Source organism: Silene latifolia, chromosome X, assembly GCF_048544455.1.
Source record: "Silene latifolia isolate original U9 population chromosome X, ASM4854445v1, whole genome shotgun sequence".
NCBI classification, from domain to species: Eukaryota; Viridiplantae; Streptophyta; class Magnoliopsida; order Caryophyllales; family Caryophyllaceae; genus Silene; species Silene latifolia.
This window is the reverse complement of record NC_133537.1, coordinates 129,384,099-129,456,187: the sequence shown is the minus strand read 5'-3', so window position 1 is coordinate 129,456,187 and position 72,089 is coordinate 129,384,099. Positions and strand designations below refer to the sequence as shown.

Here is a 72,089-nt window from a genome sequence, read left to right as displayed (position 1 = left end):
AAGGAACAACGTTCAGGTTAGATGAGGAAGGAACATCTTCTTGCGTCCTCTCTTCCGTTTGTGGCACTTGAACTTCATCAAGTTCAAATTTTCTCCCACTCTGTCTTCTAGAAATAATCTCTTTTTCTAGGAAGATGGCCTCACGAGCCACAAACACTTTGTTCTCGTTACGGTTGTAGAAGTAAAAGCCATATGTTTCCTTTGGATAACCTACAAATGTACAATTTTGAGATCTTGGGGCTAGCTTATTGTCAGTCTTGACTTTGACATGAGCATCACAACCCCAAATCTTAAGGTAAGACAAATTAGGGACCTTCCCTTTCCACATATCATATGGAGTCTTCTCAGTGGCATTAGTTGGGCTACGATTGAGTGAGTGAACGGTCGATTGAAGAGCAAACCTCCAAAAGGATTCAGGTAAATCAGAATGACTCATCATAGATCGAACCATATCAAGTAAGGTTCGATTTCTCCTCTCGGCAACACTGTTTAGTTGTGGCGTACCAGGTGGAGTGAGTTGTGACACAATGCCACATCCCTTCAAGTGTGAATCAAATTCATTACTAAGAAATTCACCACCACGATCGGATCGAAGTGCTTTAATCCTTTTGTTCAACTGGTTCTCTACTTCATTTTGAAATTCTTTGAATTTAGCGAAAACTTCACTTTTAAACTTGATTAAGTAGACATACCCATATCTACTTAAGTCATCGGTAAAAGTGACGAAGTAGTCATAATTTCCTCTAGCGGTGATTGTCATTGGTCCACACACATCGGTATGTATTAGACCCAATAAATCAGTTGCTCGTGAGCCCTTACTACTAAAGGGGTTACGAGTCATTTTGCCTAGAAGACATGATTCGCATGTACCAAATGATTGAAAATCAAATGATTTAATTACACCAGTCGACACTAGTCTTTTAATGCGCTTTTCATTTATGTGACCTAATCGACAATGCCAAATGTATAAATCATTTGGGTCACTTGTTTTGTGTCTTTTTGATTGCATGTTACAGATATCTTTGCTTGAGCTAGAAGTTTCAAGAACATAAATGCCATTAATTGAAATGGCTTGGCCTAACACCATGTCATTCTTAGAAATTAAACAACAATTGTTCTTAATAACAAAACAAAAACACTCCATGTCTAACATGGCAACGGAAATGATTTTCTTAGATAAAGAAGGTACAAAATAACAATTATGTAAGTACAACTCAAAGTCATTAGCTAAAACAAGTACATAAGTCCCCTTTGAAGTGGTGGCTACCCTAGCTCCATTTCCAAGTCGGAGATTCACATCACCCTTGTCTAGCTTTTCCACATTTCTAAGCCCTTGTAAATGATTACAAAGGTGAGAACCACATCCGGTATCCAATACCCATGTTGAGGTGGAAGTAAGATTTATATCGATAACAAAGATTTCGGAAGAAATATTACCATTGCTAACACCCAAAAAGATGGGGCAATCTTTCACCCAATGGCCCTTACAATGACAATAACGGCATACATTATTGGTAGTCCCACTAGCCATTGTACCCTTATGGTTCGATTTTGACCTTTTCCTTGTCTTCCTCCTTTCGTACATTCTTTTCTTAACGGTAAGCATTTTACCAAAACTCCCACTGGCTTTATGATTTTTCCTTGCTTCCAAAGACAAGGATCCCATGGAATTAGTGAGGTTGTCTTCACAAGACTTCTCCACTAAGTTGCTAGGTTTGATAGGAGGTGAGGAAGTGGTAATAAAGTTAAGGCTTCCATCGAAACCAATGCCAAAATGAATTTCTCTAGTCGTATCAAGGTTATGAAGTGAGCATATATCATCGAAGGATTTGTGACAAGATTCAATGGTGATCAGTGTTAAAGAACTAGATGCATCCATAGCGGTAAATCAAGATAACTACAAAACGGAGATAAAGGAAATAATTAACATTTATCGTTTTACTTGTAAACATTTTAACAAGGTTTTAAAAGTATGCATTTATATAATGACCTCGCACCTAAATTATATAAATGATTCCGAGATCCATCTTTATACAAACATGGGTACGGGAAGCCGATACAACCCACACTTGCATAAATTTGGTGAATTAACTCTTTAATTGATTCTACTATAGAATTCTCAATCGATGTATTTCATAAATTCCATCTCTAGCCCCGGAACATAAGACTAGTCTTTACATCCCGTTGAGTTCAACCAAATTTCGCGTGTAATAACGTTTTATTACCCCACTTACCCAATGAAAAATGAAAGTACCACGGGGAACCGAATCTACCCCAAATGTCAAAGGGATTCATGAGTCCTACTATTTGGTAAGGCTAATCTCAATTTTAAATATGTGAGAGGTCTTGTCAATTTATTATCTATCATCTTTAAGTGAACTAAGTCGATGAATACTTGATAATTATAATTGACAATAGTCGATAAAACGATTAAATATGCATGTGAAGTTATGGCGATTTGGCAATGCATGCAAACATATAAAGCAAGCAAATAAAGAAAACATATTTCCTACTATAGCCTTTCCTAAAATAGAAAATATTATATTCTATTACATATTCAGAAACCAACTCCTTTGATCCCTTGAATCTTCATATGGCACGCCTCCCAAGGATAGACATCGTCTCGATCGGAACTCCTTTCCGAATGACACCGTCTTTAGGAAACTCCGGGATTACAAATAAATAAGTAATAAAATGTACATGGTACTTCCTATTATACAGTTGTAAAATGAAATCTAATAAAATAAAATAAAATAAAATAAAAGTGATACGAGATCACAATAAATTACAACCGAATCAATATTCCCTTACATTACGGGTAATATCGATTAAACTAAGGCCAAACTAAGATAAAATTACATACTTCAAAATTATATAAAAGAAATATGACATTCATCAATGAAATATTCAGCATTATAATATGTATTTAACATGCCAAATTATGTGCCAAATCGCCCTATTTCAACATATATCGTAAATATAAACCGGTTTTATGGATATTTGCAATTTTAACTTATTAAAATTGCACAAAATATCACTAAAATATATATTTTAGTCCAAGTTAATTATCCTAACCTTTTAGGACTCAAAAATTAGTCATAACTCAATTTTTGACAATAATTCAACTTGATTGCTCATTATTGACCTTAATATCATAACATTTTATGAAATAAATCCAAATTTAATTACAATAATTTCAAATTTGAATTTTAAATTTTTGAACATTCTGGAAAAATTCCATGACACTCACAATGTCAAAAATCTAGGTTCGAATTTATTTCGAGAAAAATATAGTTGTAATTTATCGGTTTTATCTAATAAAATATCTAAAGCATATGAAGATTAATCTAATCAATGTTTCAACTTTAGATCTGATATGTGAGATAAAAATTCAATCTAAAATAATTTTCTCATGCCATTTAATTTGTTTTAGCTATTTATGCTAAAATAGTCACCATTTATGTCATTTTTACACCTAAATTTTCATAAATCATGCAAAATGAATCAAGTTCCTCTAAAATTTTACACACAGTGAGTAAAATGTGCATGTGATAACATATTAAAATTTCATGGCCTGTTTCGAAGTTTAACTAATTTTAACCATTTTACCTTCATTTATGTCATTTTTATCTCATAAAAATTATAAATCATGCAAAATAAATTAAATTTATACGAAATTTTACATACAATAAGTAAAATATGCATGTGAGGTCATATAAAAAATTTAAGGTCAGAGACAAAGTTTAACTATTTTTAGCATTTTAAACACCATTTTAATTAATAAAATGTAATAAAATTACTAAAAATCATTAAAATGAGCTAAAAAATACCAAAAATCATAAAAATGGCCTAAATACATTTTAGGGCCAGAATATATGACATACAAAATAATTTCGTGGCTTATTCATATAAATCACAAATTTGAAGTTTTAACTTAGTCGGATAAAATAAGCCGATAATGCATGCAACAACCAAAGCTCATGATACCACTTGAAAGATTCATTAACCCTCAATTTAAACTCTTTAAATTATATATCTAATTACTCATTAATTAAATATGATGATCTTATGCATGCATAACAATATGTAAATAAATAAGTACAGAAAATGTTCCTTACATAAGAAAATCGGTTAAAGGGCACAAGTAAGAACTCCTTTCTTACTTGTTCTTGAACTTAAAATTATATGGATGATCCTCCTAATCTCAATAATGTTAGATCCTCCTTTTAATTGCACCAAGAAAACCCTTAATACTAATTTATATATTAACTAGATATATGAATTAATGACTTTAAAATTAATCTTATTATTATTTCTATTATTACTTCTTGTAATCTAAATATAAGATTTTTGAGCAATTTTATTTTCTTTATCTAAAAATTTATTTTAGAGAGAAGAAGAGAGAAGAGGAGTAAGAAGTGAATTGTGTAAGAATGAATTTACAAAATAAGAACAATTCTTATTGTATAAAGGAGGAGGAAAACCGGTGGGACTGAGAGAGGAGGAGAGCCAATACATGCAAAAATGCTCTTGCAATTGTCCTTATTAAAAATTGTTAGAGTGTAGAATAGGTCATAATAGTAATCATTATGTTTTCCACTCAATTAAACAATTTAACCATTTCTCCTAATATCCCCATAAAATCGGTTTTGTTAGTAAAATGAAGTCCATATTATTTTTGTCAATTTATCATTTTGTCATATAATGTGTAACATGTGACATATAACATGTTATTAATAATATTAATGCATATTTAACAATTAAATATCATTACATATATTAATTTAATTATATACAATAATTGACTAGTAATTCCCAATTACATGAAAATAAAACGGTCCATGTTTATATAATCTACAACATGTTGTAATTATAATTAACAGTTCATTCTTAATTTAATTGTTTCATAAAAAAAATTTTAGTAATACAACATCTTAATTACTAAAACGAATCTCATTTAATCGAATTACAATAAGATTCATATTCTTACTCACATTCATGAATTATTCTATTTTAAGAAATTAATTAATCTGTATCATTATACAATTAATTAATTTTTTCTATTAAGGGAATTGTCCTTTAGGTGTGACCTTAAGGGATCAACTGATCACCACCGTCAAACGACAGTAATGTCAAACTCTAGTAAGCCAATCATTACCGATTAATGTTGATCAGTTGATGTATAAAAATGAATCATCCCTTTACGTATTCTTATCATGAGTTTTATTAATGTGATCGCACTATTGATGTGGACACATACTCCAACACTTTTATGGTCAATTTGATATACATTGCCTCGGGTAACTGAGATGGTAGCACTTCCATGCATTAAGTGGTCCTAGTAAGGCACCTTGGTGTATGTGAGTGTTACAGTAGAGTTGGAGGTTCCATTTCTACACATCCTTCTGGAAAGTCAAATCCCTGAGGCGGAATGGACCCGTCGAAGGTTCTAGCAACTCACACTCCTAGGTGAACGGTGACTCAACGCCTTACACAACGTCTAACTATACCAACGACGTATAAAACGGGCATTAAACAAAAAAAGTCTAACCCAGAAACATCAAAGAAGGTGACTTGGTCGTCAAGTCGGTTCGAGCAACGTTATCCGTCGATCCGAGGGGGAAATTCAAACCCAATTGGGCCGAGCCATACCTAGTCAAGAAAATCCTTTCGAGGGGCGCAGTGAGATTGAGTGACCTAGACGGGGAGGATTTCACAAACCCGACCAACGTAGACCAACTCAAGAAATACTACCCTTGAACCTTAGCAACCAACAAACCTTTCCCTAGTTTCACAACTAGTGACCACAGTTTCCCTTTCAAGTCAATTCCTCAAAACGTTCTGATTTGAAATTGCATGATTTATCGAGTCTAAGTTATGGCACCTTGCGATGTTTCAAACAACCTTTGATCTGTCAAAGGCAACATCCATTTGCACTCAAACAAAACATTTGAACTACGAGCATGGTTTGATTTCACCTCTTCAGATGAATACGTAGGCAATCCTTACTTACACAAGAAGGATGCAACCACAAAACCCAAACAATCAAACATTTGAACTACGAACATGGTTTGATTTCACCTCTTCAGGTGAATACGTAGGCAATACTTTCTTACACAAGAAGGATACAACCATCCCCACACACAAAAAACAATCACCTATACAAATTTTAAAAAAAAAGGGATTTCTCCCTTCCCACAAAAATCCCCTTCACATGTGCAATGTTTAGGATAATTCGAACCGAATTGCCTTTACGAAATTGATGGAAGAAACAACAAGCGTTCACAACTTTTTTTTTAACACAAGCAATCCTCTTATTTAATTAATAGTGAGAAGGATTAGAAACTTGACAACAAATAAAGCTAAATAAGTCCACAATTTGCCAAGCTAGAATGTCGACTAAGACATCTTACATAGTAATAATAGCATAACCACATAATACATAGCTAGTACAACATAATAAAAACACACAAACACTAATACAATATAATAATGTAACGGGTAATGGAGGTCTTCATTCTTCCATTCTAACCTTGCCTTTTCCCTCGGGGTACATCTTCCCCTTGTTCTTCTTGCTAGCTCGCCTAGCATAGGCTTCCTCTTAGGAATGGATCCTCAACGGATCCGCAACGGCAACGGCATCCGGTCCCTTAGACGACCCCATGCTCGGTCCAAGCCGAGCCCACACACGACTCACCATATCTTTGGGACCCAAGCTCCTCCTCTTCGGTGGCCTCAACACATCCGGGCTAACATCATCGGCAAAGTCGCCAAAGAAGGCACGGTTGGCCTTGCCAACCTCCCTATACTTCAAGTCAACGACCTCATCTTTGCGGAACTTTGACCTTTCTACCAAGGTTTGAGCTCTTGACCACTTTACATAAGCAGGAGTCACCCATGTCGTTGAAGCGGGGTTCGGTACCTCCCAAGTCGGCCGAGTGGCCCGCCACCTCTCGAAAATCTCCACAAGCTCGGAGTTCCGAAAAACACTCTCTTAAACAAGAGTATCTTAAGCAGCCACCTTTTGCTGACGACCCATTTGCCTCATAAGACTTACGGGATAAATGAAGGAAGCAATCTTCAAGCCCTCGACCATCAAAGAGCAAGAATAAGTGGCCAGGACAGGCAACCCCGTGAAGGACCTCAAGTGCCACCATGGCACCACCCAACGGATATGAGGACCACCCTCCTCCACCAACTTCGAGGTCCAATAGGCCTCGGTGGATGCAAAGATATCTGAATACAACTTCTTCCTCATAGTAAGGTGACGGAAAGAGTAACAAGAAGCATCAACCGGTTGCTTAACATACCTTAGCCTCTCCATGAGCCATACTTGGAGGATCCTTAGAGATCCGAACGAAGGAGCTTCTCCACAAGAACCGTTCTTGTCCAAATCTTCGACGATCTCACCAAGCAATAACCACGATGGATCCCACCCGTGCTCCATTTTCCCAACAACATGCACAAGGGTCATGCTACCATACCATTCTGACCCCTCCTTCTTCAAAGCATCGACAAGGAGGTAAGCATGCACTAGGCAAAATGCAAGAGCCCTTCTCCTAGCCACCTCTAAGATATTGACATCTAAACGGTTTGAGAAGATGTTGATAAGAGCCAACATGTCAACACCATGAGGAGCAAGGAGGAAGTTCACTTGGCGTGTCGACAAGAACAACATAGAACGAAACTCATAGAATAAGATTTTAGGAGATAATTAAAGAATAAATAAAGGAAGATGGTGGGGTTTGTGGATTGGAGAGAGGAATGAATAATTAGAAATTAAATAAAAAATTGTGAGTTAGGTGGGGTTTGGTGATAGGAGTGAGGGATGGATAAAATAAGAGTAAAAGTTGGGTGGGGTTTGGTAATAGGAGAGAGGGATGAATAAAATAAGAGTAAAAGTTTCCAAAATAAGAAATGGGAAGAAACCCTGAATATCCGTTTAAGGAAATAGGAAAGAAAATAGTGAATATGAGGGAGTAGTAAACTTCATATGTTAGGTTTAAACTTGTGGATGCGCATTCATGCATTTTCTCATTTTATCAACTTTTGCATTCAATCAACCAAGATCGATCAGTAGAGGCCGCTACCGCGGGCGGGATTGAGTGTCCGATTAAAGGGCTTCCCAATACGTAACTTCACCTCTTACTCAGAAACTTTGGATAGTGGACGACCTTATCCAGGGCGAAGAGAGTCATTCTAGAGATAGGATGCTAAAGCGGGACGATTCCTTATCTTTAGTACCTATGTCAAACATCGCTTTTTCCTTGATTGACCTAGGTATAAAGTGGATTTGAACGGTTTCCAAGCATCCCACAATTGGTTGGTGGCGACTCCGAACATCTCTAACATCGTTTCAAGACCCTTGCCGAGACGAAACCGGCCGATCTAAAACGATCCGATCGTAAGCATTTATTACGCCTCCGAGCATGGTTTTTTGACTGCTGCACGTCCACAGATTGGCTTGGCGTGTAGGTGGGCCCATGTCCACACACCCTTATTCCCACGGAGGGTACCAACCTAGAGCATGTCCCAAGGGCCACCTTCTCTGCAGCGTCGCCTCTGATTCCCCATGAGATGTTTGTCCTGTCCGAGCTTTTCACTCATATTGACTTAGTGAATGCTAAGTTTGCTAACGACTCGTCTCATTTTAACTCCAATATAATTGTGAACGAACATGAGGAATTTGACTTGAGTGACTATCCACCTTATTTAGCCAAAGAATTCGACAAACGTGAACATAGGACGCCCATCATTGAGGAAACCGAATCTATTAACATAGGGACTGACCAAGCACCTACAGAACTGTAACACCCCAACTATCCGGCCAAGATAATTGGAGCGTTACCATCTCGGTTTCCCGAGGCAGTGAAATTGGAATTACAATTAAGAAACTTTATTAAATAAATAACAAGTTTAGTTATTACAGACGTAAACTAATAAATGAAATACAACTTGTCTTTGACTATGCCATCTACCTAGTGACTATGTACTCGACTCCAAAGTCCGTAGCGCGGCCCGAATCGCGAACACGTCAAGAAACAAACCTGTACTTAACCTGCTCCCCATATGACCAAAGAATATCATATGGATCGACACAGGCCACCCAAAGATAGGTGACAATTACACAGACAGACAAACGTCAGTAACGATAAAAGAAAGTGTGACACGACTCAATTGCGTGAGTCAACAACATGACCATGATATAAATGACACACAATTATCCAACCGTCACGCCGGTACCGGGACACGCCCATACGTACCCACAACCGCTGGTGCCAAGAACACGTCCACGACACCATACTCACACAAGGTACTCCGAACACATTGGTGGTATCGCGCCCAAGAACGACTCGGGTCCCCTGCCAGACGTCGTGCCTCACCCACACGCGTCCCTCCAAGACTCAAGTCATTAATGTGCATATCCCTCTTGGAGCGGGAAACTCCAAGAGGCGAATCAAGCGGAAGACGGTCTCCCAACCGCCTTCCGTCTCCACAACAACAAATAACCAAACATACCCTCAAACATATGAAATAAGACAAATTTGCAAGATACCGTATAACATGTCAATTACCGACTCATCCAATGAAATTAATAACCAACGACTCATTTAACAAATAGATACATTATCGAACTGAGTAGGATAAACCTACCTTTTCACAAGTCTCCATAAGCAATCCGAATAAAATAATCTCCCACAAAAACCGTCACCTAAATATAATTAATTAAATATAATTAATTACTAACTAATCTAATCTAATTAAATTAAATACGTAATTAATTAATTAAATAAAACTCGTCTTAAGCTATTTAAATTCCGTCTCGTACTCACACCCGACTCCCCCTTACGACCACCACCTCTGCTGCCACCGTAGACCACCACCACCAGCCATGCTGGTCCATGACCAGCCCCAACAACCGCCATAACACCGCACCCCACACATGTACACACACATATACGACTAACCCGTCAAACACCACCAAAGACGTAACCATTGTAGCCACCACCGTAGGCCACCACCACGGTGGTCACGACACAACAGCCCTCCTCCAAGACGCCACCATACCCGAACCCACACCCGACTTACCCACCACAAATAGCCACAACAACCACGACCACACTACACCATGAACCAACTCGCACCCCCACTTTTGCACCTAAAACCGTCACTTATAGCCACCCTACCCACCACCAGTGACCACCATACGACTCCCCTCTCAACCCATGACCTAACCACCCCACAACCAGCCCATGACACGACCACAACCAGCCCTAGCAGCCCCGACACAACAACAACCACAACAAACATAAGCAAGACAAAAGAGTCCGTACACCCCCTTTTAGACTGGATTTTTAGCCACCACAGCCACCCACTCCGCCACCCAAGACCACCACTATAACCCCCAATCAACCCTCGACAAAACCCACCCAAGTTCAGCCTAAGATAGTCACAAAAGGTGGGTCAAAAATCCGTCTTAAGACCGTCACACAAAACAGCTATATTCCATTATATATACTCGGTCAACCAACATTTGGGCGGTCAACGATGGTCCTATGGTGGTCACGGTGGGTCACACGGTGGGTCTAAGTCGCGGGTGAGTCAACGCTATAAATTAAATAATATAAATGCTAGTTTAAGACGGTTTACCTTATGATCTCGAGGCGGAGGGCAAAATCTCCACTTTCTCTTCCTTTCTCTCTTTCTCTCTTTTTTCTCTAAAATTTGATGGGTGAGGATTGTGTTAATATTTTTAGTGGATAAGGGTGATGGGTGGATAAGGGTGGAGTATGTAAGATGAGGGTATATATACATAAGGTAGTATGCGGATACGTATACATGCATCGTATTGCGTATTATTATTACCACTTATTATTATTATCATCCTAAAATAATAATTATTATTATTTTATTTTTCCGTTTCAAACATAACTCCTATAAATACAATAAAATATTATTATATAAAAATATAAATACGGAGTATTACAATCTTCCCCCCTTAAAAAGAACTTCGTCCCCGAAGTTCACCTCACTCTCTCATTTCCTCTAATCTCATGCATTCTCTCGCACGTCACATGTTTATCAACCGTATATGCTCTTTTATAAATATTACACTCATCCCAAAGTTCTCATACTTCCTCACATTCCGTACTTTCTCTTTCCTTAATTTCCAAATTGTTACATTCACTCCCCCTAAAAGAGAACATCGTCCCGAAGTTCAACTGTCCAACCTCAAAATGTGGTCTTCTATGGTCGTTACTAAATTCCACAAATGGCTATGTTCTAGGTTCCATGCTCTAATCCCACTCTAGAAGCCTCTTTAAGGGCCCCCCCACCTACAAGCCTCCCAAAGGTCAAGCGCCAAGTTAAACCCACGATTCCTATCTAAAATCCCATAAATAACTCCTAACTCATGTTGGTTATATGTATGCTGATGTGGGTGATGTCGTCGGGTCACATCCAATCAAACACATTTATAATACTCAACAGACAACTAGTTAGCGGTAAGTCGTGGTCGATCCATGGGACGGTGTGCTTTGGGTTCTAAGTCTATCTATCTCAATTTATGCTAGTGTCACAATTTGTTTGGGTTTGTAGTTGTGTCCTAGACTAATGCAAGCAATAAAGTTGACTAAGCAATAAAAGAGAGATGTAAACAAATGATTAAAAGTGCTAGGATATCATGGGTTGATAGGGGATTCATGGTGTTGATCATACAAACATGTTTACAAAGTTGCAAGCAATTAATGTTGTGAAGGAACCGAGTTGGTTTATGTCTTACGGTTCTTAGGAAGAGTTGGGTCCCGGAGCCGAATCGATTAGATTGTACAACACCTACAAGTCGACATACTTTCCTCCTAATCAACTTCTATGCATGGTCTAACAAGACTCGAGTTGGTTTATATCTTACAAGTCAAGTTGAATAGATAAGAGATGGTTATAAATGCAAGGATTCATAGGCTTAGCATTTCATCAAACATAACATGTGCATAGGTTGACATCACAACAAGCAAGCAATTTTAATCATGGAAACATATTAGATTAAGCATGGTTAATCCCCATGTTTACTTCCCTTAATTACCCACTAACCCTAGTTAAGGAAACTACTCACTCATTATCATGGGAAACATGTCATTAATGGTGTCAATCATCACAACAAGTATAAACATAATAATAGAATGAAGAAATAAACAATAAAGAGTAAAGAGTAAAGGAATTATACCAAACTTGAGATGATCCAAATAATAAAGCAAAGAATACAAGAAGAGAACTTGATTGATTGATGAAGGGTTGTCAATCCTCCAATAATAACCGGATAATCTTCAATTACCCAAAAGTAACAAACTTGAACAATTATTAAGGAGACATTAATGTGAAATTTGTGGAAAGATTAAAGAGTAATCTATTCTAATCTACTCCTAATCTAATCTAAGAAGAATTTCTAATATGGAGGCCCCCTTTGATTATCATCAAAATGGGGTATTTATAATAGTGCTTCATTAGGTTAACTAAGGCTAAACTAGTAATTAACATTTGTGAGTTCTAGGTAAGGAATCGCTAGTCTTTCGGAGAGATGGTCATCTCAGCTGAAGACGCCACGATCCGCTCGTCCAGGAGGGGAATCCGCTCGGATTGTTGCAGAGGTGGGCGAGCGGCTGAGAGGATGGGACGCTCGGATTGTAGGTCTTTTGGACGAGCGTCTTCTTCCCTTGGACGCTCGGATTCTTTGGCAGAGTGTTTCTTTTCGCGAATTCCTTATTCTTGTATTGTTGGCCTTCGGTTCATACCTTTCCTTCAATACTCGTTCAACCAAGATTGCCAATGTCCTTCCAAATAAGCTCAAGAGACGGGAATTTCCGCCTAATTGTCTCATTTCCTATAAATCAAACACAAAGCAATAGGAAAGCAAAATAGGAAGCATTTGACGGGTAAAATGGCTATGAGACGCTATGATAATATGCAAAATAGGCTCAATTAGAGGACTAAATGTGCGCAAATAATGTTCACGTCAAATATCCCCAAACCGAACCTTTACTCGTCCCGAGTAAAGAGGTACAAAAACTAGGACCCTTATTCAAACTAACATACTAATATAGCCGATGTGAGACAATTAGCGGGTCTCACTCTGCCCCTTCAACTCACAACAAGACGACCATAAGGTAGGATGCCTTCTTGCAAGGCAAGGTGGGTCTTGCCAAAATGGCGACATATCCAATCATTAAAGCACACAAAATCAAGTAATGGATGCATCTACAAAAGAATAGCCACTTTACTCATCTAAGTGGCGAAAATTATCTAAAGGGGAAGCAATTCAAGGGTACACACTCCTTCATAGATGCAATTTCTTCAAACTACTAAGACTAGAAGGATATCAATAAATCACCTCCAAGTTGTGTCAAGCTAGGGTACCTTTGTCCTCAATCGTTAAATGCTTTTGTCAAGAATAGACTCCCTATGGTGTTAGAAACACTGGAGGATCGCAGAATTCCCCTTTTTGCCTAGACAAGAAGAAGGGTTGTCCCCTCTCTACGATGCACAAAAGTGGATACGATGGAAAAGGGATCAATAGTATTTGAGTTTCATTTGAGAGTTTGCTTTGTTGTTGTTTTTCCCCCCAATTTGTGGCATTTGACATTTTGAGAACAATTTCTTTTTTTTCCATTTCTTTTGATGTTTGGCATTTTCAATACTTGACAAATTTCAACTTTTTGCATTTTCTTTTGAACATTTTCAAAGTCACCCCATATGTAGGGAGGGTGCTTATTTTTGAAGCATATGAGTTTTTATTTTTGTTACTCCTCTTTTCTTTTGATGCATTTTGCAAACTTTTTCTTTTCTTTTCTTTTCATTTCTTGAACTCAAACTTTTGAACAATTTCTTTTTGTGCCCATTCCCTTTGATGACAAAAATATGGTAGAACATGGATGAATGATGGTTGCATGGTTTCAAGGGTCACCTTGGAATAAACGGTAGCCAAGGAGTTATCACACCACAAGGTACTCTTGACTAGGCCTTAATCCATGGGTCAAAGGATACTAGCATGACACATCCTAGGGTGTTTTACAAGTATTCTAACAAGCAAAGTCTTAAGAAGAAAAAGCATCTACTAGGGCCTATATACACTTGTCAAGCTTCCCAAGTAGACGGTTTCACAAAGATTAACATGCAAACTACATGCCATGATGCAACAAACATTTATACATCCTAATGCATATGCTTCTACCAACTAATATGCCAAATAATCTAAATGCAATCCTATAATCACATTGTTTATACCGCATCAATCAAAATAAAGCCACATAGTCATTAACATAAAGAGGAAAAAGGAGATTGGAAAGATCATACCATGCGGTCTTCAATATCCTCATGTCTCGGATGTGGCGTAGTCAATAAATGTGAACAAGGATGAACAAAAATAATATATACAAAACAATATATACAAGACTATACTACAAAGGAAATGAACGTGTTTTTGGGTTTTTTCAATTTTTCAAATTTTTATGGTTTTTATTTTTATTAAAAGACATATTTTTGTGATTTTTTGAAATGTTTCAATTTTGATGCATTTTTGGAATATAAATTCCCATCCCCCACTTTATTTTGGATATTGTCCTCAATGTACATGTAGGAGTAGAAATGAAAAGGAAATACATGTTTTTGGATTTTTGATATTTTGAAATAAAGTACAAATGCAATATGATATGAATAAATGCATGCATGCTCTAACTAAATGCAATTCTATATGACATATATAACAAATGAATGCAATCTAAACTACCCTATATGATGCATGTTTTCTAGTAAACTATGGTCACTTATGATCAACTCTCCCCAAACCGATTTAAACACTATCTCTAGTGTAGAAAAGAATAGGATTGGTCATTGACTATGCATGAATTCTAGTCTATATGCAACTATCTAGATGAATCATGTGAGGTATATTACAATGAAACTATACTATATGGACTAACTAATGCAAATGCGATATGAAATATAATATAAATGCAAGTGAAAGCTAAACTAAATGCAATGTATATACAAAAGAGAGAGGGAGAGAAAAGTATCATACAAATGGAGGTGATGAGGTAGGCATCTTTCACTCGTCATCATCATCTTGAGGGTAGCCATACCGGTGAGAACTTCCTCCTTTGTCATACCCTCCTCCTTGATTAGAGTGCCCTTCACCTTGGCCACCAAAATTCCCGGCTTGGTCCCCTTGATTAGGGAACAAAAGGTGTGGTTGGGCCCAAGAGGGCCGAGGGCCATTAGGGTCGATATTGTAATACCCCGTATTTTATATAATCGATTAAACGGATATTATTATATATTAGTTATTATACATTTTATGTTGGTTGCATCGTAATATCGTGGATGTTATTAGTCGGGTTTATATCATATATGTTGAGTCGGGCTACATCACCTTTTGTCTTTTGGGTTAAGAAGCGTATCACCCATTTACCCAGGCACGTTTACCCATGACCCATTTACCATCTAACCTAAACTTTAACCTAATTACCCTAGCTCTACACAACCCTACTCCCTCACCCGCCTCCCTCTTTTCATCGGCACCAATTTCAACCCTCACGCAAATCGAGAGCAACGAGAGTGAGTGTGGGTGTTGACGACGCAGCAAGGAAGGCTTTAGGGTGTTTGTCGACGTCCGTAGGCGACCCTGGTGGCTGTTGTGGTGGCGGTAAAGGTAAGAGTACAACCCTTTCCTTCTGTTTTTGCCATTTCTTTCGGGTTTTGTTATTGTTTCGTGACTTAGGGAGGTGAGGCTGGTGGTTGTTGACGGGGTAAGGGAATTGGGTGGTATGTGTCGAGTGTGGTGGTGGTTGTTAGGGAGGTTTTAGGTGGTGTTAGTGGCAGGGAGAGGCGGCTTCGACACGGGGTATCAAACGGGTTTATATATGGTTTTCAGGCGGGTTTAGGCGGGTATGTTTGGGGTGGCGCCACCGTGGACTCGGGGGAGGTCGAAACGGCGGCGCCATGGCGTCTGTGTGCGTGGGTTGACGGCGAGCAGAGTGGTGGTGGTAGGATAGGGTATAGTTGGCGACGGTGGTGGCTGGGGGGCTGTGTAGTCGGCTGCAGTAGTGGCAACCACGGGCAGTGGAGTGACCCAGGGGGGATTTGTGGCCTCGGTTCTACTCACCGGCGGGAGTCGAACTCGGTGAGGGCGGTGGTAGGAACCCAGGTCAGACCCGGTGTCTGACCTGGCGGCTGTCACGGTGGAGTGGCGGCGCATGAGAGTGTGGGAATGCGTGTGTTGGGACGGGGGTTGATGACGGGTTGTTTTTAGCTTTGAAACGGTTTTGTCATAGTTTAATCGTTAGAATTCGTTAATTTATCGTATTAATTATTTAATTTAATTCCCGAGTCTTTTAAAATAATTAGAGACGGGTTTTGAGTCGGGTTTGTTAAAATGGAAAACCTGCTAGATCGGGAAAGTTTCCATTTAGGGAAACTTTCCATTTTAAGAGGTTTCAATTTTAGTAACTTTCTATTTTGGGAACGGGAATGGTTTAAGTAATTGTTTATCATTTATTTATCTTTCAGAGGGCGAATTGTTGTGGAATATTACTGAGCACCCAACTTTATAATCTGCAGATCGAGGTAGGGAAATACACTTGACTTATTATCGTTGTTGTTGAATTGTGTTAACTTGTTTGTGTTTCATATGACCAAACTGTGAACGTTGACGTGATTCGTGGTTGTTGATTCATGTTATGATTCATATCCTGGAATGTGCTTGACTGAATTGATCGTACTGAGTATATTATCACAACATTCGGTAACCGGCATGATTCTATTATTTACCAGTTCAATGATATATATATTGTGTTGCATTAATTTCTTGAGCATTCATATGCATTGGAGATGGAGGATGTTGTGGTGACGTGGTGTGAAGATGATGATGATGTTGTGATAAGGCCAAGGCGGGTTCTGGAGGACTTGCCCTGTTGTCCTCAGCTGCGAGCTGGCAGATCGGCTACGGTCGATATATAGTCTACCGGGGATCGGTATGGCTGGGTTGTACGGGTTATGAGATATGAGTTGAGATGGAGGTGGAGGTGACAGAGGAGCATGCATATCATATTTTGTTGTTTTATTGTATTCCCTACTCAACCTCGTGGTTGACCCTGTGTATTCGTGAACACCTGTGATGACCCAAATATTGGCGAGCAGACTTGACAGGTTTATGGGATAGGATGGGAGCTTGATGGGCGTGAGACACTGGATCAGACGACTTAGTAGCTAGATCATCATTTAGAAGACTTTCACTTTTATTTATGTTAGTTCTTTGTAATTTGATGTAAATGAGGTTTTGTAAAAAAGTTAAGTTAAAGAAATTATGTAATTTGCCTTGGAGTTTAATTTGTTATTCACTACCTCGGGAAACCGAGATGGTAACAGTCTGGTTTATTAGGGAATGTCTTGCTAGAGGCTCCTTTATAAATCGGGGTGTTACAAAGTGGTATCAGAGCGAACGATCCTCAGGCCTAAACCAATGAACTCAATGAACGTAGGAAGTATCTAAATAAAATAAACACCTGGGTAGGAACTGTTAGGAGCTCACAGTGCGGTTAAGAAGGCGCCCTTAATGCGTGCTCTTTTGCCCTCTCAGTTTTGAACCAGGTAACCCGAGAGAAATCGGGTGAATGGGGTAGTTAGAAGGAAAACCTTGGATATAATCGAGTGGGTGTACACCTTAAGACCTATATATTCTAACCACTCTGCAGGACAACATTACGGTAAGTATTTTGTATCAATGATGACGTGATCATATGATGTTGTGGAGATGAGAAATAAATTTTCGTGTTCAGGTTGATAATAAATGAAGTGTTGGATTGTGGTAATCGTGAGCGTAGAAATAATTGCGAATTGATGATATTTATCTGGATGGATGTTGAATGACGTGTTGATAGTGCTATTATGTCTAATGATATGCGGTTATGTGATCCCGAAGCCATGCTAGTATAGTATTGTGATAGTAATCAGAAACACTATTGAATTGCATGTTTCCAGTCATAGCAATCGTGATTTAGATGTAAGGAGTAGATCGAGATGCGAAGGGATTCTATGGGATAGATGTTTACGTAAGTACAAAGGGTGAGATTTAAGTTGGGATGGGTTAGTATACATAGTATGTTCATAAGAGCTTGTAACATAGTAAAGAATGACCTAGTGCTGAAACTCGTTTTGTTTGATTTTACTCTTTAATTGACCTTACTGCCATTTATTTCCTATGGATAAAAATTTTATGGGAGATAGCCTCTGGAGTTAGTGTTCATTTGGCGTTGGTTTCATGCTTATAGGATATACGGATTAGGAGTAATAAATATTTTAATGGGCTGTGGTCAGGAAGTTCCTGTGCAGTGATGTTTTGACCAACGATTTTGTAAAAATCCTCATTTAAATTGTATTAATAATTTTTGCATAATTTCAACTTCATCGATCAGAAGATTCGCATATGTTTTCAAATTGATAAGCCACGAAAATTCTTGATTTCTCTATATTAAATGGTAAGTTTTGCAAACTGACCCAAGTTTCGGACCAATTGCTGTCACATACTTGTTTGGACCAACTGAGTTGTAAAATCCTTTAAAAATTGAATTCTTGAGCTTTGGACCTCATTCTTTTTCTCACGAATTATTAACTCTCTGTATGTTATAAAAAGTAATATAACTCAAGTCTACGTTGAACGGTTATTTATTCGTGATTTTTGGAAGTTACAACGTGAATCATAACTTTTAAAATGTGAATTCTATGTTGAGTTTTCATACAGTTGTTCGATTATTTCTAGAGCCTTATTAATGTGAAATTATAGTGTCCTTATATGATGATAGTAGCACACATATTCATTGGTTATGTATCTTAAAAAAAAAAAAAAAAATTAAAGTTTAGTTTATAACATTGTTGGCATGATAGTATGTGTGAAATTGAATAGCTTAATCTGATCCTTAATCGAGGGTGCAATATTTTATACGAGTCCAGTTGTTGCATATTTTATATATGTTTGGCATGTTGTAATATCTCTGGTGTGTTCATCATATTTGTATAGTGGTCGGATATATATAAATATAAAACTATATTGTCATATCTTGGTAAAGTTGGTGGCGTTAAATGTTAACTTGATTGTTCTAATATACTCGCGTGAATATTTATAATAATTATGTTTAAATGATTACACATGGATGGTAGTAATGATTATGTCTAAATGTTCACACATGTAGGATGTCATCTGAGTTCTAATGTCTTTTATGTGAGTCTGTGTGCCTATAGTTATACTTGTTACTTTCATTGCATTAATCTATTTCAGTTGAACCTAAACCTATGACATGATAATAAACAGTGTTGTTATTCCTTATTGTATATGTTCGTTATTATATTGTCATAAAATGCTAAAGTGATTCTTGCAATTTCATGGGCGTGATATAAAGGAAACTGTTTGATGTAGCACGACATTTGACATACCTATATTCTCGAGTCGTTGCTATCAATTATATTCTAATGAAGATTGTTTATGATAACTATGTTGGCAATTATAATGGGATAACCCTTTGAAGATTCACATGATATGCGTTGGTTTAAATGATAGCCGTTATAGTTACATTCAATTGAGCCTACGAGTTGCCTAATTATTCAAATCGTGCAAGTCGGAGAAGTTGTTCAAGTTGCTAATCTTTTATCATAGATAATGTTCTACACAGTATATGATGGCAAATGTGTATGCTTAAGCTATTTATGCGATATCTTTTGTTTTGCTGAAAAGGAGTTATACTAAGTTGCTGGACACAACTGAACGATATGGTTGCTAAAATGTTAAACACATGGATGATATGGAAGTAATGTAGTATTGTCATGGATCATATGTTGTAACTTTTATTGGGAATTATGTTTTCAGAATTTATATCATACAAACTGACTAACTCGTGTTGCATGTCTGATGAGTCAAATGGTTTTGATTACGTGTTATGTTTTCTATGGTTTCAAAGTGTGTAAGTAGTGCATATGCACCGCATGTTTTAACACTCCTGGTGATTGATTAGTAGTAGGGCGGAATGAATGCGCATATGGTTCAATTGTTCGGAATTAGTAATAGTTTTGACTTGGGAGAGGAATTTGGTGGGTTCAATGTTAGATTGTATGCTGGTATGCGTGTATCCTTGTGGTTGATCTTTCTAAGGTTGTTGATCTCTAGTAGATAATGCGAACTGTGATAATCTTGAGTTGGCAAATACCCTAGTATCAACAGCTACTCTGAAAACTTATTATATAACTTTCGCACACTTAAACCTCGTGAATGAATCCTTTATCTTAACACCCTTCTACGGTAGCACCCTTGTGTCTTAATTTGTTTAACTTTCCACTTTGTAGGATGGATCCCTACAATGTACACCCGCGAGACTGTTACATATCACTTGATGCTGACTTCAATGAGCATTGTGAGAAACTTTGTGCTACCATGGACAAGTATGGCCATAATGGGCATCCTGAGTACTTAACTAATACTCAGTTAAGAGCGTATACCCTTATCGATACTATCCCGACTCGGCATACTAAAGGACAAAGAAACACTTCTATATGAGAGAGTTGTCCACCCATTGCATGAGGTTATGCCGTGACCCCAATTATCATGCGGGTGGGGCCGATTACCCGCCCGATCATACCTTTTACTTTATATCAAAGCGACTGAGATACGAATTTTATGCTAATGTACCTGATGCCGAAAGTACGACGGAACCACCCAAACCAGACTTTGGGGAAGAGGTGAACCAGGAAGGGAATGACATAGAAGTCACCAGAATCAGAGTAAGCGCGACCTAAGGACTGTTAGGTTAGGGTTAGTAACACCATGATCGGTCTGTTGTGAAACCGTGTAAACCTTTGGCACCTTTCTTGTTGTTCTTTTAGTTTGATGCTGTGTTTTTAAGTTAAGCATGAGCTAAGTAATAAGTGTTACTTGTTGACAATCAGTTAATTCCATAATAAAAGCTTGTTTTCGACTTTAATGTTAATGCGCAATCTCTTATCATGTGTTCTTTCCTTATTACATGTGGTTGTGATGATTTTGTTGCATATGTATATGAAAGTTGAAAAGAGGTTACGAGGACGTAACCATGTTTCTAGTTGGGTAGGATTGTAAAATCTTAATGTTTATGTTGCACTTGTTTGTAGATTGTAGTTTTGATCAAGTTGATGTTTCGTTGTGGGGTACCTATGCAAATGAGTTCTATATGTTTTGTTCCTACTTCCGTTAGTTGGTTGATGTGTAAAAAGGAGAGTGGGGTTAAACTACTGGTATTGAGTTATGAGTTATAGGGCCTATGAGGCCAGTTATACTTACGGGAGTTATGTTCACGGTCTAATGTGACCATGGTTATTGAGTTACTTGAGTTTGAGATCGAAATTTAGGTGGAAGATGATGGTGTTCTCAGGTGATTATTTAGTTGTTATACATTTGTGTTCTCAGGTAGTTATTGGTTGTAGTTAGTTGGGTTAAGTGAAGATGAGTTAAACTTCGGGACGAAGTTTATTTTAGGAGGGTAGAATGTAACATTTTGTGTCTGTTATGTTTAATTGATGTGTCAAAAGTGTGTGTTAACTGTGTTAGAAATGCGTGACGTCCGTATGTACGATATACAATACCCCGTATTTTATATAATCGATTAAACGGATATTATTATATATTAGTTATTATACATTTTATGTTGGTTGCATCGTAATATCGTGGATGTTATTAGTCGGGTTTATATCATATATGGTGAGTCGGGCTACATCACCTTTTGTCTTTTGGGTCAAGAAGCGTATCACCCATTTACCCAGGCACGTTTACCCATGACCCATTTACCATCTAACCTAAACTTTAACCTAATTACCCTAGCTCTACACAACCCTACTCCCTCACCCGCCTCCCTCTTTTCATCGGCACCAATTTCAACCCTCACGCAAATCGAGAGCAACGAGAGTGAGTGTGGGTGTTGACGGCGCAGCAAGGAAGGCTTTAGGGTGTTCGTCGACGTCCGTAGGCGACCCTGGTGGCTGTTGTGGTGGCGGAAAGGTAAGAGTACAACCCTTTCCTTCTGTTTTCGCCATTTCTGTCGGGTTTTGTTATTGTTTCGTGACTTAGGGAGGTGAGGCTGGTGGTTGTTGACGGGGTAAGGGAATTAGGTTGTATGTGTCGAGTGTTGTGGTGGTTGTTAGGGAGGTTTTAGGTGGTGTTAGTGGCAGGGAGAGGCGGCTTCGACACGGGGTATCAAACGGGTTTATATATGGTTTTCAGGCGGGTTTAGGCGGGTATGTTTGGGGTGGCGCCACCGTGGACTCGGGGGAGGTCGAAACGGCGGCGCCATGGCTTCTGTGTGCGTGGGTTGACGGCGAGCAGAGTGGTGGTTGTAGGATAGGGTATAGTTGGCGACGGTGGTGGTCAAAATGTGTAGTCGGCTGTCAGTAGTGGCAACCACGGGCGATGGAGTGAACCGAGGGGGGATTTGTGGCCTCGATTCTACTCACCGTGGGAGTCGAACCCGTGTGGGCGGTGGTAGGAACCCGTCGACCCGGTGTCCGACCCAGCGGGCATCACGGTGGAGTGGCGGCGCGTGGGAGTGTGGGAATGCGTGTGTTGGGACGGGGGTTGATGACGGGTTGTTTTTAGCTTTGAAACGGTTTTGTCATAGTTTAATCGTTAGAATTCGTTAATTTATCGTATTAATTATTTAATTTAATTCCCGAGTCTTTTAAAATAATTAGAGACGGGTTTTGAGTTGGATTTGTTAAAATGGAAAAGCTGCTAGATCGGGAAAGTTTCCATTTAGGGAAACTTTCCATTTTAAGAGGTTTCAATTTTAGTAACTTTCTATTTTGGGAACGGGAATGGTTTAAGTAATTGTTTATCATTTATTTATCTTTCGGGGCGAATTGTTGTGGAATATTACTGAGCACCCAACTTTATAATCACTGATCTTGAGGTAGGGAAATACACTTGACTTATTATCGTTGTTGTTGAATTGTGTTGACTTGTTTGTGTTTCATATGACCAAACTGTGAACGTTGACGTGATTCGTGGTTGTTGATTCATGTTATGATTCATATCCTGGAATGTGCTTGATCAATTGATCGTGATCGAGTATATTATCACAACATTCGAGAACCGCATGATTCTATGATTTACCAGTTCAATGATATACATATTGTGTTGCATTAATTTCTTGAGCATTCATATGCATTGGAGATGGAGGATGTTGTTGTGATGTGGTGTGATGATGATGATGTTGTGATAAGGCCCAGGCGGGTTCTGCAGACTTGCCCTGGTGTCCTCGATTGCGGGCGGATCGGCTCGTCGATATATAGTCTACCGGGGATCGGTATGGTTGGGTTGTACGGGTTATGAGATATGAGTTGAGATGGAGGTGGAGGTGACGGAGGAGCATGCATATCATATTTTGTTGTTTTATTGTATTCTCTACTCAACCTCGTGGTTGACCACTGTATTCGTGAACACTGTGATGACCCAAATATTGGCGGCGGACTTGACAGGTTTATGAGATAGGATGGGAGCTTGATGGGCGTGAGACACTGGATCAGACGACTTAGTAGCTAGATCATCATTTAGAAGACTTTCACTTTTATTTATGTTAGTTCTTGGTAATTTGATGTAAATGAGGTTTTGTAAAAAAGTTAAGTTAAAGAAATTATGTAATTTGCCTTGGAGTTTAATTTGTTATTCACTACCTCGGGAAACCGAGATGGTAACAGTCCGGTTTATTAGGGAATGTCTTGCTAGGAGCTCCTTTATAAATCGGGGTGTTACAGATATACCCTTGTTGTGCCATTTGATAGTACTGGGGATAAGGGGCCAAGTAGTTGTCGACCCTCCCTTCATGCACCCCGAGATCAACTCTATTCATAAGGTTCATCAAGTCATGAATACCCGGGGTATCGGGGATTTGCGGTTTGAATTGTGTATAAGGAGTAGGGTATGGTGGAATGGGCACATAGGAAGGTGGGGGAATAGGCCTTGCCGGTATCCCACGAGGTATTTGCGGTTGGCGGGGTGCTTCTTCCCTTTGAGGGGGGTTGCCAATGATTTGGATGTCGAGAAGGTAGCTCGGCCTAGGCGAATACGGGCTCAACCTTGGGTCGGTACCCGGTATATTCCACCCCGAAAGAATAATGGAGGAGCACCCTTTTGTGAACCATTCTACACTTCCGCCTTGAGTGTAGGCACACCACCGGTGGTGGTTGAAGACGGCGTCCTCATCAATCAAAGTATTCCCCTCAAGAGGGGCATAAGTCCAACGGGAGTTGAACCCGGGGTAAAGGAAGTTAGCCAAGATAGTAATTAGACCTCCCATCACGAAGGTCTTGAGCTGGGTGTTCCCTTGAGAAAAGTCATAAAACCTTGTAAGCATCTCAAGGGAGGTATTGAAGTTTTATCGCCTCGTCCCCCGAACGTTTAGATAGGACTCAAGGAATGTTAAATCAATGAGAGTGCACCTATCTTGTTTATATCTCGCATTGATGGTGCCGGCTACGAAACGTTCGGTGATCCGAATCACCGGGTGTTGGATAGCAAAGGTATAACATTGTTTTTGGTGAATGAAATCCCTCCCGGAAATAGCCTTCCAAAGTAGGTCCACATCGAAATCGGCGGGTTTGTCGGTATAGTCGGTTGGTACAATAAGACCGAAAATGTGAGCAAATTTATCAAGTGTGAGGCTATGGTCTAGGTTGCACAACCGAAACTCCATGCTTACGTTGGTTCGAGTGTTCGTGACAATACGGAGGCTACTTAAAAATTCCAAGGTGAGACTAAGGTACGTCTCCTCATGGGCATGGAATAACTTCTCAATCCCTAAGCCATCGAAGAACATCTCGGTGTGGTACCTTATCCCAAGGATTTCTAACACCTTAGTGTCAATAAACTGAGTGGGTTCATAGTGCTTACCTAGCAACCTGGCGAACTTGTTGCGGTGGTCATCGGAGGTGAAGAGTACCTCCGGGAAGTACTCAAGTTGCTCTATCCCTCCACTTATGATGGGGCGGAAGTTCCTTGGCGGCATCATTTCTTGTGGGGATGAAGAGGATGAACCCTTGCGTTTCCTAGCGGCGGATTCAACAAGTTTCTTAGCCTTGCCCTTGAGATTCAGCATCTTGAATTGGGGAAATTGGGGTTTTGTTGGCTTTTATTGTGAGGGGAGTGTTTTGGGTATAAAGATGAGTGATTTAGGGTTAGATGAGGTGAGGAAATGAGGGAGAAAAGGGGTGTTTTTATATAAAAGGGGAGAAGACGAGCGGACACGGGTGGGGCCTGGGCGGATAATTTGAGAAAAACGCCAGAATCCGAGCGGCTTCCTTGCGGGACGAGCGTCTTACCTCTGGTAGTCCGAGCGTCTTACAGAAAATCTGCTCGGATTTCGTTACAGGAACTCTGCATTTTATGAAGTGGGCGGAAGACGAGCGTCTTCGTCTTAGACGAGCGTCGACTTTGACGAGCGGCTTCTCAAAAATCCGCTCGGATTCGATCTGATTCAAAACTTTTCTTCACCGCCTTTTCAGACGAGCGTCCAAAATGTAAGCCGATCGTCTTCCCTATGGACGAGCGTCTTTGGCCAAATTCGCTCGGATTTCGATACAGCGCTGAACAATACCCTGATGAAGGCTTTGGAAGAGCGTCCTGCCCTCGGGACGAGCATCTTTTCGCTGTTTCTCTTCCTTTTCTTTCCTTTCTTTGCAAAATCATACCCTTGCACCAATTTGTTGTTCCTTCTTATCTTTTTCTGAAATTTTGCTCAATAAAAATGTAAGAAAACTCTCTCTCACTACTCTCATGCAAGAAATTAAATAAAAATGCAAAAATGTACAATATTATACAAGATAAATTTCCAAGAAATATCTTACAAATGGTGGTTTGAGATAAGACTCCACCAAACTAGCTCAAATTGTAGAAATTCTTGTCCATAGAGCTCAAGGCTCTCAATAGAAGATCGAAAGCTTGTGAACAAGCTCCAAATAAGCACAAGTATGGGTTGCTCCATTTAAACGTGAAATTAGGCCAAGGAAGCTTGCCATAAGTTCTTTCTTTCACCTTGTCCTTGGTACTAGAGCTTTCCCAATGCTTCCAATAAATAAGCCCATGATTCTTGTCAACACTAGGATTAAAGTATGGTTTATATTTGTCCGGAGACTTCAACTCACCACCTTCTTTTTCAATTTTGGTGACGGTAATAGCATTTTGATTTTTCAATCCTTCCAAGGTGGAAGGAGAATTGTCATGGCTTTGATGATCGAGTTCCTTAGAAGTTGTCATTGTGGGTGCCAAATTTCCACAAGTAGCTTCACGTGCAAGTTTCTTCTTGAGCTTTTCCATCAAGTAGCTTTTGTATGATGCTTTGACCTTTTAAAGAAGGTCCACCATATCCTCTTCAACAATCATTGGCTCCACGGTAGAGGCCAAGTAGTCTTCATCAGAAATGGGGAAAAGGCATTCATCTTCATGATAAGGTATCTCGAATGTCTCAGAGATAGGTTCCTCAAGCAAGGTGATATTACAAGTCCATCCCTCTCGGTCCTTGTAAGATACGTATTCTTCATAAGCCCTTTCTATGGTTGTACAACACCTACAAGTCGACTTAATTTCCTCCTAATCAACTTCTATGCATGGTCTAACTAGACTCGAGTTGGTTTATATCTTACAAGTCAAGTTGAATAGATAAGAGATGGTTATAAATGCAAGGATTCATAGGATTAGCATTTCATCAAACATAACATGTGCATAGGTTGACATCACAACAAGCAAGCAATTTTAATCATGGAAACATATTAGATTAAGCATGGTTAATCCCCATGTTTACTTCCCTTAATTACCCACTAACCCTAGTTAAGGAAACTACTCACTTATTATCATGGGAAACATGTCATTAATGGTGTCAATCATCACAACAAGTATAAACATGATAATAGAATGAGGAAATAAACAATAAAGAGTAAAGAGTAAATGAATTATACCAAACTTGATATGATCCAAATAATAAAGCAAAGAATAAAAGAAGAGAACTTGATTGATTGATGAAGGGTTGTCAATCCTCCAATAATAACCCGATAATCTTCAATTACCCAAAAGTAACAAACTTGAACAATTATTAATGAGAGAATAATGTGAAATTTGTGGAAAGATTAAAGAGTAATCTATTCTAATCTACTCCTAATCTACTCTAAGAATAATTTCTAATATGGAGGCCCCCTCTGATTATCATCAAAATGGGGTATTTATAATAGTGCTTCATTAGGTTAACAAAGGCTAAACTAGTAATTAACATTTGTGAGTTCTAGGTAAGGAATCGCTAGTCTTTCGGAGAGATGGTCATCTCAGCTGAAGACGCTACGATCCGCTCGTCCAGGAGGGGAATCCGCTCGGATTGTTGCAGAGGTGGACGAGCGGCTGAGAGGCTGGGACGCTCGGATTGTAGGTCTTTTGGACGAGCGTCTTCTTCCCTTGGACGCTCGGATTCTTTGGCAGAGTGTTTCTTTTCGTGAATTCCTTATTCTTGTAATGTTGGCCTTCGGTTCATGCCTTTCCTTCAATACTCGTTCAACCAAGATTGCCAATGTCCTTCCAAATAAGCTCAAGAGACGGGAATTTCCGCCTAATTGTCTCCTTTCCTATAAATCAAACACAAAGCAATTGGAAAGCAAAATAGGAAGCATTTGACGGGTAAAATGGCTATGAGACGCTATGATAATATGCAAAATAGGCTCAATTAGAGGGCTAAATGTGCGCAAATAATGTTCACGTCATATGCGTATACATCACAGGGTATAACTCGATTATTATGACATATCTATATCACGTCAAATCTCATACTTTCACATGTATTCACATCAATCACGAATATGCAGACTACAAGAAACAATCAATTAATGCAAAGTTTCTCGTTATGTGACTCAACAATATTCAACATTCCCATTTTCGGACATCATGCCACATATAAACCGCGTCAAATTCACCACGTGATCACACACGTGCTTCCATATTCGTTCTCATCTATCATCACCCCTTCCGCTTATACGGAAGACCACAATCACTATCATGCAATGACCACTATGTGATACATAACTTGTATTTTCATCTTACTTATACACCATAAAATCACTTCAATTAACACTTGTCAATTAACAAATTTCATTTAAATTTCACTCTTAAATATCAAAAGTCACATTATACGGTCAAACGTAAACAATTCACAAGGTCTTACCCATATGGGGTCAACATGTTCATCCATCACAAACCAACCAATATAATCACGAAAATAAGGGTATACACTCTATATTTGGTCGAGTATTGACAAAACAATGGTCAAGGCAGACCACTCGGTCGAGTGTAGGAGGGCACTCGGCCGAGTATTTGGCCACTCGGTCGAGTGTAGGAGACCACTCGGCCGAGTAAGCGGCCACTCGATCGAGTGCGTGGTGCACTCGGTCGAGTGTCACCTGGGCAGAAGGTTCTCACTCTCAAACTCGCTTCCAAGCTTTCCTATTTTATAACATCAATGCTAATAGACGAACACTGGGCCTAAGGCCATCATTCTAGCTCCTCAAATGGACACTACAACAAGATCACAATGTACGCCATGGGCGCTTCACTCAACGATTGGGAGGCAACTTTACAAAAAACATCTATACTATCATCGATATGCCAAAATCTCACCAACTAATCTCACTCGTCATGCATGCATACTTAAATTAAACGGTTACCCTATATAACATCAATGATCAACTAGCTTAACAACACAATATACCGCTCCCCGAAAACCGACTTTCAAAGGACAACTATCAATTACCATATCAAACGTGTACACTAACTTTTAAATAGTCTCGTCATTCACTTCTTACTACGACTTTTATTAGATATGTTTCACCGTCCGATCTAATTGATCACCTCGAGTTCCATCTAGTTACCTTCTTTTCAATTCTCATCAATCCTTGAACTCAATTTACATATTCCCACGACTATGAACAACCCAAGATATCACCTCATTCTACCCTTAGGTACCTCAATTTATTTCTCATTATTCCACAATTCAAATCTCAACAATTTGTCAACTATCATTCTCACATCAGGTTCAATTATAACATCCTTCAACATGCAATCCATAAGTCCAAACCATCAACAAATACTCAACCTTGATTACACATCACTCATTATCCATAAATTACCTTGTATACTCATCTTACTCAACCCAAGACACCTTACGTAAGCTAAACCCACTTTCTTGTTCTCCCAGTTTCCGACATAAACTATCCACAAGATCACATCAATAGCTTTGAATCACAAAATAATACTTCCTTAATAGCGAAACATCACTACTTAACATAAAAGATTCCTTTCTCAAAAGTTGATTCCCTTATTCCCAATACCATCACCACCACCTTATCGAATTCAATATAGTCACTAACAACCATTTCCACAATTTAGCCCAATAGCATCCTCATTCCTCCAACAACTCTCTCTTTCACAACATCATGCACTTACCTACCTACATGGCTCGAATCCAAACAAAATGAACAAACTCACATCGATTCCAATAAAACACATGTTTCACATTCATAGCTCTCAAGGTACAATACTCATTCATCGCACGTTATTAGCACCCCTTTATCCTCGTAAACTCATCAACTCACTCTCTTTTCACATCCTCTCTGTCACAACCACGTGTGTCTATGCGTCTTCACTCATCAAAACTATACAACCCTCAAGGTAAGCAAACATTGAGACCCATATCTAAGCAAAGCACTACATTATTAACAAAGAAACAACACGATGAAATAAAGGAACTATGTTTTAAATACAAAATTTAAAATTTAATCATATACACTATGGTATATATATATATATATATATATATATATATATATATATATATATATATATATATGGGCGAGATCCCGTACGAACTTGAGTTCAGTACGAACGGTACGAACTCTTCTAAGAGACCAATCTGTCCAATAACATATCTCACCCGTACCTTCACATTCCTTCACGTTACCCACTATCCCGACTCCCTTCTCCCTTGTCTTTATCCTCCACCATCACCTCCACCACCAATCGTTGCAGCTTCCGACCATCATGAGATATGTTGGAACCTAACGATTCTACTGTTGATATCTACGCCGACGAACCCGACCAACCGCCAGCTTTATTCGTTAACTTCGCCGGCGACGAAAACGTCGACGGAGACCATTATCCAGCTCCAAATTTCGCAATAACCTCGCTGGATCAAATAAAGTTTTGAAATCTTACTCCGTTTTTGGTAGATCTAACATTTAAATCCAGTTTTATGAAGAAAGAAAGTAATTGGGGTATGGCTACGCTGTGGGGTAGTCACATGTGGGTTGCGTGGAGGGGTCAGTGCTGATATTTGTGGCGATGGTTCATAGATGAGGTTAGTGGACGACATTGCATGATGGGTCAGCTGTTACTCGTGGGTAGGGTTGGTCAGTGGTGGTGATCGTGAGGTGGTGAGTGGTGGTTGCATAATATATGATCGTAGATACACAAGCTAGTATTACAAGATACACAAAATCGACTTGTGTATCTGGAGCTGCAAGGAGCTATGGTTGGTTACCGTGGTTCGAGAGTGCTGTGATGGGCAAAGGAAGACAACCTGGCTGCCGTTTTTCCTAATCTTCTTCAATACGTCCAGCTCAACTATCGTCGTAAAGGATTAGCAAGGTTTGTATTTGGCTCATTTTATATAATGTTGGTTTGTTGCCTAGAATTAGAAAATGGTAGGTATAGTTCTCAAGTTGGCAGCCAGTCAGACGGTGACTGTTTTTCTTACACAGAAAATATCTAGTTTTGAACAATAGAATTGTGAAGAGGTTTCTCAATGTTCTGCTGTTTTAAATATGTGGTTTAATGATGTCTGCAAGTTAACTTCTTTCAATCATAAATTAGATGGTCCAACTCTATTGTACAACCATGCCTAACAATCAATTATCAATATATGTACTTCCTCCGTCCCAAGCATTTGTTTATCTTTTATTAAAATAACCCGATTAAATAAATGATTGAGGCTGAACGAGTATTATTCTGGAACATAGATGGAGTATAATTTAGTAGAAGTAGAGTAACAAATTATTGAAATCAATTACAATGCTGAATTTGCATTATTAAACTTGGCCGAGCTATAATACTGATTGTTCACAAATAATAAAAGAATAGAATAAATGATTGAGACGGATGAAGTAATAGTTACTCGGGAATAGAGGAAAATATGACGCATTAAACACAGAATTTAAAATTGTTCAAGGATAGCCTGTTTGAGGAATGAATCAAAGTCTACTCTGTTTGGTAAGTAGATAGTCAACTGTTGTGGAAAAAATATCTAATAAAAAAGCGCTCATAACAATAATGATTAATCAAAGTAAATGAGTGAAAGGAGGTGAAGAAAAGATACAAAGATTAGATTTGAGTGATGGCGAATTATTGGAAAAAGTCGAAATTATCTAGAAATTTTTTAATAAATTTGTATTAAGAGTCTTAGCAACGTGGGGCATGCCTTCTTTCTCCAATGCTTTTGTGCATTCACGTACTTATGGCATTACGACCTTCATATCAAAGGGTAGAACGAGAGACGGCTAGATAGGGACAATCGTCACTCTTGACATTGTAAAATCTTTTCACAATGCTTTATTATTAAAACCGTTTTACAAGAGACTTAATAATAAAATATGACAGTTTTAGTTAACTTTTTCTTTTGCTATCTTAATGCATTACATGGGTATATTGTAACTCTGATAATTTCATTCATATTTTTTATTTTTCTAACTTTGAATCCTAGCTCGTTCTGAATTTTTCACATGTAATCCTTATTTCTTTACACTGCTATGTTTTCTTTTATCTATTTTTTTAGTATGTTACATTTATTTATCTTACAGAGCAATATCTGCCTACCATTCTCGTTTGTTCTTAAACATTGTCAATCGTAATATGCAGCTGAAATTGAGGAGGTGATAAACCTTTCTGAATCTTGTACTATCTTGGACCGCTAGGACTCTAGGAGGATCTCCAAAGGAAGAAAGAAAACCTTCGGGAAACTGTTGAGCATTTTAATAATTCTATATCTTTTAGTTAGTGGTAAGCTCTCTCTTTTCACCATTCTTTTAAGAATTATATATCTTTTTTTCCCTGGTATATTTGTTTAGGGACTAGAATGAAATGAAACTTGTTTTATTTATCAAAGTTGAAATCCACATGTCGATGTAATGTGACATTAGTAAAGTTAAATAGTGTCACCAGATACTAAGTTTCAGTATTACCTCCTCGAATGATGATCATACAAGCCCCATAAATAGAAAGGTAACATAAAATGCAAGTGAATATGATAACTAAAAAATGAGTAGCACTCATAAAGTTAAATTATTTTATCCATATGATAACTAAAAAATGTGTACAAATTGTAAAGCGAGATGCTCAAGTATGACGTATTTTTATTCTTTTTAAGTAAATCTGCAATTTTGAATTTGATTTGTTTCAAACCAGGATACGAGTCATGCCATTTTGACGATGGTTGTACTCATGACGTTTTGATGCTGATGATATGGTTATAATCGTGTTGTTTTCATAGCTAAACATGTGCATACTTAACGGAGTGTATCTAGATAATTAGAATGTATCTAGCAAGTTAGAGAAGTGTATATAGAAACTTAAACATGTGTATCTAGATAATTAGAGATATTTATCTACCAAATTAGAGAAGTGTATGTAGCTAGCTAGAGGTATGTATCTACCAACTTAACGGAGTGTATCTAGCTAGCTAGAGGTATGTATCTACTAATTTAAAGGAGTGTATCTAGCTAGCTAGAGGTATGTATCTAACATGCTAAAAGTTTGTATCTAGCAACTCAACGAGGGTGACGGGTATCCTAAATTTAGGACGGGAAAGAATTTAGGATTGGATTAGGCGGTCCGCTACGCGGAGCCGCTGAATTAAACCTTAAACCCTTTCCCTTATTATCGAATGGGAGGGCAAAAAAAAACTAAACCTTAAAAAGATAGGTTGAGCAATTTTCGAGGTGGATGGTGGTGGTGGTGCTAGCAGTAGGTGTGGTGGTGGTGGTGGCCAGGTGCTGGTTTTGGTTGATCTTTAAATCTTGGATGCCCAAAATACCAGCCCGGATACACATGGTTTTACTAGTGGATACGCAAATCTATACGGTATAAATTTGTGTATCTAGTGTTAATACCATGTGTATGCGGTAGTAATACTATGTGTATTTTTTGTATCTAGTACTTTTTAAGACGACTTCCAATGGTTTATTTCTCGCCCTGTATTAGACGGACTCTATGTTACTCCGACTCGGCTTGAAGGGTCGGACACGGGTGCGTATCCAAGTGTCAGACACGGCTATTTTATGAAAAATTGTCAAGCTTTTGGTCCAAAATGAAGTGTCCGAGTGTCAGTCCAACGTCCAAGGATCGAGTGTCGGACACGGGTACGTAAGCTCATATGAAGTATCGAAATAACATAGGACGGACTATGGTGAAAGGATTACAAAGAAGATAAAGAAAGATATGAATTAATGTCTATGGAAATTTGGTTACAAGCAGTAGTCCCCTGAGTTTGTCTATTTTATGGTATGATTTTGTTACTAGTTTAACCCACTGTTGTCGTTTACTATTCATTTCAAACGGGGAGAAACGGCCTAGTATGATCGGTGTTGTTGAAAAGCTTTGGCTAATACAAGATCAGCTGAACAACAGAAGTGCATTCAAAGTTTAATACTCGTATAGTCGTATGGCTAAATGTTGAGAAAGAGAGACTAGAATAAGTGTCTAGAGAAGTATGCTTTTCTGATAACTGTAAGCAAATTAGAGAGGTGTATCTACTTGAGAGAAAATCTCGTACCTATATGAAAGTTCATTTTATACCTACCATTGATATTTGGTGTTGCCTCTTGTACTTGTCATTCATGATGTGTTTTGGCTATGGATTCTGTAAAAAAATTCTTTTTTTTGACAGTTTTGTATAAAAGTTCTAAGTATGAATTTTGAGTTTATCTACCCCTCTGCACTAATTTTTTTGGGAGTAGGCTGTCTTAATTACTCCTTTGAAAGAGGAGGATAATTTGCATTTAATTAAATTACCGTGTCTTTTAAACGTCTATATTAGTTAGATTCGGTTAGAACTTAGAAGTGTCTGACATGGTGTGTGTCCATACTGTCTCAACGATCTTATAGAAGAGTTACTGCCTTGAGGGACTAGGGATAATGAAATGTGAAGTTGTTGGTGGTGGTAAACTGATGTCGAGGTCTCATTCGAACTGCTTACCTTAGAAGAGGCTGAGCCCATGGAGGCCAGTTGGGTTGACCCGCAGCTCCTTTGTGCCGAGAAAAGTGAGGCCGTTGAAGGCAAAGTTGGGCCATTTGGGTTTTTGGTTTTGGCGTCTCAAAAATTGACAGAACAAACTGCTATTTTCTTCAGGGTGTTCAATAATGATAGTAGTAGATATGTAGTCTTGATGTGTACAGATTTAAGCTGGTAACACCTTTTGTTTTCACCTTCTTGATCATTTCGAACTATTTTCTGTTTTTTCATTGTTTAAGTTCTTCAATAGTGGCAGATCTTCCCTAAGAAAAGAGGTGGACAAGACGAGTTTTGGAGCTTCAATATTGGCAGATCTTCCCTCAGAAAAGAGATCCCGTACGAACTAGAGTTCAGTACGAACCGTACAAACTAACTCAAAAACCCGTCTATCAGTTAAAAACCAACCCCACTACTCTCTCATCCTATATCTTCATATACTGACTTCTGTTGCCGCCAGGGAATCCCAACGACGACGACGGACCGATCACTGCTCAGATTCAGCCCACTGTCAGCGACCGGCGGCAACCTCCTTGAACCACCAGTCACCTAACGACCCACTTTCTTCTAATACTTTCTTATCCCCATCCACCACCACCTGACGACAGCCACCATAGCCTGATGCCGGCATCACCCTCGACCAACCAAACGTCGGAGAAGCGACGGCCAACTGCGTCACTACTCTTGTCGGCAACCATTGGATAAGATCAATTGTGATTTTAACTATAGATCTGCTGGAAACGAAGTAAAAAATCGCGACAAAGTTGTAATTATGGCCTAAACATCTGGAATTGGAAATGATGGGGCAAAAGCAGAGCAGCAGATGAAGGGGCAAAAGCAGCAAACCGGAGGTGATTTGGCGACTCCTGATTCGGTTTCTAGGTATTTTTTTAGACTTTTACGGTTTCATTGTGAATCTGTGGTTTGGGAAATGTAGGTTTTTTACTAGAATAATTGTAGTTTGTGGTTGTTTTTATGTTTTGTTGGTATTCGTCATTTATTCGAGCTGAAATTAAATAGATTATCTCGGTTAGGTAGTTTAGTTTGATGGCTACTAACTCAAAGTTTAAGTTTGTTTGTTTATTCTACCAAATCATGTGAAGTTGGATTGCGAAAACATGTCCTACATGAAGTGTGATTGGTTGTCGGATGTGGATAGTATATTGATGTTCTAAAGGTGAACTTATTTGTGGTGGGTGTTTTGCATTGACAATAGTCTATCAAGTGCGAATGCTCGGCAAAAGCCGACCATGTATCAAGATTCCAATGGGGTGGATACATGAAGTATCGTTACTAGATACATGTATGAATAATACTAGATACATGTATGATTTATGTATCTCACAATACTGATATGTGTCTCTAGACTAAGTAATATGTGTATCTAGGTAATGCAGGCTTCGAATCAAGCACATTTCATTTTCAGATTGTCAAAATAGTCAGATTGTCAAAATAGTTAGCTGCAATACATTTTTGTGCACGATGTCATGATTAACGAGACCTGTGCTGTTCATTTTTGAGTAGTGATTCGACCTTGATGTATAAATGACAGCTTTCTCTGGTAGTATTGTGCTGTAAATTATGAGATCGTTCCTGAACTTAATCTTAATTGCATTTTCGCCTGCAGAACAAGGTCGCTCCTCAAGTTACTCACTGAAGAACTAGAAGTAGAGGGGCTGAAGGCTATGAGATTACGAAAACTAATTATTGCAGAGTGCATGATCTATATACACCACACCTCGAGCAAATGACCGAGACTCATGCCAAGGATTAGTTTAATGCGGTTGAGTATGATGCAATGGTGAGTCCTGTAATACTGACTAAAGGTGTGTATCTAGTAATGTGAGTGTTTGATGGATTAAAAGAATGCTTTGATTGCAGGAATGACAGTTGAATGTTTCACTGTAATTGCTAGCATCATTGGTGAAAGCGATTGATCGGATGGTTGATTTTTGATTTTTGAAAGATTGCTAAGATTGACTACACTGTCAGTACTGCAGCTGGTTTTTCAGTTGGTCTGCTTGAAAGAACATTAGAATTAGCCTAATGTTTCGGATGAAATTCGGATTGAAGAGGGTGTAAGGCTGTAAGCTATGAACTGTGTTAAATTGCAGGTGTTCAGGTTATTGATGGTATTAAGAAAGCTAGAAACATGAGATGATTAATACTTCTAATAGAAATACATGATAATTTGTTATCAGTTTTTAGTAAGATCCATCTTTGTGAGAAATGTTTGTGATAGATTTATGAAGATGAGATAATTTGTACCGAGGTACTCAGATTAAGTTTCTGTGTATCCCGTGTTTCAATGAATGAGCGGTTTCTTTGCACTCAAAATTATTCATGTTTTAAATGAAGTGAATAGAGTATCCTCTATCAAGATAAAGAAAGACATGTATCTAACAATTTAAAGGTGTGTATCTAGTAAGGTGAAGACATGTATCTAACAATTTAAAGTGTGTATCTAGCTTGCCAGAGATGTGTATTTAGAAAGGTAAAGAAGTGTATCTAGGAAGGTAAACAAGTGTATCTACCTTGCTAGAGATGTGTATCTAGCAAGGTAAATGTATGTATCTAGCAAGGTAAAGAGGTGCAACTAGCTTGCAAGGTGAAGGTCGACCAACAATTGTGTTTTGGATCCTTCATAATGTTACCTTTTGTTTCCTTTAGTATATTGCCCCACTGACAAGTGTAAATATTTCAAAATATCAACATTACTTCACCAATATTTACCCTTACATCGTAAAAAAAAAATATTGATTAACATGTGTGCAAATGATCAATATATGGTAAAACTAATTATGACAAAAAGAAGAGATACTAGTATACTACAAACATATAAAATCAACTAACATTAATGTCTTACGAAGTGAAGAGTCAATTCATCTAACAAAGTAGTGGCATATACAAATATCAGTACTCTGAGATACACGAATCATATGTGTATCTAATAGTATTCATACATGTATCCGATAACAACACTTCGTGTATCTATCCAAAACTATAAACTACACCACTACCATCAACCACCAATCACCCTACTACTGTCAACCACCCTACCACTGCCCAAAACCACCACCACCACCACCACCACCCTACCACATTCCACAATCACAACCACTGCAACCCAACCCATGAACTACCACTTATCAGAGCCACATCAGCACCGCCCAATCCCCCAGTCACTACCACCGTCCACCTCACTCCACCACCACCACCACCATGAGTCGCTCTTACACGCACGACATCTATCGTACCGAACCAACAACCGTCACTAGACTACTAAAAAATTCCCGATGATATCAATGACCATTCAGATATTATCGACGGCAAACCGAGAAGTGGGAAACCACTACCAATTAACGTCGTTCCAACCACCACCACTAGGAGATTCGAATTTCGCCGACGAGGATGTTTTCAGATTCAAAATTTAACCATCAGATCTACAAATGTGACACTCAGAGTTAAATATTAATGTCAAAGAAGAGCAGTGGAGCACGCAAGTGGTCAATGCATCGCCAGATCAGATATGGTAACTTCGTGAGCATCGTCGACCGTGACAAGATTCCTGATGATTATAAACTTATGATCGATGGTGTGCTAAGATGTCGAGGAGGAGATTTGTATGCAGGTTCGCCGGAGTTAATGGTGCTCGTCGTAGCTTGACGGCGTCACCGGGGTGAGAGAGGGAGGAGGAGAAGGTTGGGTTGGGACAAGGCTACTAGTTTAAGGAAAAAGGGGTACTGTGTGGGGGATTCTGGAGTAGTAATTGGCTGTAACGTGGACCGTAGATATATTTAATCTATTGGTTATTAATGAGTTCCTAAAGTTCGCACGAGATCCTGATTCTCTCTCTCTCTCTCTCTCTCTCTCTCTATATATATATATATATATATATATATATATATATATATATATATATATATATATAGTAATAAGATCAAGTAAGTCCATGTCTTACATTTGAGTGCATGAGTTCCATTGTCTACCCTTAGATCATGATATTGAATGGCTTAGATTAAAAGAAAAAAGCAACTAATAATAATATTCTAATGCCTAAAATAATTACCTCTCTCCTCCTACCACTCATAGGGTATTAGCATGCATGCAGGTTGTCAATCAAAACATCACACACACACACACACACACGTCCTACAAACTTCCCCCCATTTATCATCTCTCTATTATTCAAATCAAATTTTCCCCCAAAATATTTCCCCCAAATTAAACCCCATTAATTTTCCGCCAAACTGCTGCTCTAAATCCCCCAATTTTATCGCTTTTTTTGTTACCTTATTATCGTTTTTTTCTCCATTTTCTTTTCTCACTTGCAAGCTGCCATTTTCGTCCATTCATATTACTTCAGAAGGTATTTTTTGTTGGGTTTTTAGAGTTTTATGATTTGTTTTTGGGTTTTAAGAGTTTTATGATCTTTTCTCTTCATTTATTTAGACGTTTTTTTTAATTTATTGGACATTGTTATGTAATTGGACTGTATTTGGTAACTGTACTTTGTCATTGTTGTTCTCTTTGTTCTATTTGATCACTGTATTTGGTTTCTTCATTTTCATTAGCCAGTTATTATTAGCACATTTAGGACATGTAGGACATTTATTTTTGATCACTGTATTTTGTCAACTAACGGTTTCAGCATATATGTTCATATTCATTAAGATTAGTCAGATTTTTTTGAAAAATCTTACTTTTGTTGCTTACAATTACTCTTTCTTTGTTAAAATTACAGTTTATCCAATTTTTTTTTTTGAGAAATCCCACTTTTGTTAGAATTACACTTTTTGTTGCTAAAATAACACTTTATGCTGATACAATGACACTTTTTTTGCTGAAATTACACTGTTGTCTGTTAAAATAACACATTATTTTGTTAGAATTACACTTTTGTAAGATAAAATAACACTTTATGTTGCTAAAAACCCACTTTTGATTACCCTTTTGTTAGAATCACACTTTTGTAGTTAAAATAACACTTTATGCTGCTACAATTACACTTTTTTTTGCTAAAATTACACTGTTGCCTGTTAAAATAACACTTTATCTTGTTAGAATCTCACTTTTGTCAGCTAAAATCACACTTTTTTCTGTTAAAATGTCACTGTTGCCTGTTAAAATAACACTTTATTTTGTTAGAATTACACTTTCGTCTGCTACAATTACACTTTTGTTTGTCAAAATTACACTTTTGTCTGTTAAAATAACACTTTATTTTTTTAGAATTACACTTGTTGCTGCTATAATTACACCTTTATATTGTTAGAATTACACTTGTGGCTGCTATAATTACACTTTATGCTTCTACAATTTAAACTTTTTTTTGTAGTAATTTTTTTTTTGTATGCAACAATTAATTTTGAGTAATGTTAACAGATGTCAGATGGAAATGAGGGTAAATCAGGCAAGTCCAAAAAAGTAAAGGTGCCTGTCAAGTTGAATAAGGAGCTTGTTGTTGCCAAACCAGCCAAACCAGCGAACCCAGCCACGAACAAAATTGCAAAGGTGGCTGTCAAGTGCCGGCCGAAGCAGCTTGTTGAGCTCGTTGAAAAGCTTAATGATGCACAGCGAGATGCGGTACGGAGGATCGGTTTCGGTGGTATTCTGGAGCTTAAGCTCAAAACATATCCGATGGGTCATGTTAAAGATTTTCTGAAAGCATTCAGTGACGAATCGTATATTTTCCGGGCAGCTAAGGATAAGGAGTTCATGGTCACCAAGCATGATGTGTATGACTGTTTTATGTTACCACTTGGTCCTAAAACTGTTGATCTAGTACCTACGGGCCGCCAGAAGGATTCTCAAGCGCCAGAGAACAAGCAATTGAAAGATAAATGGCGAAAAGCGTACAATATAAAAGGGGTTAACAAAGGCATTAATTTAGGAATTGTCTTCCAAGATATTTTAAAAAAAAAATTACAAAAAAGGAGGTCCTCAATTCTACAGGCTGTTTGTTCTGCTCGCCATGTCATCATTCCTAACTCCAACGTCATATAGTGGGGTTGACTTCAAGCTTTTGAGAGCTGTTGAAGATGTTGACTCGATTACGCAGTACGATTGGTGTACTTATGTGCTGGAACATTTGGTGAAGGCTGCGGCAGCAACTGGTGAAAATAAACAGACGCTGCTGGGGTGTATCCCCTTCTTAATGATCACTTACTTTCAACGTTTTGATTTCCGTGGAAAGAGTTGTCGCCACAGCCTGCCTCTCATTAAGCACTGGGACCGGCAGACGCTGTCCGACAGACTACATGGTGAGCTTGACAAGAACCGTTTGGGTCGGCTAACTTGGTCCTTGGTCAAGTACCCTCGGTGCCTACAAAAAGAATTGTTAAGCATTGGCGGGGTGCCTAATGACAGTCAACTGTTGGCCATTGGAAATGTGGTTAGTGATGCGGCATTACAAGTGACTTCAACTTCAGACAGGAAGAAGTTCATCGAGATTGAACTCCCTTCTGGTGTTGATGATGACGAGGAGCTGAAAGCTCGGGCTGTAGATGTAAGTGTTATTTGTTCATTTGTCAAGGCTAATTTTAATGTTTTAAAAATGAGACTTTTGTTTGTTACAATTATACTTTTGTGCGTTAAAATTATACTTTTTAAAGTTAAAAATATACTTTTGTTTGATACAATTACACTTTAGTCCGTTAGAATTACACTTTCTAAAGTTAAAATTATACTTTTGTAGCTTACAATTACACTTTCGTCCGTTAGAATTATACTTTTTGCCCTTAGAATTACAGTTGTCCAAACATCTGTATTTTTGACTGAACACTTTTGACTGAACACTTGTCCAAACATCTGTATTTTTAATGTAGGATGTGCATGAGCTTTACTTGAAGATGCAAAGGAATGCTACTGTCTTCTATTCATGGTATGCAGATGCCGTCATGACGCTCAAAAGGTTAACAGGGGGTCTGAACTATTCTAGTGACCCTGTTGCTACACAATGCACGCAATCATTCTTTCAAAGCCAAAGTATGAAGGATTATGCTCTGGAAATGCAGGAGATAGCTGAACGAATAAACCGTTCCGTGAAATCAGGTCCTGTGCTGCAACAAAGTCCAGGTGATCAAAATCAGAATGACGAGGTAGATGACGACGGATACGAGCAGCATGTTGGAAATGATGATGAAGAGGAGGACAATGGTGATGAGGACGAGGGAGATGATGAGAATGGTGATGATGTTGAGGATGAGGAGGATGGTGATGATATGGAGGATGATGGAGGATGATGGATACGATAATGAGAAAGAGGTGACTGTAGATGTTGGTACAGACCTCGAAGGCACGGTGGCCGCCTCAATTGTTTCGGATGAAGTAGCCATTGAGAAGGCACGGGAGGTGTCTACACAACAGATAATGGAGGCGGTTCAGTTTTACAGCACGCCTGAATTTAAGGACGCTGCTAACAGAGACGATTACATTAACGACACCAACGTGGACGTTTGTAGTACTCGTGATATTTCTGTTATTTACAAAAGGAGGAAGGTAGCTGAGAAGGAGGTGGTTGTTGACGGACCACCTAAATTTGACCGGGAAGTTCTCCTAGAGTATTATTCAAAATAAGATGTTGATGAGGCTGAGAGGAAGTTCTATGCGAATGTCTTCGCTTGCTGAAGGAACAAGAGCGACTATGGACATGAGGGTGCCTGTCACGGTAACCTCGATAGTGACAAAAAATTGAGGAGGATGGGCCCACGACGCCGATCCACCTGTCACTCAATTCCTATTTTCGTCTCATGAGATTATTGAAGCGGAGCGCCGAGTAGAAATGCCGGACGAGAAGACCAAGGAATCGGTGAGGTAACGATTTGGTGAAATTGGCCCCGGACGCTACGGGAACGGATGTGCATGTGAGTGAAGGCATGAATGCCGAGACGGACAAGGACGATGAGAAGATTGGGGAGGGGAATGCTGAGGTTGGTATCCAATGTGAAAGTACAGTAGTGGTTACCGCAACATTAGACGATGCTGTACAAGTTGATTCGAAATCTTTGGAATTTAGTGGGCCTGATGATGCGGAGCCTGAGAAGGCGGATAATGCTTTGGTGGTAGATCAGAACATAGAAGTTGCACCACCTGCAACTCAGTTCCTATTCTCAACATCTGAGATATGTGACGCAGAGCGTGCAGCCGAACAACATTATGAAGAGGGTGGCGGAAACGGCGGAGGCGCTACGAATGATGAGCGGTTGTTAAAGGGTAACGAGCAGCCGGAATATGTATTTGCGTTGCATGCAAAGGAATTTATGGACGTAGAATGGACAAGTACTGTATATTCTACTGCGGACGTAAATGCGCTGTTTGAGGAGCACCCAATATCTGTGCATGCTGATAATGAGGGGGGTGGAATAATGATGAGCCAAATTTGGAAACAAGTCCTCAGACAGCGGTAGAAAAGGTGGTGGATGGGGCTGCAGTGAAGGATCACGGAGGTAATGCATTGACCTTCAGAGTTTAGAAGTGCCATGGATGAAGTTGTTTTGTTAGAATTACATTTTTCCCTGCTAAAGTTACACTTTTTGAACTTACAATAACACTTTTTATTTCTAAGAATTACACTTTTGTCTTCTGCAATTAGACAATTTTAGTTAAAATAACACTTTATGTTGTTAGAATTACATTTTTCTCTGCTACAATTACACTTTTTTAAGTTAAAATTATACTTTTGTAGCTTACAATTACACTTTTGTCTGCTTGAATTACACTATTTTTGGTTAAAAGTAGATTTTTTTGTGATAAAATAACACTTAATTTTCTTTGAATTATAATTTTGTCTTCTAAACTTTTTTTTTTCTCTGCCACAGTTTCACTTACTTTCTGATGATGAAATAACACTATTTTTATTACAGATGCGGCAGTGGAGGATGATGCCGTCAAGTCTTCGGGAGGGACTGTCGAGCCCAGAGAGGTGACAACTGACGTAGTACCAGGGGCACAGAACGCCGACATTCCTATCCCGGTACCGTACGTCCCTCACAGTGATCTGAGCTACCATCCTTTTTTACTTCACTCGAGTGAGCCCTTACCGTGCATGGATCACGTCATTGAGAACCTTGGGTGTTCTATTGATTGTGGGGCACCTAATCCTGAATTGTGCTTTGCGACGAGAAACCTAGCATTCAGTCAGGAGCTCCTGGTTCCAATGTTTAGTGAGAGGAAATACTTGATTGACTATACGTTCAATCGATCCGACGCGCGTTCCGAGTTTGTAAGTGTATTAAATTTTTACAAGAGGCCCTAAACTTTCCTAATTATATATATATATATATATATATATATATATATATATATATATATATATATATATATATATATATATATATATATATTGTTGACTAAGTGAATTTTGGGTTGTAGTGAACGATTGGTCCAATTCAAATGAGTTTTATTTCATTACGCGGAAGATATTACAACTTTGAACCCTCGAGCAATTCATGACAAGTGTTATTGATGGTTGGTGCTTGCTACTCAACCATATCATGAAACCTACGGACATATCCCGTTGTTTCTTTGGCCAAAGTCACACTGTAAGTTCAAATGTTACCTTTGTGTCTTAAAATTACACATTTGTCCATTAGAATTATACTTTTTAAAGTTAAAATTATTCTTTCATATGTTAAAATTGCTCATTTGTGCGTTAAAATGATACTTTTGGCCGTTAGAATCACACTTTTTATTGTTGACATTATACTTTTAACATTACTCTTCTGTGTTAACAGTACACATTTTTTGGTTAAAGTTTCACTTTATTTTTATAAAATAGCTATTTTAATTATCTGATCACGCATTTAACACTTTTCAAATAAAAGGACCCCGCAAGGTCTATTTGGAATGCTCAAAAGCTTGGCAAAGTATTGAACAAAGACGAAGACATTTTTGGTGGGTGGGATGCCTGGCTCAACTCTGCCGTGTACCATTCCACGACTGACACGGACATGGTAGGTAACAAAACATGTAAATTTTTATCATGGTTTTTAAGGTTTCCTTTTGCGATATTAGCCACATACGATGCAGATCTTTCGCCCGTGTTATCTGGTGACGGTGATGACTATTGTTGCGTGTGCATCAACTTTCTCACCGAGCAGATTGACTATCTCGACAACCGCAAATACGATGACCCATTAGAAACTCTCCCTTACAGAGGGATAGCTCGTATTTCGGTAAGTGTACGATATCCAAAATTCAACCAATTTATATGGGTCGTACCACGTTAACTCTCTGACGCTTATTCATGTTCAGGCAAATATAATGGGGAAGTATTTGGTGTCTAAAGGGCTGTCTAAGGGGGCAAAGGTCAGCGGGTTTAAGATCGTCAACATAGAGTTAAGCTGGCAAGCTCAAGGGTATTCGAGAAATGACTGTGGTGTTTTTATGATGCTACATATGATGTTCTACCGCGGAAGCCCTTTTCAATGTGACCTCGGGAAAGAGGATGCTATGAGTTTGTACCGTGCTGAGATTGCTGCAACACTCGTCCTTTGTGACATTAACAGTATTAGAGAGGACATCTTGATGCGGGTTGGCTATTTCAAAGCAGCTGCTGGACATCCGTTGACAAGGAAGTTGAATGCTGTTAAGAGGAAAATAGATGGTGACATAGGGCCGGAATCCACAAAACGTCGCGCAGAATCAATCAAGAGCCCGTTATGGAGGTGACACCTGTTGCCATGCGCATTCCATCTGGTAAAGAGTTATCATCTGTTAAGAGCCATCCTCGTGGGAAGGGGGACGGGTTGGGCTGCTCTCTCGACTGTGGTAGAGGTGGTCTCAACACAAACGTGGTGTCCAAGATGCTCCGGAGTAACCAAGCGTTAATATAAGAGATTAAACAGAGGAGGAAGTATGTTGCCGACTATTGCTTGTTAGATGACCACAATTACGATGAACGGTCTGTTAATCTGTCTTAATTAACGACTTCTTTAATCAAGGATACTCATATTATTTTTCACATTTATTCTACTTTAATTAACGACTTCTTTAATATTACGGAGTGCGGTGAACAATGATGCAGTACACCCGTCACGCAACGCTTCGGAGAGCTGACATTATGTCCCTGTTGCCTGAAAACCTTATGTCGTTGAATGTCATCGAGTGCTGGTCGATTTTGATGAACCATTTGGAGAAGGAGGAATATGACAACCAAATGAGGATTTCATTCTTTGGTATACGTCACATGGTAAATCCATTAACCATTGCATCATATTTATGCCCAGTTCTATTACACCTTTGTTACTTAGAATGACACTTTTCTAACTTACAGTTATATTATGTGAATGTTTCACTTTAGTTCTTTTAATCAACAAAAGTCTCATTCTAACCGTGTTAAGTGTAATTATAAGGGACAATAGTGTCAATTTAGTTCACAAAGTAACCACATTAATCATGTTCACTATTGCCTTTTAAAGGATATACTGTTGGGATTGCTTGAGACGTTTGAACAACCAGGCACACAATCAGACAGCAACTATGACAACCTGTACCAGCTCTGGGACACCTTCATCGTCGACATTGAGCGAACCTTTAACTTGACAACAGACTTGCTATTTGTCCCGTTCTGCATTGACGACCATTTCGCATGCGTATGTATCAATCACAAATCAAATACAGTCGACTTGCTGGACGGGCAAAGGCATTCTGATTTGAAAAAGTCGCAGTTTGGAAGAGCAGCGCGTTTAATTGTAAGATATTTTCCATCCCTTTCTTCCGAATGCTATCTTTTTTGTTCAATCAGTTTGTTGAGGTAATTATGTACATTTGCAGGCTAGCGTAGTGAGTGATTATTTAGAATCACGGGATAAGGATAAGAAGAACACTAGGGCACGGGAAATTCCTAATTATGCGTTGCGGCAGATACCTTTCAGCGGGATGTCACCTACTCTCAACCAACCAGAGTCGGGTCTGTTCACCATGATGGCTATGCTCTTATACGAGGGTCTTCCTTTTCAGCATGAAGATCTTGAGAAGAAGAAATCAAGGCGCTATTTGGTGATCCAGCTGATAGCTACCCTCGTTCTAGCAGACATGAACGTTTTGCGCGAAGGTGTGCTCGAGAAGGTCAAAGCCTTTGTCAGCACGAAGGACAAACTGTGGAAGGTATTACAACAGAAGCGTAGGCTGCCCCGTGCCAATGTGAAAAAATAACATCCTTAATTTAGTAGTTAAGTTTTTGTGGGAATATTGCCTTGGCTATGTAAACACTTATTTCATACTTTGTATTATCTGTAGATGTTAGCAACCTTCATCTAGACAGTTAGTTTTTGTGGTTGTAAATTTTGTCAACATTCTATAAGACAAGGTGTTTTATGTTAATACATATGACATGCCGGCAAAGACTGTATTTAGTTCAACACTTATGAGTAATATGTTAGTTAAATCAGTCAGAAGAAAGTGTGTCTGTAATACAAAAAAGTGTAATTCTAATAAGTCAGAAGTGTAATTCTAACCGGCCATATCAGTGACAGATAGACCTTACATTACACAAAATATAAATGTTATTTTAAAAGGCAAAAGTGTCCATTGAAGTTTTACTTTTTAAAGTTAAAATTATACTTTTGTAGCTTACAATTACACTTTAGTCCGTTAGAATTATACTTTTTTCCCCTTAGAATTACACTTGTCAAAGTTAAAATTATACTTTTGAATGAACACTTAACTATGTTATAAGGTTTTACTATAGATGAAGTGTAACGGAAATTGCATACTCTGTAATTATAAGTAGTTTAAGTGTAATTCTGATCATAACAATCCTACACTAAGTGTAATTCTGATTATTCTAAGATATCTTCTTCTTCTTCTTCTTCTTCTTCTTCTTCTTCTTCTTCTTCTTCTTCTTCTTCTTCTTCTTCTTCTTCTAAGATATCTTCTTCTTCTTCTTCTTCTTCTTCTTCTTCTTCTTCTTCTTCTTCTTCTTCTTCTTCTTCTTCTTCTTCTTCTTCTTCTTCTTCTTCTTCTTCTTCTTCTCCTTCTCCTTCTTCCGCTTCTTCTTCTACTTCTTCTTCTTCCTCTGACGAGGGTGCTGACGATTGCGACAATGGTGGGTGCTCTGCGAATGGGTTGGGGCAGTTCCTTTTGTCATGGTTAGCTAATCGCTTGCAATTTTTACACATACGTTTTGGCTTCCTTGCCAAAGCAACTGCTTTTTCCTTCATCGACAACATTATCTTTCCGCTCCCCTTGTTCTTGGATTTCTTGGGCGGCAAAATGGTTATCTCCTGACTAGGAGAACATCCAAGAATTTTCTCCAACTGTTGTTGTTTATTCAATGGTGATCCTAATGGTGAAAGTTTCTCCTTAAACTGTCTAATTAGACTAGAAAAGTTGTCGACATCATTCTTCATTTTGCCCATGAGCATACCAACTGTCTGATGAATCTCCGACCACATTACTGACATCGCAATCTGTTTTCCATCTATTATATCAACGTCCTCAGTTGCTTCACCATTACAATCGAACATTTTAGACAACCTTGCATCTTTACACCATCTTTGAACAACATATTGTTCTGGAATAATCTTCACACCGTTTGACGAGTAAATCCATATGACATGCCGGCAAAGAATGCCTTTCCTCTCAAGCATTCTGCAGCTACAAGTGGCTTTCAATGTATCTAGTTCAACAATATAGAGTAATATGTTAGTTAAATCAGTCAGAAGAAAGTGTGACTGTAATACTCAAAAGTGTAATTTTAATCAATAAAAGTGTGATTTTAACGGAAAAAAGTATAACTTTAACAACACAGTATAATTTAAACCAATTTTGTAATTTTAACAACCCAAAATGTAATTTTAATGAACAAAAGTGTAATTCTAATGGCTTAAAGTATAACTTTAGCAACCCAAAGTATTATTATAACAACCCAAAGTATAATTTTAACACCCCTAAGTGTAATTTTAATACACAAAAGTATAATTGTAACGGATAAAAGTATAATTTTAACAAACAACACTTTCTGAGAATGATACAGGCGATATGACCTCATAATTTCTGTCCCTGTTTGCATCCCTTACAGTGGTTACCTCTAAAGAGTCACACTCAGTAAATCCTCTGCTTTTACAAGTACCGATTGAGCACTTGGCCTCTTATTGAAATTCCTCGAATACTTTATGGTTGTACACTTGCGCCCCGTGCACTTCGATAGCTAGATGCGTTTAAATTACAGGGAAAGTGTGTCATTACGATTGTCAATCTGTTTCGTGTGTGTCTTTGCTTTGGTCCATCGCGCTACCGTCAAAAACGCATCGAAAACTCAACTAATGTTCCCGACTTACTCTCAAATCTCTTAAAAAAACTATTTTCGCTCTCTGATCTTTGGGTTGTCCTCATAACACCCCCATATCTAGGTCCCTACAATGAGCCATAACCCACGATTCCTTTTAGCGTACATTTCTTGGAACCAAATCAATGTTATTAACATTGTGCTCCCTACCAATTTCTTACCATTTTGCATCGAACTCTGCCGCTTCAATGTCTTCATCCCATATGATGGCATTCAATTTCTTTAAAAAGTCTGAATAATCGTCTCTCGTCATTCCAAACTTGCTTGACACCTTGTTCATGATATGCCACATACAATATCGGTGCCATGCTGTCTTGAACACCAATGGCACCGCTTTAAGAATACCTGCATCCTGATCGGTGATAATATACTTAGGCTCTTTCCCACCCATCGCAGCCAGAAAACGGGTAAAAACCCATTTAAACGAGTCTGCATCCTCATGAGCAACAAGCGCTCCACAGAAAGTGACTGATCGTTTATGGTTATCAACCCCAGTGAAAGGTGTGAAGGACATGTCATACTTATTGGTGGAATACGTCGGATCGAACGATCTTTGCATTCCCAAAAACTGAGTAGTTCCTTCTAGCGATTCCGTCGGCCCATATAGCTTTACTAAGGCTACCGTCAGAATCAACATCATAGTCAAAGAAGAACCCTGGCCTAGTAACAGCCAATCCCTTAAAGTGGTCCACGAACATTTGACCATCCCGTTCATGAATGTAGCATTTCACATCTCTGTGAAAGTTCTTAAAATCATTCAAACTAGCTCCGATGTTTTCAAACCCATTAACATGTTCCTTCAAAATTTTGTAAGTCTTCGTTGCTCCTATCTTCAGCTGTTGATTACTGACAATCTTTTAGATGTATATATTTTAATCAACAAAAACGTAATTAAAACAGATACAAAAGTATAAATTCAATAAACAAAATTGTTGTTTTAACAAGAAAAAGTGTAATTGTAGTAGTAAAAAGTGTAATTTTAGCAGACAAAAGTGTAATTCTAACAAAATAAAGTTAACAGATGTCTTAAATAAGTGTAATTGTAATGAAGAAAACTGTAATTGTAATCAACAAAACTGTAATTTTGACAATATAAATTGTAACTTTGACGGATATATGTATAATTGTAATATACAAAAGTGTAATTTTGACAGACAAATGTATAATTCCAATGACTCAAACAAAGTGTAATTCTAACCAACAATACTGTAAGTTCAAGAAGGCGAAGGCTAACTTCAGAAAACCTGGAATACTCACCCTTGAATTATAAAGGATTATCATTTTGTGGTAGTCTGTTATGTTGCATGCCAACTTTTGAAACTCTCTATCTCTCGGGGTGATACGAGTTCATGGTTGTGGCCCACTGTGGAATCACAATTCTTAATTCCCCATTCCTTATGAATAGCCTAATCCTCGCTTTGCAGCCAACGCGCCTGACTTTGTGTCTCCTACCCGAGTCCTGGTGGCCACTACACTCCAATTGTCCCTTATGTTTGAACCCCTCCCGGTTGCAAACCAACAGTTTAGATTTTATTTCCCCGCCACGCCATCTCTTAGTCGTGTACTTACGCACATCAAAACCACAAGCAACAGCATAAATTCTATAAAATGTCGCTGCTTCCTCTATTTCCAGAAATTCCTGTCCAACATAGGGGGTGAACTTAGCTTCAACGTCCCTGCAAAATTCTTTCTCATTCGGCTTTCGTTTTCCATTATGCTCAATATTATCTGTCAATAGTGTCATTATTATCAATTCTTTTCATAACAATATTAAAGTAACCCATTTATTTGTTAAAATTATATCTTCATTGAAATTACACTGTTAGTCGTTAGAATTACACTTTTAGTTGTTAGAATTATACTTTTTACTATTACAATTACAGTTTATAAACTTACAGCTTTTCTGTTGCATTAACCCTTTTGGTTGTTAAAATTACACTTTTGTTTGTTACAATTATACTTGTTACTATTAGGATAACACTTTAGAAACTTACAGATTATGTCTGTTACAATCACACCTTTACTAGTTAAAATCACACTTTTCCCTGTTACAATTATAATTTCTCCTATTAGAATTGTTGTTTACAAATTTAGAACCTTTCTCTGTTATAATAACAATTTTAGCTGTTAAAATAACACTTTGTACGACTACAATTACAATTGTACTTATCTACCATAATAATTACAATAATACTTTTCCTGCTTAGAATCACACCATTAGTAGTTAAAATTACTCTTTCATCCGTCAGAATTACACTTTTGAATGTTACAGCTACACATTATTCGTCTTTTTATGCTCACGTTGCAGATACTACATTCACTCTTACAAACAAGATACTACATTGGAAGTCTAACTTCTTATTCAGACAGTTCATGTTGAACTCTATAATGCTGTAGTTCATGTTGAAAGCGTTGATTTACAGACTTCAAATAATGAAAAACAAGGTTCAAAAATAACCTAAAAGTCACATCCTTCTCATATTTAAGCAACTGTTCCTCTTTAAGCTAATGTTTTGATAAAAAAAAAGATATATAACGTAACTTTGAATGAAGAAAATAAAAAAACAAACCAAAAATTACCATGGCCAAATGGAATCAACTTCAAATCCGGCATTTTTTACGTGGGACGCTGGTCTTCTTGTTTGTTTGTGAGAATGGAGGATAATAAAGCTGAGAATGGAGGATAATAAAGGAAGATGATAAATGAAGAATGAAAAATTGTAGGTTTTGCTCTAAGTTATCGCCAAATTTTTCGCCAGAGAGATGAGTTTTTTCAAATTGTGTTTTGGTGGAGTTTCCTTGGAATTGTGTTGATGAAGGTTGTTGGATGATTATGCATGTGTTTGTGTGTGCACAAAGTGGGTAATAGGGCAATAGTAATCGACACACTCACCCTCTCTCTCCTCAACCTACTTCCTTTTTTTTTTCACGCCTATATTGTTAATAAAGTAGGACAATCTCCACTCTCCATTTTCCTAATCCAAGGGCCCTAATAAAGACTTAGGGACTCAAAAGATATTAAGGACTTAGGAGAACTTGACACTATATATATATATATATATATATATATATATATATATATATATATATATATATATATATATATATATATATATATATATATATATATATATATATTTTGGGCAAAATTCTACGGTAGATTCACAATTTAGGAGCGTTACACTCCAACTATCCGGCCAAGATAATTGGAGTGTTACCATCTCGGTTTCCCGAGGCAGTGAAATCGAAATTACAATTAAGAAACTTTATTAAATAAATAACAAGTTTAGTTATTACAGACGTAAACTAATAAATGAAATACAACTTGTCTATGATTATGCCATCTACCTAGTGACTATGTACTCGAATCGAAAGTCCGTAGCGCGCCCCGAATCCCGATCACGTCAACAAACAAACCTGTACTTAACATGCTCCCCATATGACCAAAGAATATCATATGGATCGACACAGGTCACCCAAATATAGGTAACAATTACACATACAGACAAACGTTAGTAACAATAAAAGAAAGTGTGACACGACTCAAGTGCGTGAGTCAACAACATGGCCATGATATAAATGACACAAAATTATCCAACCGTCAAGCCGGTACCGGGACACGCCCAGACGTACCCACAACCGCTGGTGCCAGGAACACGTCCACGACACCATACTCACACAAGGTACTCCGAACACATCGGTGGTACCGGGCCCAAGAGCGACTCAGGTCCTCTACCAGACGTCGTGCCTCACCCACACGCGTCCCTCGAAGACTCAAGTCAATAATGTGCACATCCCTCTTGGAGCGGGAAACTCCAAGAGGCGACTCAAGCGGAAGACGGTCTCCCAACCGCCTTCTGTCTCCACAATAACAAATAACCAAACATACCCTCGAACATATGAAATAAGACAAATATGCAAGATACCGTATAACATGTCAATTACCGACTCATCCAATGAAATTAATAACAAACGACTCATTTAACAAATAGATACATTATCGAACTGAGTAGGATAAACCTACCATTTCGCAAGTCTCCATAAGCAATCCGAATAAAATAATCTCCCACAAAAACTGTCACCTAAATATAATTAATTACTAACTAATCTAATCTAATTAAATTAAATACGTAATTAATTAATTAAATAAAACTCGTCTTAAGCTATTTAAATTCCGTCTCGTACTCACACCCGACTTCCCCTTACGACCACCACCTCTGCTGCCACCGTGGACCACCACCACCACGGCCAGCCCCAACAACCGCCATAACACCACACCCCACACATGTACACACACATATACGACTAACCCGTCAAACACCACCAAAGACGCCACCATTGTAGCCACCACCGTGGGCCACCACCACCACGCTGGTCACGACACAATGGCCCCCCTCCAAGACGCCACCAGACCCGACCCCACACCCGACTAACCCACCACAAACAACGGCAACAACCACGACCACACTACACCATGAACCAACTCGCACCCCTCCTCTTTACACCTAAAACCGCCACTTATAGCCTCCCTACCCACCACCACTGACCACAATGAGACTCCCCTCTCAGCCCTTGACCTAACCACCCCACAACCAGCCCATGACACGACCACAACCAGCCCTAGCAGCCCGATAGAACAACAACCACAACAAACATAAGCAAGACAAAACAGTTCGTACACCCCCTTTTAGACTCGATTTCTGACCACCACAGCCACCTACTCCGCCACCCAAGACCACCACTACAACCCCCACTCAACCCTCGACAAAACCCACCCAAGTTCAGCCCAAAATAGTCACAAAAGGTGGGTCAAAAATCCGTCTTAAGACCATCGCACAAAACAGCTATAATCCATTATATATACTCGGTCAACCGCCATTTGGGCGGTCAACAGTGGTCCTATGGTGGTCACGGTGGGTCACACGGTGGGTCTAAGTCGCGGGTGAGTCAACGGTATAAATTAAATAACATAAATGCTAGTTTAAGACGGTTTATCTTACGATCTCGAGGCGGAGGGCAAAATCTCCACTTTCTCTTCCTTTCTCTCTTTCTCTCTTTTGTCTCTAAAATTTTGTGGGTGAGGATTGTGGTGATATTTTTAGTGGATAAGGGTGATGGGTGAATAAGGGTGGAGTATATAAGGTGAGGGTATATATACATAAGGTAGTATGCGGATACGTATACATGCATCGTATTGCGTATTATTATTATTACCACTTATTATTATTATCATCATTATCTTCCTAAAATAATAATAATTATTATTTTATTATTCCGTCTCAAACATAACTCGTATAAATGCAATAAAATATTATTATATAAAAATATAAATACGGAGTATTACAAGAACAGAAGATAAGGACCACCCTTGACCCCTCGGAAAGACATCAATTCATCAACCTCTTGGTCGAATACAAGGACACATTCACAAGGTCCTACAAAGACATGCCTGGGATTGACAGGGAGATCGTAGAGCATATGATACCTATTAAGCCCGAAGCCAAACTCATGAAGCAAATGCTGCGCCACATGCGCCTTGAATGGACATTGAAAATCAAAGAAGAGTTTGACAATCAATTCAAAGCCGGATTCATCAAAGTTTTCGAGTATTCTGACTGGGTGGCTAACATAGTCCCCGTACCCAAATGGATGGGAGAATCCGAGTTTGTGTTGACTTCAGAGACCTGAACATTGCAAGTCCAAAGGACGACTTCCCCTTACCGCACGTCGACATCTTGGTAGACAATACCGCCGAAAACGCCCTCTTATCATTCATGGACGGGTACCCCGAATACAACCAAATCAAAATGCTCGAGGAAGACATGCACAAAACTGCATTCACCTACAGAGGGGCACATACTACTACATTGTCATGCTCTTCAGTCTAATCAATGCCTGGGAACCTATCAGAGGACCGCCACCACTCTCCTACACGACATGATGCATAAGGAAGTGGAGGTATACGTCGACGACATGATATTTATTTCAAAAGAGCGATATGCCCACATCGACGCCCTTAGAAAATTCTTCGGCCGTCTTCGGAAATACAACATGAGACTAAATCCTCAAAAGTGTACATTCGGGTTTGTTTTAGCAAGATATTACGCAAGGGAGAAATTCCTGACAGGGATATGTTTGCAGGGTGATCTAGTTCCGAATATTGCCTGGATTGATTATGCTAATAACAAGATAAACAAAATGAAATAGACACAATAATTTATACGTGGAAAAACCCTTTGAATTGGGAAAAAACCTAGGGCAGCAAGCCAGGACAGAATTCAACTATTACATGTATAATTTTGAGTACAGTTGTGGAAAAGTTGAATAATAGAGTGGGAGTAGATGTGTGTATGTTGTGTGTGAGCTTGCTGGTATCCTTCTGTATTTATATTCTTCAAATGTTTAAACGGTTAGCTCCTTTGGATATGCTGATCGTTGCTAGAAAATAGGGAGTTTGCGTGAGGTAGTTGTTGACTCGTTCCAGGGACGTTGGCTGCTTCCAAAATATCTTCTAGGGTTGTTGAATGTGCTTGCTAAATAATTGGCTTCATGGACTTGGCCTCCCATGGAAGTAGGAACCACTTCTCTCAAGGTTGTTGCCCAATCATATGCGGAAATTATAGTATCCAACGCGTATTTATACTTGAACTACTTTCAGGCTAGGGTATTTCAGTTTTGCCTGACCTGATATCCCTCTCCTGGATGGTGCTTGCTTGGTACAAGGATGCGGCTGGTGTTGCGCCTGGCATTGCTAGGCTTAACACATCCTGATCAGGCAGGATTTATCCTGGCTCAACAACTGTTCCTTATCTCCTTATTCCTGCTGGGTCTGGCCAGGCTTAAGGAGATAACCTGACTGAATCCACTTCCTCAAGATCCGTCCAGGCTAAACTTGATCATAATTTTTTTTGGATAAGTTAAGAGTCTTATCAGTTTTTAAATACCCAACGGATAGAGAAATAAATGTTGATAGTTGCGTGGAATCCTAGAAGATTCATCATTAGCTCCACCCACTTGCATTAACCGTAAAACTTCATTTCAACCGTGTATAAATTACTTTTTACCGTCTCCATTTGCTATCAACCCTATCTTTCGTCTTTTGCAGAAATTCCCAATAACTCAAATAAGAATTTTCACCGTCCCCTTCAATCAAAACTTAAAACAAAATAAAATGACGCCAAGGAGAAGAGATGCAACTCCCAAGCCTGCTGAAATCGATGAGGTAGTTTATGCTCCATATGTGATTCCAGAGGACGAGGTTGTTGAGGTTGAGGCTCCTCTTGAGATTTTGTCGATTATGTACAAAGATTTTGTCTTCTTGCATGTCAAACCTCTGATTTCTTTGATTCCTGAGGCCAACCTTCTTAAACCTACCTTTGAAAACCTTCTGAAGACCAAGGGGCTGCTTTCCAAGGATGCTGAGGTCTGAATCCTTGAGAATGGTCATGTCAGGGTGAACTGGACTAGTCCTGGTTGGTTCTATCTTTTCGAGTAGGCTTTAAAAGCTGGATGCATGCTTCCATTTAGCCCTCTGATGACTGATATCATGAAAGCTATCCAAGTACCGCCTTTTTCAGATTATGCCAATGGTGTGGAAGATGGTTCACTCCGTCGAGAATTTATGTGCAATACATAATTTGGTTTTTACTCTTGACGATTTTAAGAACGTCTACCATCTCAAGAGCAACTCGGTCGGCAGATTTAATTTCAGGGTTAAGTCAAAGATGACGTCTTTGATTAATAATTTCGATTCTGGTGATGATAAAGGGTGGGCCAAGTCTTTTATGTTTGTCAGGCTCGCCTCTGCTGGTCCCGATCTAGATTTCTCAGTTACCCGACTTTAGAGTCTGATGAGTCTTTTTTTGCCTGGATATTTTTGTAAGTGACAAAAAGAAAAAGGAATATGTAGAACTTGTGATATATGCTTACTTGTATTAATTTGCAGTTGCTGATTGGCGGAGTGATCCTGCTGCCGAGGGTTCGGCTGACAGGATATCTGCATTTACGGCCCTATCTAATGAGGAACAGAGCTAGCCTGCATGCCTTGGCGGGGATCCTCTTCCAAAGTTCACGAAGGCTAAGTTGACTACCTTCAAGGCTTCTAAATCTTCCAAGGGTTCAGGGGCGTCAACTTTTGGCAGTAAGGCATGTTTATCTTTTGTATCTTTTTTGTTCTACTTTGGGTCCTTATTTGTATTGCTGATGCAGGGATTTGTCCTATAGTAACCAGGTCATTTGCTAGAATTGTTGGGTTTGGCATGGCTGATTTAAAGGCAAGTATTAATCAAATTGTTGCGGAGAGGTCTCGGAGTGAGGAGGCTACATTTAGTGACAATACTGCCTCTCTTCGAATTTTGGCGCCAATTGAGCAACTCCCTATGACTCAGTCTGTCTCTATTCGCCCTGCCCCAGCTGATGCAGGTCCATCCAACCAGAGAAGGAGAGAGGACGACGTTCCTGCTGTTGCTGAGGAGGTTCATGTCATTCCTGAGGAGGTTAGAGTTGCTACTGAGGAGGTCAGAGTAGCTAGTGAGGAAGTCAGGGAAGTTAGGGCTTGAGTGGGAAGTCTTCAGGCTGCCAAGGAGAAAATTCAAGCTTTTTCTTTCAAAGTTGATGATCAGCTAGTCTCATTTGGCACCGAAGAGACTTTTGCTTAGGCTGTGGCGTCTCTAATTGTACTTAGGTATAATATTGATGGTCAACTCACGTTCGCCTAAGAGGTGAGCCTCCTTTGTTTTGTTTAGATATCTTGGTACTTCTGGTTTTATGATTGCTAATTCTGGATTTCCCTTTGTTTGGAACCTTTACACTGGACGCCTGAGTGCCTGTCAAGTGAAATCGACTCATGCAAAGATTGGAATCTTAGATTAGAAGATGCACATGTGGTTGCTAACTCCAAGCTGGGGTCAGCTCAGAATACGCCAAAATCTACCCAGGCGCAGTTGGTCAATGTTCAGGAGGAGTTAGCTATTACTAAGGCTGAGCACTAGGCTGAGAAGTAGGCTATGCAGGATACCTTGCGCAGAAATGAGGCGCTGGCCGTTGAAAGGGATGAGGTTCAGGCTAAGTATAAGGACGTTGCTCTATTCTTCTTTGGCAAAGGCAAAGTGGATGCTATAAAGGAACCTGTTGAGATCAGGCCATTCTGGGATCGTGAGAGGGAGATGACTCATCTGAATGCTACCTACCCAGAACTGGATAAGCTTCATGAGAACGAAGAAGTTGATTCTCCACCCTCCAAAGGCAAAGGTGAAGCTGAAAGTGATGAAGTTCATGAGGAGGATGAAGAGATGCTTGACGAAGGAGTCACGTCTGCCACTGCTTCTAGGGCAGGGTAGTTTAAAAGATTTGGCTTGGTGATGTTTTTAGTTTGGTGATGTTTTGGGTTTTTAGTTTGGTGATGTTTTGGCCTATCCAGGGAGGATGTCCCTGGAAAGACTATTTGGTAGTTCTGAATAATTGCTGCTTTGTGGATAGCGCTGCTCTGGGCGGAATTTGATTTTGGTTTCAAAATGATGTTGCTCTAGCATCATATTGTGTATTTTGAATGTTTATATGTTTGAGTAGGAATTTTTTGCCAGTCTGTAGGGCTTATCGCCCCCAGCCTGTCAGGAAGGCATCGTTAATGCCTGTATGGAGGGCTTTCAACAAGTAGCCTGGATTTCTCGCTATTGTACTTGTTTAAATTTGTACTGAGCTTAGTTTTTTTATTATAGTTTTGATGCGACAAAACTGTGAGATCAAGTGATCTTTGTTATGCCAATTCTTATGAAGCATTTTTTGGAATGTTGTTCAGGTTTAATGGAGTGAGTGGAGTGGCCCTCAATCCTGAAAATTTGTTTAAGCAACTAGTCGTAGAATGTAAAATAATTGCAAGAAGTGTAAAATAAGTTTTCAGGATTCGTAATATTGTATTGTATGTTAGCGTAGAAGGTAGATATGAAGTTTAACAAACGTATTGCAAGGAATAACATGGAACCAAGCATAGGACATATTTATTCATTGAATGACAATTACAAACACATAGAAGCATCTCAGACAAATAGCAAGAATTTGGGCTGATTGGGTATACCTGCATCAGATAAAAAGAACATAAGATAATGGTGGCTGACTCTATATATGAAATAGTTTTAGATGAGTGACATTCCATGAGCGTGGTATCATGTCACCTTTTAGAGTTTGTAACCTATAGGCTCCTTGACCAACTATTAAGTCAATCAACTAAGGACCTTCCCATACAGGGGCTAGCTTGCCTGCAGTTTTTTCCTTCATGTTTGGAAAAACCTTTCGCAATACCAGGTCCCCTTCCCTGAACACTCTGATGTTTACGTTTTTGTTGTAGCTACTGGTAGGATGTATTCCTGATTTTGACTGCATCTCTTAGTTCTTCAGCCAAGATTAGACTGCCCTGTATCAGGGGTTCTTTTTCCTCAACAGTGTTCAGGCTGCAACTGGATGTTGGTACAAGTATTTCTGCAGGGATGGCTGCTTTGCAGCCATAGACCAGGGAGTATGGGGTTTGCCTAGTTAAAGTTTTAGGCGTGGTTTTATCTGCCCAGAGGACTAGTAGGAGTTCTTCAGCCCATCTGCCTTTTCTTGTTTTCAACTTCTTCTTCAGGCAGCTGATTACCACTTTGTTACTGGACTCTGCCTAGCCATTTGCCTTAGGGTAGCCTGGTGTGGATGTTACCAGGTTTATATTCCATTCTGTGCAGAAATCCATTGTCTTTTTCCCCACAAATTGTGTGCCATTGTCACACACAATATCTGATGGGATTCAATATCTGCATATTATGTTCTTTCTGATAAACGATATGACTTCCTTTTCCTTGACTTGCCTGTACGATTCTGCTTCCAACAACTTGGAAAAATAGTCAGTCATTGCCAGCATGAGTACTTTCTGTCCAGGTTCTTGAGGAAGTTTGCCCATAATGTCCATCCCCCCATTTCATAAACGGCCACGGAGCTCAGATTGAGTGTAACAACTCAGATGGTTGATGGATTAATTAGGAATGTAATTGGCATGCTTCGCATTTTGAACTGTATGCCAGGCAATCGGCCCTCAGTGTTGGCCAAATATAGCCTGTTATGAGAACTTTGCTTGCCAGGCTTTTGCCGCCTTTGTGGTTGCCACATTGCCCGTCATGTATGTCATGTATGACCTGTTCAGCCTCGTGTGGTTCCAGGCATCGCAAGTATGGTCTAGCCTCAGACTCTTTAAACAATATGTTATTGAAGATAGAATAAGTAGAAGCTCTGATCATAAAGGCTTTTGCCTCATGCCTGCCCTGAGGTAGTATGCCTTGTAGGAACCAATCATAATATGGTTTTGTCTAGGAATCTGTGTCCACAGTGATAGGACAAATTTGGTCAGGCTGATCAATGGCTGGTTAAAGTAAATGAACAATGGGTATTTTATCAAAAACAGTAGGGCTGAAATTGGATCCTAGGCTCGCCAGAGCAATAGCCTGGGTGTTCAGGTCCCTTGGAATTTGATCAATATCAAATGAAATGAACTTAGTGCAAATACTTTTCACAATTTCTATATATAGTATCATTTTTTAATCTTTCGCAGCATAAGTTCCTTTGGCTTAACTTGCAATTAAAAGTTAATCAGTTTTTACCTTTAAGTTTTGCACACCAAGATCATTGCTTACCTTGAGTCGATCTATCAGGGCTTCATATTCAGCTTCATTATTTGTGGCTTTGAATTCACAACTAACAGCCTGGGCTATTATATCCCCCTGTGGTGATTTTAGTGCTAAACCTAGACCAGTTCCCCTTATGTTTGTGGCGTCGTCAGTGTATAGGACCCATTTCTGGCTTGACTTATGCGTGTCTAGTCCGTTTACTTCCTTGATTAGGCCAGGCTCTAGGGTAGGACTGAAATCAGCCACTAAGTCTGCTGAGGCCTTAGATTTGATTGCTAAATCCTGGTGTCGAAAGTGATGTCATATGTGCTGAGCTGGACTTACCATTTGGCCATCCTACCTGATAACTCAGGCTTTCTCAGGACAGATTTAATGGGTAGGTTGGTCCGGACTAATATGGGGTGACACTCAAAGTAAGGATGCAATTTGGTACATGATACAATTAAAGCAAAAACATATTTTTCAAGTAGACCATACCTCATTTCAGCATCCAAGAGACTTTTACTTACATAGTAAACATGGTGCTGTTATCCATCCGTTTCCTTGACTAGGACTTTACTGGCTGCTGTCTCAGTGACTGACAGGTATACTGCCAGGGGTTCTCTTTTGTCCGGCTTGGCCGGTAAAGGTGGAGACGAGAGATAATATTTTAGATCTTGGAATGTTATCTCATGTTCTGGGTTCCACTGGAATTGCTTATTCCTAGCTCCAGGATGGCCTTAATCTGTTCACGGTTGGCTTCAATTCCTCTTTTTGTGACCATGTACCCCGAGAAGTTGCCTGCTGAGACTCCAAAATGGCATTTGGACGGATTGAGTTTCTTGTTGTATTTTTCCAGGATTTTAAATGCTATTTCCAGCTCTCTTACATGGTCCTTTTGAAGGATCATAGATCCTAATTAGACACTCTAATTTAAAATCAAATTATCTCATAATTTGTGTTTTGGAGATCTATGTAACACACATGCAATATTAAAGCAGTTTAATAAAAGATGGAGGAAATGCAATTTCCTTACATTGGGTTAATGGTAATAAAATAGGCACAATCTAGATCACGTACCTAGATTGTTCCTGTGCTTATGAAAGATGGAAGATCCTCCTTTACAAATCTTCAACTAGAAGATCTCCTAACAATATGCACCCAAGAACTTTACCCAATTTTCTAACAAATACTAACTAGATATTCTATTAGAATTACCCTTGATAATATGTGAATAATACTAACACTCTTAGTATTATTTTTAATCTTTTCTTTACTAACAATTAGTGAGGTTTTTATTATTTTACAGAGATGGATTTTTTTTTCTTTTTCACACACAAAGTTCAAGTAAGTAGAAAATGAACAATGTAGGTGTGTAAAAGAGGAGGGAGGCCGGGTGGAGTGTCATGGGGAGAGAAGTGATTTTGCAATTGTTTTATGTCCAATAACATTTGCATGTGGAAGACAAAATATGTGGAAAGATGCATAACCAATGAAACAATGAGGTGCATAATCATTGTGTTCATGCACAATAATTTATGTACACACGGTCCGATGTTACGTAATCGGATCCATTTTGGTTCTTATATTTGTCGCACAAATACGCGCAATTATTATTTTAAAAACCGTTTTATGTTCAAATAATTCCCGATTAATTTTGTCTAAAACACTCCGTAAATATAGGTGTACAGCTACACATATTATTTACGTACTAATATTAATCACATTAATTGATTAGTACAATTTTAGTGAATTAACAGTTAATTAACTAAAACCCGTCTCATAAAATTTATTATTCAATTATCGCATAATTAAATAATAACTTCCGCGCCTCGAGTTCGTAACTCGAAATATCTCTAAAAAGATCGACTAACTTTTTAGTCAATAAATCAAGGGACTAAATAAAATGTATCTCATTCAATTAATTAGTTTTCAATTGGGGTTTGTTCCTCTAGGTGTGACCGAAAGGGGTCAGTTGATCACTGCCGTCGCACGACAATAACGTCAAACTCTAGTCAGCCAACCGTTATCGATTTGTTAGGTTCATATACCTATTATTAGACTCCTCTAATAGTGAACTAATTAACTTGTTAATTATTTGTTCTTTAGATCTAGTGCATGCATAACAAAATGAAAGATTTATAAGAAAAACAATGTTCCTTACATTGTTGGTTGGTTCGAAATTATGGGCACAAGTAAGGTCACCTTCCTTCACTTGTTCTTGAGCTAAATATGATGGATGATATTCCAAGATCCCAAGTATAGAAATCCTCCTTAGATTGCACCCAAGACTTACCCTTAAACTAGTATACTAATTAACTAGATTATTATACTAGTATCCTTAAAATGATTCTAATATTATTATTATTACTACACTAGTAATGTTGTTTTGATATTAGAAAAGATGAACAAAAACTTGTGAATCTCCAAAAACTTGTTGGAGAAAGCTAGAGAGAAGGAGGAGAGTTTTCTCGATCTGGAGATTAACTGTCTGACCGGAATTATCTATCAGAGATACCTTCCGAGCGTGGCCACGCATTTCCAGTTAACTACTCCTCGAGTGGCCTTGAGATTTCAAACAACCCTGACAAGGGGTGGAAAATTCCTATCGCCCTATTCCCTTCGTTCAGCCACAGTCTGTCATAACCCAAAATATACCCAATTTGACCTCATTTACGAAATCGTAGAGTATAAATCAAAGCTAATCAGAAGTTGTGCCAACTTGGGCGAATAGTCTCTAGTCAAAAGAATTGACTCATAAGAATACTATAGTAGCTCTTGTCACGACCAGACTTTATGAATTACCAGAACTCTATAAGCGGTCACTTTGCCGATGATTGTCCCATACAGTCTGCCTATGTGATCGACTAGTCATCCCATATGACTCTATGGCACTTGAACTTGCCATCAATCGCATCACACTCTAGTCACATGGAGACGTCACCTCATATAAGTAACTAGGGGCGAATACCATGTCAATCCAGTTCACTTTAATGGGGTTCAATTTGTCTCTACAACCCATTCAGATACGACAAGGTAGCGGGTGAGTTTAATAAAACTCAAACGATAAATGTGATTATCACATATGAACAGTCAATACACTATTACTACTTCACATTTTATAATCTTTAGTGTATTATAACACTAGTTAAAATGCAATACAAGCTTGGCAAGTGGATATACCCGATATCCATATATTCCAACTTTATTAATTGTTATTTCCTTCCATCTAATGTTATCTCTAATGACATGAATTTCGCTAAGTATATGTCTAGACTTCATACTAGACCTGAGCTCTTTAACTTGAAAGAAGCTCCCACTGTTATCGCATAACTTGTGATAAAGTCATTTGTAGAGGGATTCACCCTTAATCCCTACCTTGACCATTTAATCACTATTTACTTAGAATCCTTTTGTAGAATTTGCAATGCGTGAAACTAAAACACTTTTCTTAGTTTCTTACTCCTTAGTCAATAATATTAGCTTAGGATTTCATCAAATCCTTTTAAGCTTGGAAACTAAAGTTTGTGCAACCCTTCAACACAAACTTAGTTTATCATCCAAACATGTGTATAAGTCATCAATTGTACTTTAAGGCTTTCACAAGCCCAACTCATGAATTAACTTACTATTGACTTAAAATGCCTAGGCATATTTTTCATCACAGCACGTGCGTCTATTGGCATACGTAATCGTTCTAATGGCGGAAACATTAGCAATCGATTTCATGTAATCAACAATTTAATGGGTTCAGTGAACGACTATGATTCCATCATAGTAATTCCACTTTCATCATCATGAATAAGCCATTCAACCTTGTTGATGTTACAACAGATACGAAAGATCTTATCCTCATAAGACTCTCAACTCTATGCCAATATTTTCTCACATAGATTCAAAATCTAGAACACTTTGCATCCCTTTCCATGTCTCTCAATTACTCTTACCAGAAGAGATCATTGGTATATTATTCTCAATAAGTAATATGTTATCAACATATAAGACATGGAGAAACAATTCTAGCTCCCACTTAACTTCATGTATATCATGATTCTTCAATCATGTGAATGAAACAATTCACTATAATCACATGAACGAAAAGTATAATCCTTTAATGCTAGCTTAAGACCATCTTGTGATCACTTAAGATAGCTACGCATAATATGTTAGGATTCTTAGATCTTCATCTAAGGTTTTGTGTTTCAAACACTTCCTTCTCTAAATTCCCATTTTAGAAAAGCGAATTCTATTTGCCATTTTATCATTAAAATGAAATGCGGCAATTCCTAACACAATTTATCTTGATCAATCATCTTCATGTAAATCTTATGCATTTGTGTACTCTAAAGCTCTATTTACCTTTAAAGAGACCCTCACTTTAAAGTAAATCTACTCATGAGCAACAATTTTTGGATTGTAATGCTTCGGCTCGTATGTAACAAGGTCATGATACTATCACTTTCACAAAGTAATATTTTTGAACAATAAGACATGCGCGTTAGACTCCCACTGAACTATGCTCTCATTCTATATTTATAGACAATAGTTCAATACCAACTCCCACTCTATAATTCTATTACTTTCACAAAGTAACATATCAACTATAAGAGATATTTGTGACGATTCAATCTACTCCCACTCTATCTCTCAGAAATACATCAATATTCATGAGAGATAGCTTTGTGAGTCACAAATATATATATTTAACGGAGTATTAGGATTTATCCAAGACAATGTATTAGCCTTCAAAAGGCCATCCTAACATGGCAGCTTGATTATATGACAGTCTGATCCATGTAATCTGGTGTAATAGACTCTCTATTCTAGGTATCTTATTGTTGACCATCCGTTTAGAATTACTTGTCCGTTTTGGATTGCAAATTCCCAAAATTGAGTTCAACAACTCAAACCAACTCATATTAGTTTGATCTTATGGGTAGTGACGCTAGGTCATAATCCATCTTTAATAAATCAAATTTATTACTTAGATCTTTGCCACTACGATTGGGTCGTAATGCTTAGAACTTTGTTCAATTGGTTCTCTACGTCATTTTAGAAATTTCTCAAATCTCTCAAATGCTACACTTTATATTTGATTAAGTAAATATACCGTTATCTACTTAAATCATTGGTAAAAGTGACTGATGGGGCATATTCTGCACCGCTGACCAAGTCAACATATTGAGCAAGGTCAAAGATGTCCACAGCAAGTCAACGACTTAGACAGCCTAGCCGATGCGGCCCATCGGCTGCCAACTGGTCCCGGCATGACAACCTGCCACCGGGGGATACATATCCGCGTACTCATATCCAAGACCCCTCGGCGGTGAGTCAACAGGGGCCCGCCGGCCACCATAGGTCCCTCGGCCGAGGGGTAGATCAGTCTTTCCACCTGCTAGCCACTTGGCCACTTGGCCACTACGTGACAAAAGGTGAAGTCTATAAATACTCCTCAACCTTCATTGAGGAAAGGATCCAATCCAGAAATACACAACTTGACCTAAATACACTATTCATCTGGTATAATCTTCCTTATCTCTCTACAATATATTCCTAGCCAATTAGCATACAACTTATACATCTGAGTTGACTGACTTGGGCGTCGGAGTGAGTACGCTTGGCACCAAGCCAAGCCCTCAGTTCGTTCATTGTTGCAGGAGAGGCCGAGAGGAACGATTAAGACCAAGGGAGAATCCAACTCAAGACATCATTCAATAAGCCACGGGTGGTAACTATACTTGCTCTGGAATTACACCCGGAACAGTGACGAAGTAGTCATAAATATCCTTTGCGATGATGCATATTTAGAACACATACATCGGCATGTATTAGTCCCAACAAATCACTTGCTCTTGTTCCTTTACCACTAAAGGAAGTACAAATTATTTTGCAAAGGTGACAAGATTCGCATATTCCATATGATTGAAAATCAAATGGTTCAATAATTCTAGTCGACACTAGCGTTTAATGCGTTTCTCATTTATATAACCTAATTGAAAAATCAAATGTACAAATCATTTGGATTACCAGTTATGAGTCTTTTGGTGCGTATTATGCAGATATCTATACATGAGTTGGAACTGTCTAAAACATGTGTATCATAAAGATAAGTGACATGGCTCACATCCATGTCTATTTTCAATAAAATACAACAATTGTCTTTGAGGACAAAATATAGATCCTTTCATGTCTCACATGGAAATAATGATTTAGACTAAGTGGATACATAATAACAATTATGTAAATTATAACTCAAAGCTATTAGCAAAAACAAGTACATAAGTTTCTCATGAAGTGGCGGCTACCCGAGCTCCATTTCATTGTCGGCGATCCACATCACTCTTGTTTAGCTTTTCCACATTTCCAAGTCCCACTTGGAGTAATAAGCCCAACTTTGATATCTTCCAAATACTTGGGGTAATATATGCTTCCATTGGCCCATGACATTTAAAATAATGATATTCATGGTAGGATTGGATACCCATCTTGGTTTTGTGGTAGTCTCACTATCAACTTCCAATTCACAATCGGATTTGGGTTTCTTACCTTTCTTAACTTTTTTACTCCTTTCATTTGCAAGGACACTCTTGCTAGAACTCCCACTTAATTTGATATTTCTTCTTGTTTCATCAAACAAGGATATCTTGGAATCTGTGAGATTCCTCTCATATGATCCTCTTACCCGAGAGGTAGGCATGAGTATGTGAGTGGGAGGTGAAGAAGTAGTAAAAAGACAAAGATTTCCATCCTCACTAAAGCCAACGCGTAATTCTCTAATCGTATCATTGTCATAATCGGAGCATTTTTCAACGTATGATTGGAGCTATGAATTAAGGTGATTGGTGTAGGAGTATTAGATGAATTCATTGCGAATAATTAACTACAAAAACGGAAATAAAGGAATTATTATCATCTATCGTTTTAATAATACTCGTAAATTTAACTACAAGCATTGCATTTATATAGTGACCTCCACCCAACTACATAAATGATTCCAAGATCCAAATTCATATCAATTCGGGCACGGTGAGCCGATTAAACCCTTATTAATATAACTCGGTGGATTAACTTTTTAATCGATTCTACTTTTAGAACTCTCGGTCGATAAAAATTACTCTAATTCTCATCTTTAGCCCGGAACACATGCGACTACGGTCAACAATACTTCCGTTGAGCTCAATCCAAATTTCGATGTAATAACTTTTTACTACCCCACTTCGCCAACGTAACAAGGTTTGTATTACGGTGAAGCCGGATTAACTCCCTCATGAAATTGGTACTTCATGGGTTTCTACTATTTGGTAAGGCTATTTCTCAATTATTATATGTGAGAGGTCTTGTCAATTTATTATCTATCATGTTTTAAGTGAACTAAAGCGGTGAACTACGATAATTATAATTGACACGGTCGAAGACTCGATATCATGTGTTGTTATGGCGATTTGGCAATGCATGCAACATATTAAAAGAAATGCAAAGCAATAAATAAAATTCCTAGTATGGCCTTCCTAAAATAGAAAATCAAATAATCTATTACATATTCGGAAACCAACTCCTTTGGTCCCTTGAATCTTCAAGTGGCACGCCTCCCAAGACACCGTCTTTGTCGGATCACCTTTCCGAATTGCATCGTCTTTGAAGATGCTCCATAATTACAAATAATAATAAAAATACAAAGCTATTACTATTATACATTTGTAAAATGGAAAAACTAATGAAATAAAAATAAAAGTGATACGAGATCACATTAAATTACAACCGAATCAATATTCCCTTTCATTACGGGTAATATCGATTAAAACTAAGGCCATACTAAGATAAAATTACATAATTCAAAATTATATAAATAAAAGACATTCAACAATTGAAATATGCAGCATTATAATATGTACCTATCATGCAAAATCATGTGCCAAATCGCCCTATTTAACTTATGTCGTACATATAACCCGGTTTCATGGAAATGCGTGATAATAACCTTTTAAAATCACTAATTAACACTTAAATCACATCTAAGCTCAATTTAATTATCCTAACACATTTTAGGACTCAAAAATAAGTCATCACTAAATTTTTGACAATAATTCAACTTGATTTAATTTTATGCTCATTTTTTACCTTAAAAACACAATATTTATGAAATAAATCCAAATTAATTCATAAAATTTTCAAAATTTTAATTTTAATTTTTTGAACATTCTGGAATAAGTCCATGACCCTCATAATATCAAAAAACATGGTTTAAATTTTCGAATTAATTTTGAGAAAATATAGTTGCATTTTATCGGTTTTATCTCATAAAATGTATAAAATATACGAAAATTAAAACAATAATTTTTACAACTTTAACTCTGATTAGTGGGATATTAATGCAACTTAAAATAATTTTCTCAAGCCATGCAATACGTTTTAGCTAATTTTTGCTAAAATAGTCACTATTTATGCCATTTTTACTCAAAAATCCATAAATCATGCTAAAAAGATCTTTTGATCTAGTAATTTACATACACTCTGTAAATCATGCATGTGACATCATATTAAAAGATCATGGCTTAATTCGAGATTTAACTAATTTTAACCATTTTACCTCTTTTAATCCATTTTTATCTCATAAAAATCATAAATCATGCAATATTAATCAAATTAACACGTCCTTTTAAACACAACTTGTAAAATATGCATGTGAGGTCATATAGAATTTCCAAGGTCAGAAACGAAATTTAACTATTTTTAGCATTTTAATTTCCATTTTAGTCATAAAAATGTAATAAAATGACCAAAAATCCTTAAAATGAGCAATAAATTTCCATGAATCATAAAAATGACCTAAAAACATTTTAGGACCAGAATATATAACATGTATGGTGATTTCGTGGCTTATACCTATAAATCACAAATTTTTAAGTTTTATATGTTAACCTTTTAACTCGGAAAAACAATAACCGATTATGCATGCAACATCCTTATGCTCTGATACCACTTGTTAGGTTCATATACCTATTATTAGACTCCTCTAATAGTGAACTAATTAACTTGTTAATTATTTGTTCTTTAGATCTAGTGCATGCATAACAAAATGAAAGATTTATAAGAAAAACAATGTTCCTTACATTGTTGGTTGGTTCGAAATTATGGGCACAAGTAAGGTCACTTTCCTTCACTTGTTCTTGAGCTAAATATGATGGATGATATTCCAAGATCCCATGTATAGAAATCCTCCTTAGATTGCACCCAAGACTTACCCTTCAACTAGTAAAATGATTCTAATATTATTATTATTACTACACTAGTAATGTTGTTTTGATATTAGAAAAGATGAACAAAAACTTGTGAATCTCCAAAAACTTGTTGGAGAAAGCTAGAGAGAAGGAGGAGAGTTTTTGCATGAGATAATTAGTGAATGAATGAATTAGTGGAGTGAGAACAAAAGGTTCTCACCCTTCTAGCATGCCACGGTTGGAGGACAAAAGAAAGAGCCAAAAAGGAATCTCCTTTTATGCTTTTTCACTTACCAAAATGTAGGTATTGTAAGCTACATAAGGCTAGGTGCAATTGTTTATATTTTATCACATAAAATAAAATAATCACAACCCATTTGAACATCCTCCATTTCGGTCCATACATCATAAAAAGGACTACCATTTATTTTGTCAATTTGTCATTTGTCACACAATATGTCACATGTAGTATGATACATGTTATTAATTAATTTTAATGCATATTTATCACATAAATATCATTTTACCAAATTAATTAAATTACATACAGCAAATTGACTAGTGATACTTGATCACAAAAATAAAATGAGCCATATAATTATAATTCACAACATCTTGTAATTATAATTAAGCATTCATTCTTATCTCTATTGTTTCTCAAACAATAAACAATTTTAGTAATAAAGCATTTTTATCACTAAAATAAATCTTATTTAATCCCATTACAATAAGATAAATTATATTCTCTCTCACAAATAAATTGTTCACTTTTAAGGAATTGATTACCTTGTATCATCATACAATTAACCAAGTTATCCATTAAGGGAATTGTCCTTTAGGTGTGATCTTAAGGGATCAACTGACCACCACCGTCACACGACAGTAATGTCAAACTCTAGTCAGCCAATCATTACCGATTAATGATGGTCAGTCGACAGTACGAAGAATCATCCCTCACGTATTCTTAGTATGAGATTTAATTATGATATTTAAATCATGTGATCGCACTATTGTTGAGGACACATTTCCCAACACGATTTACTTACATTAATCAACTGACGAGGATCATAAAATAAATATCCTGATGATATTCCTTTAATGAGATTTATGATGTAAACGCACTATTGCGGAGGACACTCACTGCAACAATCCCCCACTTGTCCGGCACAAGGTGTGCGCTACCAATTCTCTTGTCCGTTTTAATCTCCCACGCAATGCAAGGTGTTTTTTAGGTCGCACTTGCACATGAACATATCGCGAGTGGTTTTCTCGATCAGGAGTGTGACTACAAGACCGGAAAAATCTACCATATATTACTTCCGAGCGTGGCCACGCATTTACAGTCACAACTCCTCGAGTGGCCTTGAGATATAGTAACCCAACGTGGGTGGACAATTCCTGTATGCCCTATCTATCTTCACTCAATATAGATCACCATGACTCAGAAGATGCCCTTTGGCCTCCTTTCACGGCACGACTTAGGACAAAAACCAAAGTCACTCGGAAACTGCACTGACATGGATAATAGTCTCCAGTCAAAAGAATCGACTCATAGGAACATCTTAAGGATCCCTGCCACGACCAGACGTCTATAATAGAACTTAGGGACTCTCTAAATGGTCACTGTCCGGCAAAGTGTCACACACTCTGCCTATGTAATAGACTAGTCATCACGTATGACCTCATGGTGTTGAACCAACCATCAATCGACTTACAATCTAGTCACTCCGAGACGTCACCTCATTAAGTGACCAGGGACAAAATAAAATGTTCATCTTATTCACTTGAATAGTGTTCAACATTGTCTCCACAACTTATTCAGATAAACAAGGTATTATAAATTTAGTCACACTAAATGAAAGAATTCATAAATGAATGCTTAAACAATGAATGCGATTATCATATATATAAAAAGTGATAAAATATCCAATTATTACATATCCATAATCTAAAGAAATTCTGGTACTCGTCTCAATCCCATTGCGACGACATGACCATCATGCTTAGCCTTTGATAAAGGCTTGGTTAAAGGATCAGCAACATTATCGTCTGTCCCAACCTTACAAATGTCTATTTCCTTCCTTTCCACATAATCTCTAATTACATGGTATTTCCTTTCAATGTGTCTAGATTTATTACTAGACTTCGGCTCTTTGGCTTGAAAAATAGCCCCACTGTTATCACAATATAGAGTGATTGGATCTTTGGTGGAATGGACAACTCCTAGTCCCTCCATGAATTGCCGAATCCAAACAGCTTCCTTTGCAGCCTCAGGCGCTGCAAGGTACTCAGCCTCTGTTGTAGAATCCGCGGTAACACTTTGCTTGAAGCTTTTTCAGCAAACAGCTCCTCCATTTAGCATAAACACATAGCCGTATTGGGATTTCATATCATCCCGATCAGTTTGGAAACTTGCGTCCGTGTAACCTCTTACACGCAACTCAGTTTCTCCTCCAAACACTAAGAATGAATTCTTAGTCCTTCTCAAGTACTTAAGGATGTTCTTTACGGCTATCCAGTGACTCTCATCGGGCTTGTCTTGATAACGACTTGTCATGCTCAAGGCATACGCGATGCGGGACGA

At 38.3% G+C, this 72,089-nt stretch overlaps 1 long non-coding RNA gene across 2 annotated transcripts; it reads left to right on the top strand.

The window, feature by feature from the left end:
* The first annotated feature begins 29,944 nt into the window (after positions 1–29,944).
* LOC141623602 (uncharacterized) lies at positions 29,945–36,679 on the top strand. 2 transcript variants are annotated; one of them, XR_012533471.1, is made up of 5 exons: positions 29,945–30,733; positions 32,000–32,140; positions 34,627–35,249; positions 35,995–36,168; positions 36,249–36,679. It is a non-coding gene; the product is annotated as an uncharacterized LOC141623602 (long non-coding RNA). The 2 variants fall into 2 exon arrangements; XR_012533472.1 differs by having other exon boundaries at positions 34,621–35,249.
* The last annotated feature ends 35,410 nt before the right edge of the window (positions 36,680–72,089 follow it).